Raw genomic sequence first — 72,089 nt, 5'->3', positions numbered from 1 at the left:
GATTCAATTAGGCGAACTCCAAGATTAGCTAGTTGGTGGAGCTCATGGATTAGTTCTTTCTTCTCCGGAGGAACCTCACATAGACTACCCATAGATTTGCGGCGTAGCGCATCGGCTACTGCATTCGCTTTTCCAGGATGATATAAAATGCTCACATCATAATCCTTTAACAATTCTAACCATCGCCTTTGCCGAAGATTTAACTCTTTATGTTTGAAGACATATTGGAGACTCTTGTGATCTGTATAGATATCAACATGTACACCATACAAGTACTGTCTCCGCATATTTAGTGAATGGATAACCGCAGCCAACTCAAGGTCATGGGTCGGATAATTTTTCTTATGTTTCCACAACTGACTAGAAGCGTAGGCAATGACTTTACCATGCTGCATCAACACACATCCTAATCCGACACCAGAGGCATCACAATATACAACATAACCATCCGGCCTTTCCAGAAGCGTCAAGATTGGGGCCGAAGTTAATTTGTCCTTCAACTCTTGAAAACTGCTTTCACACGCATCAGTCCATTAAAATTTTGCTGATTTCTGAGTTAGCTTTGTCAATGTTGCTGAGATGGAGGAAAACCCTTCCACATATCTTCTATAATAGCCTGCCAGTCCCAGAAAACTACGAACTTCTGTAGGTGTTGTGGGCCTTGGCCAAGTCTGCACAGCTTCAATTTTCTGAGTATCAACTCGAATGCCATCCGCTTAAATAACATGGCCCAGAAAAGTCACAGAATTTAACCAAAACTCAGACTTCAAACATTTTGCATACAATTCACGGGTCCGAAGAATTCCAAGGACAATTCGCAAATGGTCAGCATGTTTGGATTCTGTTCGAGAATATACAAGAATATCATCAATGAACACGATCACGAACAGATCTAAGAGTGGCCTGAATACATTATTCATTAAATTCATAAAAACTGCCGGAGCATTTTTCAACCCAAATGACATTACCCGAATGGCCATATCTTGTCTTGAAAGTTGTTTTGGGAATATCTTTTTCCCTAACTCTCACCTGATGATAACCTGACCTTAGATCTATCTTGGAAAACCACTTGGCGCCTTGTAACTGGTCAAACAAATTGTCAATTCTTGGTAGCAGATATTTATTCTTTATCATCACCTTGTTCAGCTGTCTATAATCAATACACATTCATAGGGAACCATCTTTCTTCTGTACAAATAGGACAGGTGCTCCCTACGGTGACGAAATGGGCCTAATAAACACCTTCTCAAGCAAATCTTTCAATTGAGCCTTCAACTCTTTCAATTCTGCCGGATCCATTCGGTAAGGAGGAATAGATATGGGCTTGGTGTCTGGCAATACGTCAATAGCAAAATCAACCTCTCTTTTCGGAGGAATGCCTGGAAGTTCATCTGGAAATACATCCGGAAATTCCTTCACTACCGGGACGGATTGAAAAGTTAGTGGTTTTTTTTCGGTATCACGAACTCGGACTAGGTGATAAATATAGCCTTTAGCTATCATCTTCCTTGCCTTAGGGTAGAAAATAAACCTACCCCTTGGAGATGCTGTATTACCTTTCCATTCAAGCACGGGTTCTACTAGAAATTGGAATCGAACTACTTTCATTCGGCAATCCACATTGGCATAACATGAGGCCAACCAATCCATACCCATAATAACATCAAAATCCAACATTTACAGCTCAACTAAATCAACTTTAGTCTGGCGCTCACATACCATAATTACACAATTCTTGTATACTTGTCTAGCTATCACGGGATTACCAATCGGAGTAGATACCTCGAAAGGTTTAATTGGCTCGGGTTTCACCCCAATACGACCAGCAATATATGGAGTGATATAAGATAGTGTAGAACTCGGATCTATCAATGCATACACATTATGAGAGAATATTGTCAATATACCTGTAACCACATCTGGGGAGGACTCGAGATCCTGACGTCCGGCTAAAGCATAAATACGGGGCTGGATAACACCTGAACTGGACGCTCTCCCTCTGCCTCTACCTTGACCTGCTGGAATCTGGGGAGTCTACCCTGTTGGGCGCACAGAAGAAGAACCAGTCGCTGATACTGTGGGCTGAACTCCACCTCTACTATACCTCGTAAGACAATCATGCATGACGTGCCCCGTCTGTCCACAAACATAACAAGCATTTGTACCTTGGCGACACGGCCCCGAATGTAACTTTCTGCACTGACTACATCGTGAAACTGGTGGTCTCCTTTGGCTCTGATCACCCCCAAACTGGGAACCTGAAGCTCTCGAGCTCTGACCCTGCCCGGAATGAATAGAGCGGTCAAATCTCCTTCCTGCAAATCGTGGAGGTGCACTAGTTACCGACTAGCCTGAATATCCGGAATATGACTGCCTCGATCCCCCTCTATAGTCGCTACCGGTACCCATAGATCTGGCCCTCTTACCTTGCCCTCTATCAATATCACGCTCACCCCTTTGCGGATGCTGCTGCTCTTCTAGGTTCTGGGCATGGGCCTAAATGCGGGAAATATCCATCCCGTCCTGCAATGAAGTCGTTAAGCAATCTTTAAATAAATGTGGTCCTAGGCCACTCACAAATCTGTGCACTCTATCTCCCATGTCGGCCACCATAGTCGGAGCATATCTAGCCAATGAATTAAACTAGAAGCTATACTCCCGGGCACTCACATTTCCTTGCTTCAAGTTTAAGAATCTATCTGCTCTAGCTCGACAGACCTCGGGTTGCAAGTAGTGGCAGATGAAGGCATCTATAAATTCTTGCTGGAGGAGGCACATTCTCTTTTCTTGAGGATATCCAATTATTATACCATAAGACCGCCACATCCCGGAGTCTTTAAGATGCTAGCTCCACGGATTCAGTTTCAGAGGCATGAATAATCTTTAATGTTCTCAACATTTCATCGATAAAACCTTGCGGGTCTTCATTCGGCTTTGACTCGAAAAACTCCGGAGGATTTAAACTCATGAAATCACGGGCTCTAGTACTAACTCCCCTGTCACTTGGACCCAAACTCTGCCACTGTGCCTGAGCGGCAACTAACTGCGTTAATAATTGAATAGCTTCGGTCATTTTTTGACCTAAAGCAGCCGGTGGAGGAACTGTAGGCCCCCTCTTGTTCTTCTAGAACAAGTGGAGTGGGAGAGGTATTTGATGGAGCCTCATTATGTGATTCACCCTCTTTTATATCCGTTGGCGGCTCCCTCTCTACTCGTCTTTCCATCGTAGTCTTGCCCTTCTGGGCGGCTGTAGCTTTCCTCTTTGGTGACATCTCTGAAATCATAACGCACTATTAGGAATGAGAAAATCTTATAACACGGCTCTATCGCACGATCTCATAAGAAGAAGAATGGTCATTTTTCCTAAATGCCATGTAGCCTCCTGTTTATAAGTGTGGGGCGCACAACACCATAAACAAGACTCTACTAGACAAGGCTCGTAGAAACTTCCTAGGACTAAACTGCTCTGATACCACTTTTGTCACGACCCAGCTAGGGGCCACGACAGATACCCTGGGTTAACCACCGAGCACCACTCGTGTTACTACTCATCATACTCATCCTGCATTCATTTTATTATTCTCTTACGCCTAGTCATAAGGAAAACCATTTACAATTTGGAACACATATACACTTATATACATAAGCCCCCTCGGCTATCAAAATAGTATACATATACAATGAGAAAGATTATGAGACCATAACACCCACACATGCGTATGTACGAGCCTCTACTAGAGTACTAGACATATCGACGGGACACGACCCCGTCGTGCCCAATATATATATATATATATATACACACAAAATAATAATCAATGGCACCTCCGGAACAATGGAGTGCTCTCAAAGTCTGCTGATAGCTCCTACGAATCTGGATCACCTCCCTGTCTACCTGTGGGCATGAACACATCATTCAAAGAAAAGGGCGTCAGTACGAACATTGTACTGAGTATGTCAGGCATGAAAAGAAACTGGCGTAATAAAGAAATCATGAACATGAGGTAAAGATATAACCTGCTCAGCCTTTTAAAAGTAAATGCATTTTATACATATCCCATATATCATCGTCATTAACTCGCGTTCGGGTAACCATCATACGCCGCCCACTAGTGGTGTCATGTCCGGCCCTCTAGGCACGGTGCAATCATAAGCAGCCCGCACTACCGGTGACATGTCCAGCCGTCTAGGCGCGGTGGAATCACATGCAGCCCGCCTTCGCGGAGACATGTCTGTCCATCTAGACACGGTGGAATCGTATCATCACATACATCTCATAAACTCATCATAAAACATACATTAGAATCCCAAGATAATCTATAACCATATCGGGGTGACGTAAGGTCGAGAACCCCCGATTCTATTATGGAAAAATCATAATCATCATACCTCACCTTGAAGGAACTAGTATCATAAGGTAGGTCTAGCAATAATAATTAACGTCATATCATAGGCTTTAGAATCTCTAGACTTAGGCTCCTCATTACCATTATCGAATTCATAACGCATCTCTTATTCTTTGTCTCAGAAGGAGCTCTATATAACATTGACTCAATTTTTTCGGAATGTAAGAAAGTCATGGAAAGAAAATGGAATTCATTTCATGAGAATCATGCCTTAGAAGGAAGGTACTAGCCTTACATACCTTTTCGTTTGGCTACTCTATCACTTGAAAGTTCTCTTCCAATGCTCACGTCTCTACCTTCAAGAGAGTTCTTTTTAACATTAGCTAATCGATCACATGAACATGCTTAACTAAGGCTAGAGAAAATTGGCAGCATTTCCTTTGTTTATACAACTTTCTCCATATCATATATCAACTCCCAAACATCTATAATAACATTCACAATATCCTAAGAAATAATCTCCATTCACTTACATTATCCACATTTCCCAATTTCATTTCAAGTCATCCATAATCATGGTCATAGTTCACTACTACATTTACTCACATATAATGTTTATCCCATGTCCTCAATGTCATTTGTAACAAGATTCTATTCATAATACATCAAGAGTCATGATTCGTGTCAACTATTATTCTAGAATAGCAATTATTCTACATTTAAGCTCCATATTCTATGTTCTTTCATAATCCAAGTCTTTCAACCCCTCAATACTCTCAATAATAGGAAATAAACATAAAACTCACCTTAAACACTTGGGAACAAGCCTTGAGTCACTCTACTCCATTAGAATGGAATCATTCACTTGCATGCCAAAGAAATTCTTACTATCCACAAACCCTAATAGGCTTCATAGTATATGAATCTCTTAAATCTTGGTTTTGCTCTTGCTTTTCTGGTATAGATTGTTGTAGAAATAGAGAGAGAGTTTTAGAGGGTTCTAGAGAGATATATGGTCTGTTCTTGGGAGAAATAATGAAATAAAACATGGGAGCTTATATTTATAATCAGGGCTGGAAGCTTCCAGATCCGCGGGTCGACGGTCCATTGACACGCGCCGTCAATCCTTCGCTTGAAATGTTTGATTGCGAAACCTCATCGACGGTGCCAGGTGATGGCTCGTCGACATGTCGACGGTCCGTCCCTTAGGCCGTCGACGTTGACTAGTTTCACCAGTTTTCTGAACTGCTCCGTCTTGCTCCGATTCGATTCGTTCCACTTCTATTTCCCTTATAATGCCAAGAATACATACTTATACTCCTTTGTTAGTCCATTTACTGTGCAACGTCATGGAATTTTTCCGAGGTGTAACAGAAAGACCAGATCCACTTGAGTGCTCTATCAAGATCAAGCTTGATTCTATTCAAGTTTTCCTTTAACTGCTTGCTTCTCTCAATCTCAGTAGTTAGACTTTGTTTTTCCTTTTTGAGTTCAACTTCGAGCTCCAAGTGAGCTTTAATGGCTTCTCCCTTTCCTTTAAGATGCGCCTTTGTATCCCTTTTCAATTCCCCCTCCAGCATAATATTCAGCCGATTGGTCTCATCAATTTGTTCCCTCATCTATCCGATTGACACCAACATATTGTCTCTTTCGAATTTAGAATCACTGATTTCATGAACGAGTGCACCTTTCGCAGCGATAAAGGCATGATATGCATCAATTAGCATGCCTGACAGTGACCTGAGCTTATTCTGAGAGTAGGCTTTCAGTTTCTTCTTTACCTTAAGAAAATTTACCTCTGCATCTTCATTACTCTCATCACTATCATCTGAGTATGAGTTTTCCATGAGTACAAAAATTGACTCATACTTAGAGGCTTCTTTTTCTATGACCACCATTGATGGGTCCCTTTTGTCATCATCTTCTTCAAACTCACTGGAAGAGTCCCTCAACGCAGCAAGTGCTTGTTTTACTATAGCATCGGTAGCTTCCTTTCTTCTGAACTTTCTATCAGGAAACTGGTTCCTTCTGGCAGTTCTGTCATAGCTGTCCTACTTGTTTAGGGGGCACTCTTTAGAAAAGTTACCACGTCCTCCATCACAGATGATATCCCACAACTCTGAGTCTTCAACCATGATGAAGTTGTCATTCTAGTCTTCCACCAGCCATAGTATTTTCCGTTAAATCTGGGTGGCTTGGTGAAAGATTGACCATATTTCATTTTGGTTGGAACAGCCATTTTACAAATTCTTTCTAGGTGTTAACCTTTTAGAAAGCACCTGCTCTGATACCACTTGTTAGAGACTATGCGTCCACCAAATAATGTATGAGGGACATGGTTGTGTACCAGTTCCCTTTTGCAATGCAGTAAGTAAAGAAGACATTTTTTACTGTGAAAAACTCCTTGCTCAATGGATTAAAAACCACGACCTACCCCAGTAGGATTTCAACTCCACTACACAACCAACTTCAGATTACAACCTATCGTAAGCTAGAAACTTACTCCCATAATGCCTCAACCCTTACAATGGTGGCAAACTAGGAACTAACTTTTGTAGTCCCTCAACCTTTGCAATACACCGATTGTAAATACCTCTACTTGACTAACTCTAGTCAAGGAAACTAAGGTTGACTACCTCTAGCCAAACCCAACTAATACACCTAAGCTAACTTTAGCCAAGGGTACCTGATGTGCCGGGAAATTATGGCACATTCAGTACCTTTTTACTAGAAGTTTTACTTTTTTTAGGCAACTATGTGCTGTTTTGATGTGTTTTGTTGTGTTTCAGGTAAATCGTAAAGTTCAAGTTCAGAAACTGAAAGTTGCAGAAATTTTCAGTACAGGTTGACTTTCACAGTTCGTACAATATTATACTGACCGTGTCTGTAGTCGTTTAAAAAAGAACAAGGCAACAGAATGCCAAAATTGGAAGAAGCTGAGATATGAGCAACTTATACGGACCGTATAATATTATACCGGTCGTATAGTTGGATGTGTTGAAGGATTGAAGACAAGACAGAAAGTTGTGTTGGAAAAAAGAGTTTCACGAGCAAGTTATACGAGCCTCATAATATTATACGAACCATGTAATACCAGTTCGTTTCTGTCTTTGAATAAGTGAAGACTAAAGGTCGTGTAATTTTTATACGGTCCATGTAATGTTATACGGACCGTATAAGTTGTCGCCTGGGACTTAAGTGCAAATTTTGTAATTTTTCTTTTTTGAAACCTATAAATAGTCCAATGTAGGGTTTTATTTGTTATCAGTTGTTATATTTTGACTCTTGGTTTACAGCATCGAATATTCCTTAGTTCTTGGAGCTTTCCAACATCAATTCAAGTATTATTAATTTATCATTTCATCAAAAGTAAGCAATTTTGAATTCCTCAATCTTTTATCTCTTGTTCTTTGCCATGAGTAGCTACACATCTTTACTAAGGTTGTGAACCCAAGGATGGGTGTTTTGTGATTGGGGATTGTGATTGATATACGCATAATGGATTGTTAGGTTTTATTTGTTCTTCGTTTTCATCATATAGTCAGTGGTTGCAAACATTAGCTTACGCCATAAACTTTGGTTTATTTGGGAAAATAAGTAGGGTTTGGTAAGAACAAATAATAAGAACTCAAGGCTTTATACCTTATTTAATAAATTCACTTAGGAATAAGAGGAGTTTACTTGGCATAATTAACCGTTCTTAATGCATACTTTCTTATCTTTGGAAGAAGTATAAAAAGAAATAACATTTTCTTATTGGGAAATAATCTAGATTCACATAGAGGTTAAGTGCATCCATACAAATGATCTATTAGAAGTATATCAAGATCAAGACCCATGATCATACACTTTATTTGACGGGGACATAACCTTGGTTCTTTTTACCCATATATTACAACTTTAAATTACTAGTCACTTTAACTTAGTCCACAAAAACAATTCTTATAAAACCCTTTTTTTTGGAATGCACCAGGATCCCAAGTGTCACGACCCAGCTAGGGGTCGCGACGGGTACCCGGGGCTAGCCACCGAGCACCATTCGTTCTGCTACTCATCTTACTCATTCAATGCTCTTTTATCGATTTATACTTAGGACATAAGAAACTCATCTTTTCATTTTGAGAACACAAAAATTCTTTTATATGCATAAGCCTCTCGACCATCAAAATAATATATACATGTATATGAAAGCATCTCGTGAGACCATCTAGCCCACACTGCGCATCTACGAGCCTCTACTGGAGTACTGAACATAGGGACGGGACAAGACCCCGTCATGCCAAAAAATACATATACATAACTATATACACAAAAGAATAATCAAGCACCTCCGGGACAAGGGAGTACTTCCAATCAGCTGACAGCTACTACGGGTCTGGATCGAGCTCTCCTGCCTGTCTACCTGTGGGCATGAACACAGCGTCCAAAGAAAACGGGTGTCAGTACGAACATTGTACTGAGTATGAGAGGCATGAACCATGAAATAAGATAATGATATAGAGAAGATACTCATATGGAACATCGGAATCTAACTCCTAAGTATAAGAAAACAAATCATGTTGTCTTACTCATGCTCATCATCATATCATATATGCATCATGTATAAAATGCCTGCGTCCAGGCCTCCTGCGTCCGGGGTAACATCTCATGCCGCCCACTAGTGGTGTCTGCCCATGCCATCTGGCCATGGTGTATCGCATAGCTTCCCGCCTTGGCGGTGACTACCCGGCCAAATAGGCGCGGTGTAATAGTAATATCATCATATGCTCATCACAATATGCTTAGATTATCATAATACATACTCTATCGGGGTGACGTAAGGTCGTGATCCCCCGATTGCATTATGGAACAATCATGGAAATTCTGCCTCACCTTGAAGGAATTAGCATATAAGGTGAGTGTAAGCGATAAATAACATCATTAGACTTTCTATACATTAATTCATTACCTTGTGTAGCTAATTATAGACATAGGCTTATGGATAAGAAACAAGTTACGCTATAGGATTCATGCCATGAGAAAGAAGGGACTAGCCTCACATACCTTTGACGTTTAACTAAACTATCATCGCTTGTTCTCCTTCGATATCGCGTCTCTACCTTCAAAAGAGAATTCGCATTTTCGTTAATTAATCGACTATAAGAACGCGTTACTAACTCTAGGGAAAATTTGACAACACTCCCTTTGTTTGTACTACTTCTCCCATGTTCTATGTCAACTCTCAAACGCTCACAATGATACCCACAATGTTGAATTCAACAATCATCATTTACATGCATTCCACCATTTCTCTTCATTTTTCCCACATTTATGGTTTTGGGTACACTATCGTATTTTATCATGTATCACATTTATCTCGTGGTTTACATGTCATTTATAATGTATTCATACTCACAACACACTAACATTCATGATTCAATTCTATTATCATTCACTCATGGCACTATTCACTCATTTATGACCCGTTTGCTATGCTTTTCTACAACTCGGGTATCTTAACCATCCAATACCTTAAACAACATGGTAAAGTCATGAAACTTACCTTAGATGATGGTTGAACAAGTCTTGAGTGGAATTGCTCCTCTAGCACCAAACCCTACTTCACTATTTTTTTTGGAACTTCTTGGTTTGGATGAACTACACTTGAGTTTCACACACTTTGTTTCATGGATTTAATGTTGTTGATCTTGATCTCCCTTTGATTCTCTTAAATTCTTGTGGATGGTTTTTTGGAGTACTCTAGAGAGTTCTTGAACCGTGTAGGTGAGAAATGAAATAAAATGAGCTTAGGGTCCTTTTTTAATAACTCAAAATCTGGTTTTTAATGAACAGAAGTCAGGGTGTACAGTGGTCGTAAACCCACTTTACGGGCCGTATACTGGTTTACGGTCCGTCCTTCGCGATCGTATTTAAGCATATCAAAACCAGAAAGGCATGCTGGAGATCATGGCAGTTTACGACTCAGTTTACAAGCCGTATTTCAATTTACGGTCCGTATTCCAAGTCGTTTTTAACCATTTGAAGCATTTGACAGAAAGTTGAAATTTTTGAAGGATGGAGGACGATAGCAGTTTACGGTCCATAAACTGCTTTACGGGCCGTATTCCACTTTACGACCAACTGGGCCAAAGTGCAAACCTGCAACTTTTCACTATACGTTCACGGGGAAATTTCCAAGGTATAACACTCTTCCCCCCTTTTTGGAACATTCGTCCTCGAATGTTAAACACTCAGGATTCGACGAAAATTTCGCCAGAGTTTCCCCTGTAATCTGGCACTACCAACCTGTCACAGCAACCCACAATATCATAGCCTCATAGGGCTACATCACAATATCAACATATCTATGGCCACACGCGACCAAAAGCATAAAAATAAATCATACATACCTTATGTCGTTGACGTTTCATCTTGAATCTCTCTCGGGGTTTGGAATAAGTGCGGGTACTTAGATTTCATCTTCTCTTCCGCTTCCCAGATCATTTCTTCCCGATTGTTGTTCCGCCATAAGACTTTAACTGAAGCTACCTCTTTATTTCGAAGCCTTCGCACTTGCCTGTCTAGGATAGCAATAGGCACTTCTTCATAGGTTAGCTTTTCTGTCACTTGAACATTATCCATCGGAACAATTTTTGTGGGATCTCCAATACACTTGCGGATCATCGAAACGTGGAAAACTGGATGGACTGATTCAAGCTCCGAAGGCAAATCCAATTCATAGGCTACTTGGCCCACCTTGTGGATGATTTCATAGGGCCCAATGTACCTAGGACTTAACTTCCCTCTCTTGCCGAATCTCATCACCCCTTTCATTGGCCATACTTTCAAGAACACCCAATCACCGGCTTGAAATTCTAAATCTCGTCGGCGATTGTCTGCATAGGACTTTTGGCGACTTTGGGCAGTCAACAACCGATCTTGGATTGCCTTGACTTTTTTGATTGCTTGTTGGATCAATTCGGGGCCTACTAGCTGTACTTCTCCTATTTCGAACCAGCCAATTGGAGATCTACATTTCCTTCCGTATAAAGCTTCATATGGAGCCATTCGAATACTGGAATGATAGCTGTTGTTATATGCAAATTCAATTAGCGGCAAATGATCGTCCCAACTTCCACCAAAATCCAACACACATGCTCGTAACATATCTTCCAAGGTTTGAATGGTACGCTCGGCTTGCCCATCCGTCTGCAGATGAAACGTCGTGCTAAGCTTCACTTGAGTGCCTAGACCTTCTTGAAAGGATTTCCAAAACTTGGCTGTAAATTGTGCTCCTCTGTCTGTGATGATGGCTAATGGAACACCATGAAGTCGCACAATCTCCTTGAGATACAGCCTTGCATAATCTTCCGCTGAGTATGTAGTCCTAACTGGGAGAAAATGGGCTGCCTTCGTCAATCTGTCCACGATCACCCATATGGAATCATAATTGCCACGGGAACGAGGTAATCCTACTATAAAATCCATGTTTATCACTTCCCATTTCCAAGTAGGGATTTCTATTGCCTGTAACAAGCCCCCTGGCTTCTGATGTTCAGCTTTTACTTGTTGGCAATTTGGACAGTGTGCCACAAACTCGGCTATGTCTCTCTTCATGCCATCCCACCAATACATCATCTTGAGATCACGATACATTTTGGTTGCACCTGGGTGTATAAAATACCGAGAACAATGTGCTTCTTCTAGAATTTGTCGGCGCGATTCTGCTACATTCGGCACACATAACCTGCCTCAGTGTCTAAGAATTCCATCCATAGAGACTTCAAACGGAGACTTTTCCTTTCCATGAGACTTGTCTCTGTAGTGACACAATTGAGGATCTCCATATTGCCGTTCATTCACTTCCGTATCCAAGGACGAAATTATGGAATCATTTATACTAATCCCGGCATCGCCCAAATCAATTATACGCACTCCCAAATTTGCTAATCGGTGAAGTTCTTGAACTATCTCTTTCCTTTCCGGAGGGATTTCACATAAGCTACCCATTGATCGACGGCTAAGTGCGTCGGCTACTACATTCGCCTTCCCGGGGTGGTATAAAATGTTAACATCATAATCTTTTAATAATTCTAACCAACACCTCTGCCGTAAATTCAGCTCCTTCTGTTTAAAAATGTACTGAAGACTCTTATGATCTGTATAGATATCAACGTGCACACCGTACAAATAATGTCTCCACATTTTTAAGGCATGAATGACCGCAGCTAGTTCGAGATCATGAGTTGGATAATTCTTCTCATGCTTCCGTAATTGTCTCGAAGCATATGCAATAACTTTCCCGTGCTGCATCAATACGCATCCTAGTCCAACACCGGAAGCATCACAGTATACCACGTAGCCATCTGACCCTTCTGGAAGTGTTAAGATCGGAGCTGAGGTCAACCTGTCTTTGAACTCTTGGAAACTGCGCTCACAGGCATCATCCCATTGAAACTTTGCTGACTTCTGGGTTAGCTTCGTCAATGGGGCTGAAATAGATGAAAAGACCTCTACGAACCTTCGATAATAGCCTGCCAAACCCAGGAAACTACGGACTTCCGTGGGCGTCGTAGGCCTTGGCCAAGTCTTCACCGCTTTAATTTTCTGAGTGTCGACCCGAATGCCATCACTGGAAATAACATGGCCCAGGAATGTCACAAAATTCAGCCAGAACTCACACTTTAAAAATTTTGCATACAATTCTCGAGCTCGAAGAATGCCAAGAATAATTATCAGATGCTCTGCATGTTCTGACTCTATGCAAGAATACACCAGAATATCATCAATAAATACTATCACAAATAGATCCAAGAGGGGCCTGAATACGTTGTTCATCAAATTCATAAATACAGCCGGAGCACTAGTCAACCCGAATGACATTACTCAAAATTCATAGTGGCCATATCTTGTTCGGAAAGCTGTTTTGGGAATATCTGCTTCTCTAACTCTCACTTGATGATAACCCGACCTCAAATCTATTTTAGAAAACCACTTAGCACCTTGCAGCTGATCAAATAAATCATCAATCCTTGGAAGAGGATATTTGTTCTTTATCGTCACTTTGTTCAATTGCCTGTAGTCGATACACATTCGTAAGGATCCGTCCTTCTTTCGTACGAACAAGACTGGTGCTCCCCACGGCGATGAGCTGCGTCTGATAAACCCCTTGTCAAGTAGATCTTTCAGCTGTGCTTTTAGCTCTTTCAATTCTGTCGGGGCCATTCGATAAGGAGGAATAGAAATGGGCTTGGTGTCCAGCAACACATCTATGGCGAAGTCAATCTCTCTTTCTGGTGGAAGACCTGGAAGTTCGTCCGGAAACACATCTGGGAATTCATTCACTACCGGAACTGACTGGAAAGTTGGCGGCTTTGCCTCTGTGTCATGAACCCGAACTAAGTGATAAATATATCCCTTGGCTATCATCTTCCTTGCCTTAAGGTAGGAAATAAACCTACCTTTCGGTGATGCTGCATTACCCTTCCATTCAAGCACGGGCTCTCCCGGAAATTAGAATCGAACCACTTTTGTGCGGCAATCAACATTAGCATTGCACGACGCCAACCAATCCATACCCATGATTACATCGAAATCTACCATTTTTAGCTCAATCAAATCAGCTTTGGTCTGACGATCACATATCACGATGACACAATTTTTATACACTTGCCTTGCTATCACGGGATCACCAACCGGAGTGAGTACCTCAAACGGTTTAATTGACTCGGGTTTCACCCCAATACAACCAGTAACATATGGGGTAATATAAGAGAACATAGAACCCGGATCTGTCAATGCATACACATCACGAGATAATATAGACAATATACTTGTAACTACATCCGGAGAGGACTCGAGATCCTGTCGTCCGGCTAAAGCATATACGTGGGGCTGAGTGGCACCTGAAGTAGATGCTGCCCCTCGGCCTCTACCTCGGCCTACTGTCATCTGGGGGATCTGCCCTACCAGGCGTGCTGATGAAGAGCCAGTTGCGGAACCTATAGGCTGAACTCCAACTCTGCCACTCATCGATGGGCAATCCCTCATCATATGCCCCACCTGACCACAAGTATAACAGGCATCCGAACCCTGACGACACTGCCCTAAATGTAATCTGCCGCATTGGTTGCATCGTGGCACTGGGGGGTCTCCCCTGACTATAATCTTCCCTGCACTGGGGACCTGGAGCCCTCGAACTCTGGCCCTGACCTGAATGGAAGGAGCGATCAAATCTCCTACCTGTTAATCAAGGAGGTGCACTCGTCACTGACTGGCCTGAGTACCTAGAATATATCTGCCTTGATCGCCCTCTATAATCACTGCCTGTGCCCATAGACCTAGCCCTTTTGCTTTGTCTTCTATCACTGTCGCGATCACCCCTTTGTTGTTGTTGTCGCCCCTCCGAATTCTGAGCATGGGCCTGTATTCGGGAAATATCCATCTCGTCTTGCAAGGAAGCCGTCAAACAATCTCTAAACAAATGTTACCCTAGGCCACTTACAAATCTATGCACCCGGTCTCCCATGTCGGCCACCATAGCCGGGGCATACCTTGCCAAGGAATTAAATTGCATGCTATACTCCCGGGCACTCACATTTCCTTGCCTAAGATTTAGAAACCTGTCCGCTCTATCTCGACGGACCTCGGGTGGCAAATAGTGACGAATAAAAGTATCTATGAACTCTTGCCAAACCGGAGGAGGCGCGTTCTCTCCTCTTGATAACACCCAATTGTTGTACCATAACACCGCCACATCCCGGAGTCTATAAGATGCCAACTCCACGGATTCGGTCTCAGGGGCAAGGACAATCTTCAATGTACTTAACATCTCATCTACGAAACTTTGCGGATCTTCATCCAGCTTTGAACTCTGGAGGATTTAAACTCATAAAATCACGGGCCTTTTTACTCGCTGCCTGATCGCTTGAACCCACGTTCTGCCGTTATGCCTGTGCGGCAACCAATTGTGTCAATAGCTGAATGGCCTCGGTCATTTGTTGACCTGAAGCAACCGGTGGAGGAATTGGAGCTGGAGCTCCTCCTTGCCCTTCCACAATAGGCGGGGTAGAAGAGGTATTAGATAAGGCCTCATTATGTGATTCGCCTTCTTCCATATTCATCGGAGGCTCTCTTTCTACCCGCCTCTTTGTCGTAGTCTTGCCCTTTTGGGCGACTGTAGCCTTCCCCTTTGGCGGCATTCTGAAATCATAACGCTCTATTAAGGAGGATAAAATCTTACACATGGCTCTATCGCACGATCTCATAGAAGAAGAATGGTCATTTTTCCTAAATGCCCTATAGCCTCCTGTTTATTGATGTGGCGCGCAACACACCATATACAAGACTCTACTAGACACGGCTCGTAGACATTTCCAAGGACTGAACCGCTCTGATACCACTTTTGTCACGACCCAGCTAGGGGCCGCGACGGGTACCCGGTCTAGCCACCGAGCACCATTCGTTCTGCTACTCATCTAACTCATTCAATGCTCTTTTATCGATTTATACTTAGGACATAAGAAAATCATCTTTTAATTTTGAGAACATAAAAATTCTTTTATATGCATAAGCCTCTCGGCCATCAAAATAATATATACATGTACATGAAAGCATCTCGTGAGACCATCTAGCCCACACTGCGCGTCTACGAGCCTCTACTAGAGTACTGAACATAGGGACGGGATAAGACCCCGTCATGCCCAAAAATACATATACATGACTATATACACAAAAGAATAATCAAGCACCTCCGGGACAAGGGAGTGCCTCCAATCAGCTGACAGCTACTACGGGTCTAGATCGAGCTCTCCTGCCTCTCTACCTGTGGGCATGAACACAGCGTCCAAAGAAAACGAACGTCAGTACGAACATTGTACTGAGTATGAGAGGCATGAATAATGAAATAAGATAATGATATAGAGAAGATACTCATATGGAAAATCGGAATCTAACTGCCAAGTATAAGAAAACAAATCATGTTGTCTTACTCATACTCATCATCATATCATATCATATATGCATCATGTACAAACTGCCCGTCCATATCGGATCGGTGTGATAATCATAACATGAGCCCGCGTCCGGGGTAACATCTCATGCCGCCCACTAGTGGTGTCTGCCCATGCCATTTGGCCATGGTGTATCGCATAGCTGCCCGCCTTGGCGGTGACTGCCCTGCCAAAAAGGCGCGGTGTAATAGTAATATCATCATATGCTCATCACAATATTCTTAGCTTATCATAATACATACTCTATCGGGGTGACGTAAGGTCATGATCCCCCGATTGTATTATGGAACAATCATGGACATTCTGCCTTACCTTGAAGGAATTAGCATATAAGGTGAGTGTAAGCGATAAATAACATCATTAGAATTTCTATACTTTAATTCATTACCTTGTGTAGCTAATTATAGACATAGGCTCATGGATAAGAAACAAGTTACGCTATAGGATTCATGCCATTAGAAAGAAGGGACTAGCCTCACATACCTTTGACGTTCAACTAAACTATCACTCGCTTGTTCTCCTTCGATATCGCGTCTCTACCTTCAAAAGAGAATTCGCATTTACGTTAATTAATTGACTATAAGAATGCGTTACTAACTCTAGGGAAAATTGGACAACACTCCCTTTGTTTGTACTACTTCTCCCATGTTCTATGTCAACTCCCAAACGCTCACAATGATACCCACAATGTTGAATTCAACAATCATCAATTACATGCATTAACCGCATTCCACCATTTCTCTTCATTTTTGCCACATTTATGGTTTTGGGTTCACTATCGTATTTTCTCATGTATCACATTTATCTCGTGGTTTACATGTAATTTATAACGTATTCATACTCACAACACACTAACATTCATGATTCAATTCTATTACCATTCACTCATGGCACTATTCACTCATTTATGACCAGTTTGCTATGCTTTTCTACAACTCGGGTATCTTAACCTTCCAATACCTTAAACAACATGGTAAAGTCATGAAACTTACCTTAGATGATGGTTGAACAAGTCTTGAGTGGAATTGCTCCTCTAGCACCAAACCCTACTTCACTATTTTTTTTGGAACTTCTTGGTTTGGATGAACTTCACTTGAGTTTCACACACTTTGTTTCATGGATTTAACGTTGTTGATCTTGATCTCCCTTTGATTCTCTTAAATTCTTGTGGATGAAGTGTTTTGGAGTACTCTAGAGAGTTCTTGAACCGTGTAGGTGAGAAATGAAATAAAATGAGCTTAAGGTCCCTTTTTAATAACTCAAAATCTAGTTTTTAATGAACAGAAGTCGGGGTGTACAGTGATCGTAAACCCACTTTACGGGCCGTATACTGGTTTACGGTCCGTCCTTCGAGACCGTATTTAAGCATATCAAAACCAGAAAGGCATGCTGGAGATCATGGCAGTTTACGACTCAGTTTACGCCCGTATCTCAATTTATGGTCCGTATTCCAAGTCGTTTTTAACCATTTGAAGCATTTGACAGAAAGTTGAAATTTTGGAAGGTTGGAGGATGATAGCAGTTTACGGTCCGTAAACTGCTTTACGGGTCGTATTCCACTTTACGACCAACTGGGCCAAAGTGCAAACCTGCAACTTTTCACTGTACGTTCACGGGGAAATTTCCGAGGTGTAACAACAAGATTAGTATAATACTTGTTTAGTAAACTTTTCACACCATATTCTCAGTGGGATTCGACCCCAACCTTGTTGGGTTACTATGTTTGACATTGTCCACTTTACGCTAATTAAAGGTGTAATTTAAGTGTATCAAATTTTGGCGCTGTTGTGGGGAATACGGTTCTGAAATTACTAAATAGTGTTTACTTTTCTTAAAGTCGTTGTCCTATTCCAACACCCCTTGTTTGCTACCTTGTAAACCAGGTGATCATTGCCAACAACGAACTTCTAGTCGACAATGTTTTTGCGGATGAATCAAAAACGGTGGAGGACTTTGCATCTGCAATAATTCATCCTAGGGTGACTGCTGCTACTGTTAAGTTTGACCAATCCCTTTATCATATGCTCAAACAAGAGGGATACTTTCGGAATGCAGTCGATGACGATCCTCACCAACATATAACAAACTTTCTGGAGGTATGCTCTCATCATATCCAAAAGGGTCACTCAAGAAGCTGTTTGGCTAAAACTCTTCAAATATTCTTTAGCCAGGGAAGTGAGAAAATGGTTCACAAAGCTGCCTCGAAACTCTATTGCTACATGGGAAGAGATGGTCAAAGTGTTTCTCAGGAAGCGGTATCCCCCGAGTAAAAGAGCTGAAATTCGTGATCAGATTTACGAGTTCAAACAATGTCATGGGGAGCATCTTTTTGAAGCTTGGGAGAGGTACAAAGAATATTTGGATAGGAGTCCGAACTATGGTTTCCCAAATCATATTCTGAAGGAGAAGTTCTACAGAGGGTTGGATCCTATGACTCAAGCAATAGCCAATAATGCTGCTAGCGGGTGTTTCATGAATAAGTCCTATGCTAATATTACTGATATACTTGATCGATTGACTACACACAATCAAGCATGGAATTCGTGTAATTCTGATGGGTTATCACTTGGGACACCATTGATCCAAAATATTGTGAAGGATGGCTAGGAGACCCAACACACATTGGCACAGCTAGCCACTAATATCTCTTTACTGACGAAGAGATTGGATGATAGAGAGGCGAAGAAGGTGAATGTTTATGAAGATATCTCAGGCATACCGCCTGGAATGTACCAATGCCACGAGGGTCCATATCAAGAGGGCACCCCTCCGCCTGTTAAGAATGTTCAATATGCAGACTACATAGCAAAAGGGGATGCTCCTGGGCCAAACCAAAGATATTGGAGGCCTCAACAAGGGCAAGGTGCATACAACAACAACTAATGGAACTACAACAACAACCAACGGAACTACAATAATAACTATGGTAGATCGAACCAAGGTAGATACAACAACAATAATGTTAACTTCAGAAACAGAAGTTTCAACCCTTACATTCCACCAAAAGGGTAGTCTAATGATCAAGGTAGTAGTCAATGCTTGAAAAAGTGCTGGAAAGTCAGACAAATACAGAAAAGATATTATCTGGGCTATTAGAGACAGTGGTTTCTCACTCAACAGCTATTCAATACCTTGAACAGCAGATGTGTGAACTTTCTAGAGAGCAGCATCCTGCTAGAAAGAGAGGACTTCCTAGTGATACTATTCCAAACCCGAAGAATGGTAGTGGTGTGGAGCATACTTTTCCTATTACCACGAGAAGCAGTAAACTAGTTCAAGGTGCTGACAAGAAGGTGATTGATCTAGATCCGATTATTGAGGAAAAAGAGGTGCATTCTGATGTGCCTATAGTAAATGATAAGGTCCATGCTAAAGAGAAAGCTGTTGATATTCCATATGTTGTTGTTGATACTAGGAAACAGATGATAAAAGGGGCTCTTCACCATTTGACTCAGATGTACAAGGCAAAACCTCCCTTTCCTCAGAGGTTGGCAAAGAAGAATGATGATGCTAAGTGTCAAAAGTTTTATGATCAGTTGAAGTAGTTAACAGTGAATTTTTCATTCTTAGATGTTGTGAAAGAGATGCCCGGATTTGTTAAGTTTGTGAAAGACCTGCTTATGAAGAAGAGGTCCGTTCAACATAAGACAGTGAATCTAACTCATTGCGTGAGTTCGACTATTGCTTTCACCACGGTTCAGAAGAGGGGAAATACAGGGGTGTTTACCATTTTGTGTAATATTGGGCTTCATACATTCACTCGTGGTTTGTGTGATAATGGGGTGAGTATCAATCTAACGCCCCTTGCTATTTTCAAGAAATCTGGATTGGGAATGCCTAGACCGACTTCTATGCAATTACAAATGGCGGACAGATCCATCAAAAAGCCAGTTGGGATTATAGATGATGTGTTGGTACAAATGGGTAAGTTCATGTTGCCTACTGATTTCATTATTCTGGATTGTGCGGTTGATAAAGCTATTTCCATCTTCTTGGGAAGACCCTTCCTTGCTACGGGCAGAGCGCTTATGGACTCTAAAAAGAATAAAATCAAGTTCCGAGTAAATGATGAAGAGGTGAATTTCCAAGCAAATAAAGAGATGAAGTTGCCAAGTGCTTATGAGAATATCTCGATTATTGATTCGTTTGATGGGATTGATGATGTTGTCGAACATAAAATGGAAGAAGAAAGTTCAGGAGAAGCTCTTGCTGCTATTCTGGTAAACATTGATGCTGATGATATGGAGGACTACGTGGAACCTATGAATGCGCTTGACGGTCTGGGTTCTTACGCTTACCACCTAAGAAAGCTTGATCTTGACCTTGTAAATAGAACCACTCCACCAACTAAGACTTCTATTGTTGAGCCACCAAATCTTGAGCTTAGCCAACTCCCATCACGCTTAAGGTATGAGTTTGTTGGTCCGAACAAGACATTGTCAGTGATTGTTTCATCATTGCTGATTAAGGAACATATTGAGCGATTATTAGAGATTTTGCGCGAATATAGACGTGCTATTGGTTGGACCATAGCAGATATTTAGGGTATTCCTTCTGGTATTTGTGAGCATACAATTCAGCTAAAGGATGACAGCAAGCTGAGCGTTGAGCATCAACGGAGATTGAACCAAAACATGCAAGAGATCGTGAAAAAAAAGATCATAAAGTGGTTAGATGCTGGGGTAGTGTATCTGATTGTAGACAGCAAGTGGGTTAGTCCAGTTCAATGTGTTCTAAAGAATAGAGGTATCACTGTGGTGCCTAATGCAAAGAATGAGTTGATTCCCACTCGTACAGTTACTGGATGACGTGTTTGCATGGACTACAGGAAGCTGAACTCAGCTACTTGTAAAGAATATTTTTCCCATACCTTTCATTGTTCCCATGCCTTTCATTGATCGGATGCTTGATAGGCTGGCTGGGAGGTCTTACTATTGCTTCTTAGATGAGTACTTTGGCTGCAACCAGATCAACATTACCTTAAAAGATCAAGAGAAGACGACTTTCACGTGTCCTTATGGGACGTTTGAATTCAGTTGAATGCCCTTTGGGTTGTGTAATGCAACAGCAAATTTCCAAAGGTGTATGATGTCGATCTTTTCTGACATGGTAGAAGACTTCTTGGAGGTGTTCATGGATGATTTTTCTGTTGTGGGTGATTCGTTTGATGATTGTCTTGACCATCTGGGTCAAGTGCTGAAAACATGTGAAGAGACAAATCTCGTGCTAAATTGGGAGAAGTGCCACTTTATGGTGAAGGAAGGGATTGTCCTCGATCACAAAATCTTTGAAAAGGAAATTGAGGTCAATTAAGTGAAGATATGTGTGATTATAAAACTTCCTCCACCCATCTTAGTCAAAGGTGTCCAGAGTTTCTTGGGACACGCTGGGTTCTCCAGGCGCTTCATCAAAGATTTCTCCAAGATTGCTAACCCGATGTGGAAGCTTCTTGAAAAAGAGGCTAAGTTTGTGTTTGATGACAAGTGCCGAAAAGCATTTGATGAATTGAAGGAGCGTCTCACTTCTGCTCCTGTTATTATTACTCCTGATTGGTCCCTGCCTTTTGAGTTGATGTGTGATGCGAGTGGTTTCGCGATTAGTGTTGTGCTTGTCAAGAGGCACAATAAAATTATGCACCCAATCTACTATGCTAGTAGGACTCTTAATGCGGCGCAGATGAACTACACAGTGACTGAGCAAGAGCTGCTTGCTATAGTATATGCTTTTGAGAAGTTTCGGTCCTATTTATTGGGGTCCAAGGTTGTGGTGTACACTGATCATGCTGCGTTGAGGTATTTATGGCAAAGAAAGAAGCTAAGCCGCGATTGATTTGTTTTGCAAGAGTTCAATTTTGAGGTGAGAGATCGAAAAGGGTCCGAAAATCAGGTTGCTGACCATCTCTCTAGGTTTGAGGAAATTGGGGTACCAGCAAAAGAACTTGATATTGATGATGCTTTTCTGGATGAACAAGTTTTGGCAATGACTATGCAAGTGGCACCTTAGTATGCGGATTTGGCTAATTACTTGGTGACTGGTGTCACTCCTGACGAGATCAAATCATACCAGAAAAAGAAGTTTTTGCGCGATTCTCTTCAGTACTATTGGGATGAGCCATACTTATTCAGAACTTGCGCTGATAACACTATTCGGTGTTGTGTTCCAGAGAGTGAGGCGTTGGAGATTTTGAAGGCTTACCATGACTCTCCCTCATAGTGGTACGAGGACTGCTGCAAAGGTTCTCGAATGTGGTTACTATTGGCGTACTCTCTTTCATGATGTTAATTTGATGGTGCGGTCTTGTGATCAGTGCCAACGGCAAGGGAGTATTGGTAGGAGGCAAGAGATGCCTATGAAATTTGTAATGGAAGTTGAGGTGTTCGATGTGTGGGGGATTGATTTTATGGGGCCCTTTGTGAGCTCTTTTGGCATAAAGTACATCTTGGTGGCTGTTGACTATGTTTATAAATGGGTAGAAGAGGTGGTTTACGTAATAACGAAGCCAAAAGTGTCATGGGATTCTTGAAAAAGAACATATTTACTCATTTTGGTACCCCAAGGGCGATAATAAGTGATGGTGGTTCTCACTTTTGCAATAAAGCCTTTGCTGGATTGATGGAGAAGTATAGAGCTAAGCATATGGTGGCAACCCCTTATCATCCTCAGACAAGTGGGTAAGTTGAGGTCTCTGATCGGGATATAAAAAGTATTTTAGCAAAAACGGTGAATGCGAACAGAACTGACTGGGCCTGCAAGCTCGATGATGCTCTATGGGCTTACTGGACTGCCTTCAAGACTCCGATTGGGACTTCGCCTTTCAAGCTAATTTTTGCTAAAGCATGTCACCTGCCAGTTGAACTTGAACATAAGGCCATGTGGGCCTTGAAGAAATTGAACATGAATTGGGAATAAGCTACCAAACTCAGCTTGTTTCAACTCAATGAGATGGATGAGTTCCGCTATCAGGCCTATGAGAGTGCAGCATTAGACAAAGAGACTAAACAAATACCAGCTAACGAACCGAACCCCCACCAATAACTAAGATTGTTCGGGGTTGGATAATCTATCAAATGCGCGCGCTGCCCTCCTAGGCGCGCAACACTAAGTAATCCAAGCCAACCCACATTACTGACTAATGAGTGCCCTTACATATAGTTCCAGGCCAGTTCCTGTTTAAGTTGGAGGAAGCAGTATCATGACAAGAAAATCCTGAAGCGAGAATTTTACAAGGGTGATCCTGTCCTGCTATTTAATTCTAGATTGAAGCTGCTACCGGGCAAATAAAAATCAAGGTGGTCCGGTCCTTTTGAAGTGGTAGTTGTCTCACCCCATGGAGCGATTGAATTAAAGTTCAAAGATGGAACTCAGACATTTAATGTGAACGGACAGAGGGTGAAGCACTACCATGGTTGCATCGAGGGGGATAGAATTGTCGATTGATACCAGTTAAAGCATCTGAGTACGGATCCTGACCCAGAATAAAAATGGGTACCACCGTCGTGCCACGACGTTAAATCAAGCGCTTCTTAGGGGGAAACCCATGTTTAATTTTCGTTGGTTTTCAATTTTTGTAACTTAGATAGGGTGTGTATAGGGTAACGTTTATTTTGGTGTAGGATGAACAATGCAGAAAAAAAATTAATGAAAACTGCAGGAAACTGGACTTATGTGGTCCGTATAACATTATATGGACCGTACAATCCAGTCGTGGAAGGTAAGAAACTCAAACAAAACACTGTTTGAAGACATCTTTCATACATGATCATTTTCACGGACCTTATAATGTTATACGAACCGTATAAGCGATGGTGTGATTCTGATGTACTCAAACAGTAGTTAATGGAAAAACTTAAAGCTACACGGACCGTATAATTTTATATGGCCCGTATAACTTCTTAAAAAAAAAGGGGGAACTTAAAACGCGAACAGAGGGTTTAAATAAACCACCCGATTTTTCTCTTCCTCCACTTCCTCCATTAACTCCCACTCCTCTCCATAAATACCCATGACCTTACATCATCACCCCACTACTCTTCCACCTTAAACTTCTATAAATACATCCAAGATCATCACCAAAACCCATTTCAATTCCTCACCATACCCGAAAACCCTCTGTTCAAAGTTCACTAGTTTTTTTTTTTTGTGTGTGTGTTTTCACTAATTTTTCCTCAAGGATACATCTTAATATCATCAATACACAGGTATGTTGATGCTTCACTCTTTAATTTTGATCATATGGGTGTAGTGTAATGGTTGGGTGTTGATTTACCTAGGGTTTTAGTGAGAATTTCCATGGTTCATGATTTTTCAAAAAGAGGATGAGTATAATGGGCTATTGTGTGTTCATGGGGTTGAGAAATCAACACTCCAATAGGTTGGAGGGCATTTCAATTATAGAATTTGAATTTTGGATTCCGATATTGTTATGCCCACCAAAATTGCTCAAAATTGAATACTAATGAATTGTAAAAATTGAAAAAAAATGGGTGAAGTCTGAGTAACCAAACCTCGGTAGGAATTGAAACCATGGAAGTAACGTGTGTGTGATGATTGACTGCTGCTGAAGCAAACTAGTAAAAACTTGAGGTCGTATAAGATTGGCATGATAGCAGAGGTCCGAGTTCATCTGTGGAAGTTGTTATACGGACTGTATAATATTATACGGTCTGTGAAAATAGTTCCTACTACACGATAGGACTTCTGTTGTTTCTGCCATCATTAGTCATCAACTTATATGGACCGTATAATATTATATGGTCCGTGAAATAATTATACGACCACACAAAAAAAAGTCCAAAAAGATTTTTTTATGTTTTCTTTTGACTTTCATTCCTCAAACCCGTTACTAACAAATTCTCTTTTGCAGGCATGGTTCAAAAACATAGTATCTGAAGGGGTGGGGGGCCTCGAGCCGGTAGGGGCCGAGGACGAACCCAAGCCGAACCAGAGATTGCTCATGGGCTGAGAGATGAGCCCTCCGATGATGACGTTATGCAAGCAAACAAGGTTCGAAGGGCTTAACAACCTCCGCCTGAGACCATGACTCCTTCCACCTCTACAGATTCGGAAGAGGGAGAAGGAGAGTCTTCGGAGGGCGAGTCTGAATCCGGAGAGCCCTCGGCAAGTGAGGGAGGTAAGAATATAAGTGGCTCGTCTGAGCCCATAGATACCCTGGCTCCAAATTCTGATGCTTCCCGGAATCGATGCAAGGCAGACGCAGGTTGGTTCTGAGGAGTAAAGCATTACTGGAGGATGTGTTGAGATTTGAGGTTGAAGGTTCCAAAAAGCTGTCTGAGGATGGCATTTCTCTCACCAAGTGAAGGAGGAAGCCGAAGAGAAATATATGGGGAGAGAAGCAACTTGTGTTTGAGGGTCTCGAGGCTCTTCCCAACACTGCCGAGACCCTCCGATTCTATAGGCTGGGGGTGTTCACCGAGCCTCTTAGAGAGTATTGCTCAGAAATCATGCGGCAATTTTATGCCAACCATAGGGCCGAGTTGTTAAAAATGAAGAAGCCCAGCCAAACGAATCCTCAACTCCCGATACTTGATAAAGTCAAAGTGAGGAATATGAAAGTTGACATCTCCGCCGTAGCTATCAACAGAATTTACTTCAGGGATGATTTTTGGGCACCAGAAAATGAGAAAGAGTATTTAGATAAATTGGATCACTGAAACTAGAGGACGGTGATTAGATGGGCAACTGCGATACTTGCCCACCTAGAGGTAGAATGGGCGTGGAGTCCAAACCCGAAGATAGTCAAGGAGAATCTCAATAAAGAGGCACGATTTTGGTGGCACCTGATGAGGTATAGGCTATTGGTGACTCAGAATGACAACACCATCACGGTTGCCTAGGCTATAGCTATGGCCTTAATAATGAGTCGGTATCCGGTGAATATGGGGTGACTGATAGCTGATGAGATTCGACAGCGAGCACCTCACTCCCAGACTTTGTTGGAATTCCCGTGTCTCATCACAAAGTTATGCAAAAAAACCTAGGTCGTTGATATTCCAGATCGGGACCAGTGCACCAAGGTCACTCAGTTTGGGGATTGGCGGAAAGGTAAGAACGAGGGTGCAACGAAGATATTTGTGGCACCACCCACTAGAGATACGGAGACTCACCACGAGTCGGATATTGAGACCACTGGAGATACCACTGCTATTGATCTCGCTGCTCCTGAAGCCGGTAGTACTGATGCTAGAGCTCCGGCCCAGACCACCGACCCTAGCACTGTCAATGTTGTTGTTGCTGCTACTACTGCCACACCACCACCACCTGCTACTGCGCCTGCTACTTCTGTGGGTGCTACTACTTCATCTGTTCAACCATCAGCAGCACAATCTGGGGCTGATTTATTGACATTCTCTAGAGCAAGTTACAGGGATATAGCCTTCAAAACTTTAAAGGCTGAAAAACAAATCGAGGTGATCTTGGCCCAGCTCAAGCCCAGATAAAAAAGCAAATCAACATGGCTAAAAGAGAGATTCGGGAGGAATATCAACAGTCTCACCAGGTATTTCAGACACGATTAGAGGGGTTTGAGACGAGATTGGCCGCTTTAGTACGGAATTGGGAAAGTTGAAGGCTGAGTTTGAAGCGCTGAAAGCGCAAGAGCGAGTAGAGGAACCTGTCCTGGCACCACAACCTAGCATGGACATTGATATCCCTATTCAGAACCTACTCAACTCTGAGGAGGAAGAAGAAGAGTTAGAGAAGACTCGGGGTAAATGGCCACTAAAGGCCGTAGTTGAGAATTCGGGGGAGAAAAACAAGAGGCTGCAACGTGAGGAGGCAGAGATGATTCAGGTGGCGGCACTGAACTATTTCCATGAAAATTATCCAGATCCCACGAGTGAGTAGGGCAGCCCGCCCCGAGAGGAGAGTTCTGATGTTGCTGCAACTGAGGCAGCACGGTCCCGAGCTGATGAACATAGCGCCTAGGGCCCCCAAGTATCCCTTACCCTTTTGTTCTTACATTTGATGCATCGGGGACACTGCATGATTTTCATTTGGGGGTGGGGAGTACTTGATTGTGTTGATAGTGTAAATATATGTTTAGGAACCCCCTCAACTTTTCTTTGCCATGTGTTCTTTTCCCGAGGGGTTTATTTTGTGTTGAACCAGCATGTGGAGGATGTTGCTTAGATAGAATAGAGTAGTTTTGACTTATTTGGTAGTGTTCTGAAACTTATAGCATGTGTGTGATGATGTTTGGAAATTGTGGACCCCTCAAAAAATTTGAAAAATGCATAATTAGAAATAGCTACTGATTGACGTGATTGATTCTTTATATGACATTATGATTATTGGGGTATTATGTGTGATGAGTGATTTCTTAGGATGTCACAATTGTATAAATAATCGTCCTTATGCCAATGTGTGAGTGAGTTGTTAGTTTTGTTCAGTCTATACATGTGTAATCTAGAACTTGCCCGGTTAGTCATGTTTGAATCTGACAGTTGGTTTGGTTGTGAGATGATCTTAGGCTTTCTTTGTATAAATAATCACTTTGTCTAATTAAGCCTGACCGTATGATGTAAATATCCCTAGTTATCCCTTTTTGAGCCTTTGACCTTTTTGTAGGCTAGCCTACAACAAACCCGTACCTTGTGTAAAAGAATTCCAGTTTCGCACCGTTCCCTCCTTGATATTACGAGATAAAAGGGGCTAAAAGCCTAAGTTGGGGGTGTTGATGAGTGTGAGGTAGAGGTTGAGCACCCAAGTTGGGGATGGCGTATGTGGTGTTAGTTGAGACTTGATGTGGTGGCTGTATAATAAGAAAATTTAAAAAGAAGAAGAAGAAAATCAGAAAAGTTTAACGCAAAAATGAGTTAAGTTAGATTAGAAATAAACCACATCGAGGTCGAAGATTGGAAAATAAAAACAAAAGGGGGAAAAGAAAAGGTGAATAAAGGTGAAGAATAAAAAAAAAGGTAGTGTTCAAGGAGGGTGAGTCACTAATACCCAAAAAGTATCCTACCCGTCCCGAAGCCTACATTACAAGCCAAAACAAGTCCTAACGTGATCGCAACTGAACAAACCAAGGATGAAAGCATAGAAAATAAAGGCAAGCCTATGGTATTTGCGTGTGTAGATCTGAAATTCTTTGTGAGTGTGAGTGTGAGTGTGAGTATTTTCTCTTCTCGTTAGTCTGATGTCCCTTGTTCATTGTATATATGTGTGTTTGGGGGGTTATTTGGTCTATGTGAGGGCATAAGGATAAAAATTGGTGCAAAAGAAAGTGACCGCCTAAAGTAACGTTTGTATGCATCATGATAGATTCAATAATGTAATGTCTTAAATTGAAGAGTCATTGAGTCGTAGCGTTCTTGAGTTGCGCATCTTATTTAGAGAGTGAAAGTGAGGAGGTCCTTGATAGTACAGCATGCATGCCTATGGTTCGGAGTCACAACCATTGTAGACATTATTACTCTGTGATATCTAGGTGGTAGTTAAGTCATCGGTGTAATGTACTGCTTGCTTGAGGACAAGCAAAGACTTTAAGTTGGGGGTGTTGATGTGCCGGGAAATTATGGCACATTCAGTACCTTTTTACGAGAAGTTTTAATAATTTTTAAGCAAGTATGTGCTGTTTTGATGTGTATCGTTCTGTTTCAGGTAAATCGTAAAGTTCAAGTTCAGAAACTGAAAGTTGTAGAAATTTTCACTGAAGGTTGACTTTCACGGTTTGTACAATATTGTATGAACCGTGTCTGTGGTCGTATAAAAGAGGACAAGGCAACAGAATGCCAAAGTTGGAAGATGCTGAGATACCATCAACTTATATGGACCATATAATATTATATGGGTCGTATAATATTATATGGGCCATATATTTGGACGTGTTGAAGGATTGAACACAAGACAAAAAGTTGTGTTGGAAGAAGGAGTTTCATGAGCAAGTTATACGAGCCGTGTAATATTATACGAACCATGTAATACCAGTTCCTGTCTGGCTCTGAAGAAGTGAAGACTAAGGTCATGTAATATTTATATGGTCCATGTAATGTTATACATACCGTATAAGTTGCCGCCTGAGACTTAAGTGCGAATTTTGTAATTTTTCATTTTTGAGACCTATAAATAGTCCAATGTAGGGTTTTATTTATTATCAGTTGTTATATTTTAACTCTTGGTTTAGAGCATTGAATATCCCTTAGTTCATGGAGCTTTTAAACATCAATTCAAGTATTATTAATATCTCTTTTCATAAAAAGTAAGTAATTATGAATTCCTCAATCTTTTATTTCTTGTTTTTGCCATGAGTAGCTAAACATCTTTACTAAGGTTGTGAACTCAAGGATGGGTGCTTTGTGATTGGGGGTTGTGATTGATACACGCATAATGGATTGTTAGGGTTTATTTATTCTTCGTTTTGATCGTATTGTTAGTGGTTGCAAACATTAGCTAACGCCATAAAATTTGGTTTATTTGGGAAAATAACTAGGGTTTGGTAAGAACGAATAACAAGAACTCAAGGCTTTAAACCTTTTTTAATAAATTCACTTAGGAAGAAGAGGAATTTACATGGCATAATTAGCCGTTCTTCATACATACTTTCTTATCTTTGGAAAAAGCATAGAAAGAAATAATCTTTTCTTATTAGGAAATAGTTTAGATTCACATAGAGGTTAAGTGCATACATACAAACGATCCATTAGAAGTATATCAAGATCAAGACCCATGAGCATACACTTTATCTGACGGGGATAGAATCTTGATTCTTTTTACCCATCTATTTAGAACTTTCAATTACTAGTCACTTTAAATTAGTCCACAAACCAAAACTCTTATAAAACCCTTTTTTCTGGAATACACTAGGATTGCAAGATTAGTATAATACTTGTTTAGATAACTTTTCACACCATATTCTCTTTGGGATTCGACCCCAACCTTTTTGGGTTACTCTAATTGACATCGTCTGCTTTACGCTAATTAAAGGTGTTATTTCAGTGTATCAGTACCACTTAATAAATTAAAAGGTAAACTTCCTAACAACTACTAAGAATTTGAAATACCTACAATAACTTCCTTTTTGGGAAGAGTAGGTTTACAATTTTAGCACAACAGAACAAAGACTTACAACAACATAAACAACTTAGACTAAATCTATACCTGGATCGGGTTCTTCAATTTTGCAAGTGACTTGTTCTTGTGATCACTTGAAATCTTGTGACGGCAGCTTTTGACCAATTTAGATTAGGTTTTTCGAGTGATACACAATATGTTGCAACATGGTGTATATATAGTGGGAAGCATGTGGGATGGATAAAGACCACTCATTCAATATTTGACCTAACGTATGAGCTAGCTCAACTGTTGTACTTGTGTGGGGTGAGTATCTCGGGTTTAAAGCTGTCTCTACTTACCGTGTAAGATGCATAGAGAGCAGATCACAGATTAGGTCTCTATCTGGTTCTGAATCAGTTTGACAATCATCAAAACACGAATGCACTTAAGCTTATCAATTTCCACCTTTTTGATGATGACAAACGCATAGACAATGTTCCTCCTGAGAACCAGATCCCAGTTGTTCCCCCTACGATGCAGACCATCATTTTCAATGCACCTGTAATATGTTAGCAACAAAATACACCGGAAACCGGTTCACCCACTAACCGGTTCTTTCAATCACAACATATGTCAATCTTCCAGTTCTTCCCCCAAGATTTTAGCCCATTCATTTCATCACTATATAGTATCTCTCACTATCTTCCCCCTTTTGGCATCATCAAAAAAAATATAACGCACAACTAATAGGATATCAGTTACACTAACACCGAGTCACTGGAGTAGAATATCAAAAAAGGGCAAGTAAGGGAAAGCTAGCAAAAAGGTGCAATAACATAGTAATCACAATATAGATAGTAGTTAAAAAGTACAATCATATGTTAAAAGAACTACTATTGTACCAACAGGAAGAGATAGGGAAATAGACCATCACATAGGAGCACAGAACTAAACAACAAAGAAAATGAAGGACAGAAACTGAGAAGAGTTTTCTTAGGAATGGGTTACTGGGAATGATTTAGATTATGAAGAATCCCGTCAATTTTATCAATAATTTCACCCTGATCCTTCAGAAGAGCATTCTCAGCCTTTAGCTGTTAAATTTCTGAATTTGTTGCCTTGAGGGCTTCGGTCAGGACAGAGATGGTGGAACCCGTTCCTTCAACGACCCATTCGCAATCTTCTAGATTAGCCATAGAGAGTATGTTCACTGCTATTCCTAAGGTTGCTTTTCTAGTTCTTGCATTGAAATGCCCCAGTACCTTTGTCAAAAAGAAGCCATAAGGAAGACCAGGTTCATTTCCCCTAATGCTCACTGCTTTGATCATGTGTTCGATCATGATGGCTGGTAGATTGATCGGTTCAAAGGCTGATCGAGCTTCCATGAGAACCCAATGTGCCAGAATGATGAAACACTTCCTCCAGTTCTTGGTATGAGCACATTTTCCACAAATTCAAAAACCAATCGATATACAGGCCCAATCTCTCTTTTGAAGAGTTTTTCGGTGAAAGCTGACGATCCATTCTTAAAAATCACATTTTTGAAGGAGGTAGAAGCTCTTCCAGTCATATCCCTTACCTCTACAGCTGGTACTTCCAAAATTTCTGCGAGCACTAATTCATTCAACACAAAATTTGTCCCATTCACTGTTAGGGCCAATGTCCTATTATCCATGTGACATAGGCTTGCATATAGTTCAACCACTTCAGTTTCATATATGCAAGGAGCCGGTGGAGTAAAAAGATGAGTCCAGTTTTGAAATTCCTACATTTCCAACAGCTCTTCGATGCCAGTCTCCTCCATCGGGCTTGTATCGATCATTTTTCCAAAAAGAACTTTTTATCCATTGGTTTTCCTCCTTTTCTTTCTCATCAGGTGCATTTGAGTTTGATGTTGATAGGTATGAATTTTCATCACTATCAATGGAGTAGTATTATTGACTTGGGTAAAATAACTCGAATAGAGATGTGGATTTCCCCTAAGTTCTGCAATTATCGGCTCCAAGGTAAACAGAGTCGCTGGTATTTTGGTCTGAAGAGGTTGGATTATATGAGGATGATGACACAGAAATCATTTTGCTTTTTTTAGATAGCGGTCCGTCACACTAGGCAGTATTTAGCCATGGAAGGAGGTGTGAAACGATGTGAACCAGAGAGGGTGTTATGTAAGAGAGAGATTTACAGTCAAGTTTTTTGTTGTTGAGAAAAATGAGAAAGCCTATAGTTGTTGTTAAGGCATCAGAGATGACTGTTTAGAGCGGATATAATATAGGGGGGATTTGTTCAGAATTGAAGTGTCAATCCAAGGGATTCGTTGTTTTAAATTTGAGTGGGAGACGCTTGACCGACTTGGTACTATAAGCAGTTAAAAAAATATGAAAGTGCTGAGAGAACTACTAACCTTAGTCAAAGAGAGACCAGGTCTCTGGACAATTTGACAGTGCTGAGCAGCAATTTTGAAAACTTGTTCATGCGCTGTACTAAACTTCCCATGTGTGCATACCCCCTTTTATGTCACATCCACCTTTTGACCCAACATTTTCACATTCTTCTTTGTCATCTTACTTAAATTCCTTCTTGCTTCCCTTGGAGTGATTGAATTTTGAGCTGCAGTGTCTGATATTGAGATGTGTCCTTCCGTTTAGATTACAAAGACACACATCCTGCTGTGAAGGCTTTGAGGTAAGACTTATCAAGTTAACTCAGGAGATTGTTAACTATTTCCTTTCTTCTCTCTCTCCTCAGCCTGCACATGATGTCAGTGTTTGGATTTGGGAACCCAAACCAGCTTGGGTCCCTTATAATTATAGAAGGGATGGATCAAGTTCCTTTTCACCCAAACAGGCAACACATTCCCTTTCTCCTTCTGAGGTCCTTTCTTTTGAGAACCAGTTCCTTTGTAACCAAACTTATTCTCCTTTCGATAAACTGTCTATTCCTCTGAACCAATTCAATTCTTGCTTTGCAAGACTCCTTATAGTGACCTGCTCATCCATAATGGGTGCACAAATAATTTTCAGTGGTGGAGACATACTTGCTGTGGGGATTGTAGGGGGTTTTCCCTTTCACAAAACCAATTCCTTCTTTATCAATTCTCTTACTCTTGTACATGGTAGTGATCACATCAGAAGACCAGGTCCACTTGAGAGCTCTATCAAGGTCAAGCTTGATTCTATTCAAGTCTTCCTTTAACTGCTTGCTTCTCTCAATCTCAGTAGTGAGACTCAGTTTTGTCTTTTTGAGTTCATCTTCGAGCTCCAAGTGAGCTTTACTGGCTTCGCCCTTTCCTTTAAGATGCGCCTTTGTATCCCTTTTCAATTCCCCTTCCAGTATAATATTCAGCTGATTGGTCTCATCAACTTGTTCCCTTATCTCTCCAATTGACACCAACATATTGTCTCTTTCGAATTCAGAATCACTTATGTCACGAACGAGTGCAACTTTCTCAGCGATAAGGGCATGATATGCATCAATTAGCATGCCTGACAGTGAACTGAGTTTATTCTGAGAGTAGGCTTTCAAGTTCTTCTTTACCTCAAGAAAATTTACCTCTGCATCTTCATTACTCTCATCACTATCATCTAAGTCTGATTTTTCCATGAGTGCAAAGATTGACTCATACTTAGAGGCTTTATTTTCTATGACCACCATTGATGGGTCCCTTTTTTCATCTTCTTCTTCAGACTCACTGGAAGAGTCCTTCAACGCAGCAAGTGCTTGTTTTACTATAGCATCGATAGCTTCCTTTCTTCTGAACCTTCTATTAGGAAACTGGTTCCTCCTTACAGTTCTGTCATAGCTGTCTTGCTTGTTTAGAGGGCACTCTTTAGCAAAGTGACCGGGTCTTCCACACCTATGGCAAGAATATTTATTTCCTTTGAGATTTTTGCTGGATCTTCCCATCTTCTGGATTCCACCATTTCTCCGAATCAATTTATGGAATCTTCGTGTGAGATATGCCAATTCTGATTCGTCGTCACTTGAGTTTTCCCTAGGAATTAGGCTCTTTTCCCTTTTGATTTCATTCTTTTCTTCCTTCTTCATAGACATCTTCAATCTATATGTCTTAAGGTTTCTGATGAGCTCATCGACAATCAATGTACTAAGATCTTTAGCTTCAGAGATGGCTTTTACATTGCTATCCCAGGAATCAGGTAACACACCAAGCAACTTTCTTACCAGTTTGGTGGTTGTGATGACTTCTCCCAGAGAATGAAGCTCATTTATAATAGAAGTGAGTGAATCTAGTGTGCATATCATGAATAGATTCTCCCTTTTTCATACTCTGTGGTGAGCATGTCGATCTTAGAGTTCTTCACCTGTGTTGTTCCTTCATGGGCAGTTTGAAGAGCTTCCCAGATCTCTTTAGCAGTTAAGCACGCTGAGACTCGATTGTATTCATCAGGTCCTATTCCACACACAAGGATTTTCTTGGCTTTATAATTTTTGTCCCCTGCCTTCCTGTCAGCATCATTGTATTCTTTCCTTATTTTGGCAGTGACTTTTACACCATCTTTACTTGTGTGTACTAGAATATAAGGGCCATCACAGATGATATCTCACAGCTCTGAGTCTTCAGCCATGATGAAGTTGTGCATTCTAGTCTTCCACCACCCATGGTATTTTCCGTTAAATCTGGGTGGCCTGGTGAAAGATTGATCTTCTTCCACATTGGGTGAAGCAGCCATTTTACAGATTCTTTCTAAGTGTTAACCTTTTAGAAAGCACCTGCTCTGATACCAATTGTTATAGGCTATGCGTCCACCAAATAATGTATGAGGGACATGGTTGTGTACAGTTTCCCTTATGCAATGCAGTAAGTAAAGAATGCACTGTTTTTACCGTCGAAAACTCCTTTCTTAATGGATTAAAAACCACGACCTACCCTAGTAGGATTTCAACTCCACTACACTACCAACTTCAGATTACAACCTATCGTAAGCTAGGAACTAACTCCCATAATGCCTCAACCCTTACAATAGTGGCAACCTAGGAACTAACTCCCGTAGTCCCTCAACCTTTGCAATAAACCTATTGCAAATACCTCCACTTGACTAACTCTAGCCAAGGAAACAAAGGTTGACTATCTCTAGCCAAACCCAACTAATACACCTAAGCTAACTTTAGCCAAGTGTACCACTTAATATATTGAAAGGTAAATTGCCTAACAACTACTAAGAATTTGAAATACCTACAACAACTTCCTTTTTGGGAAGAGTAGGTTTACAATTTTTGCACAACAGAACAAAGACTTACAACAACATAAAGAACTTAGACTAAATCTGTATCTAGATCGGGTTCTTCAGTTTTGCAAGTGACTTGTTCTTGTGATCACTTGAATTTTTGTGATGGAATTTCTTGCCCAATTTAGATTAGTTTTCTCGAGTGATACACAATATGTTGCAACATGTTGTATAAATAGTGGGAAGCATGTGGGATGGATAGAGACCACTTATTCAATATTTGACTTAAAGCATGGGCTAGCTCAATTACTGTACTTGTGTGCAGTGAGTAGCTCGGCTTTACAGTTGTCTCTACTTACCATGCAAGATGCACAGATAGCAGATCACAGACCAGGTCTCTATGTGGTTCTGAATCAGTTTGACAATCATCAAAATACGAATACACTTAAGCTTGTCACTTTCACATACATATTTCTTACCCACTATGATTTTGAAGATATTTAATCCTCCAATCATTTATAACTTCAGTATGATAGTCATTTACTTTAGTAAACTTCGGGTTTACTACAACTTGTGTTTCGATCATAACACTTTCGTATATTATAATCTAAAATGAATGACATAATAGTATTTAAGCTCTTCAGGAGCCTTTCATTTATTCTCCATAATAATCACATATTGTTTGGACACTACTAGTGTCAGAATCTTCTAGATAAATAGTTAGCTCTTCTGGAACCCTTAATTGATATTGTACTATCAAATATTATCCTGACATCACTAGTGTCATGACAAAAAAAATTGCAACCAAATGAATATTATAAAGACATTCTTAAATTCATAAATGACAAAAAGTAAACATTAAGTTATACAATCTTTGATACTTCTATGGTAAATATCTCCTTCAGGGAGAATACCCATTAAAATCCAAATATTACGTATCATCTCGGCAACCACATAATTATTTCTTTCTTCAGAATTTTTTTGTATAGATTGTTATTTCCTTCTAGAAAATTAATAAGTAACTGAATTTATTAATGTGGTTATAGTATAAAGTATTCTACAAAATTTGTATCCTTTGGTCTTAGAATGATACGTAATAAAAGTATCCAAGATGATTTGACGTACGACTGGTACGTGCAGCAATGACCTTTATACCACAAAATAATATTTATATCCTTTGTTATTTTATCTCTTCAAGAGGTGTGTTGTGGTATTTCTTCATTCACTTCGGGGAACGAAACTTGGTCATTTAGATGAGCTTTATACATAATTTTCAATAACTCAGTATTTCTCTCAACCACAAGAAAATACCGCTTCAATATATTTCTCAAACCTTTTTCTGCTTGTCAAAATTCATACCAATACTTGTAGACCACCAAAATACATATAGAACCATTCCTTAGTAGTACATCCCAACACTTTAAGAAATTGTAGCAAATTAAATATAAACATTCCTTCGTTATTTTGCCACCTTAAATAACTAAAATCGTAGCTTGCAAAAAAATAAGAAAAACCTTTACATGCATTATAAAGTTACAACAAATTTTTGAGGAGAAAACTTCATTATTTTACTACTTAAGTAAATTTCAAAGTTGAACTTTTTTCGAGAGTAAAGTTCAAAACCTTACTACTTCGAGAGTAAAATTCAAAGTCTAATTACTACAGGAATAATTTTTAAAGTTTTACTATGGCAGGTGTAAGTCTTATAGTTCTACTACTTCGGGAGTAAATTTTAGTGTTTTACTACTTCATGAGTAAATTTCAAATTCTTACTACTTCAGGAGTAAATTTCAGAGTTCTACTATTGCATGAGAAAATTTCAGAGTCTAACTACTTCGGGAGTAAATTTTAGATTACTACTTCAAGAGTAAATTTATAGTTTTACTACTTGGGGAGTAAATCTTAAAGTTTTACTACTCCAGAAGTAAAGTTCAAAGTTTTACTACTTCACGAGTAAAGTACAAAATTTTACTACTTCAGGAATAAATTCCAAAGTCTTACTACTTCAGGAGTAATTTACAAGGTTTTACTACTTCAGTATTAAAGAATAATATTCCAAATATTTCTATTCAGTTATTATACCTCTTCTAGAGGTGAGGCGTGATATTTTCACAACCAAGAGTACGTCTGTATTTATAATCTTTACTAAATATCATTACATTCACTTTAGGGAATGAATCTGTATTTGTAACATTTATCAAAAGTTCTCATTCTTCAAGAATGGAACATAATCATATGAACATGCCTTAAGCATATCAAATTATGATAGCTTAGTACCTCTTTAAGATATTGCTATTTGAGGAGCAAATCGAGGCATGTATACTAATGTAGAAAATTTATCTCTAACATATCATCAATGTAACCACAACAAACATATAAAATGTTATCACTTCCGGTGATTATAACCATAAATAGATATAGTCATAACTAGACTTAAAAAAAATTGTGTAGTCTATGCAAACTCAACTGGAGTATCCGTGCATCTTTTATAAGATACACTTTGTAATATATGTATGGCAAAAGATACAGGTATTGATAAGGAAGCCAACACCTCGATGAATGTTTGACAAATAATATAACTTATTAAAATGACAAAATAACCTTATAAGGATGGTACATATACCTGATTACATAACTGTGAAACGTTCTCCTCCATTAGGAGGATTTTTCATTGCAGCCACCGCAAATAATCAAATAACTTCTACACGGTTATATTACTATGAATATATAGGTACAAAAATACCTTGATTTCCAGTAGGCATCGGTGGTACCATCAACTCTCAAAACACGGGAGTCTTAATATGGACTAAAAGATTAGAGACTCGTGATGATAACGTATTATAAAATAATAAAACTAAAAGAAGAACATTGTAGAGAAAGAGAGGAGAATTCTTTATTTCTCTTGATGGATGTAAATACAATGAAGAGAACCACTCTATTTATAAGGGAAAAGTAGCTTGGTCCCAAAGTCACTAACCCTAATTTTTCTCCTAAAGATAAACATCCACAATAATAAATAAATAATATTTATATCGATATTTTGATTTTTGAAGACCTTTATTCACATTTAAATAGTGAATAAACTCTGGAAAAGAAAAGATTAATAAAATGTACTTGTATTATCCACAAATGGTGAAAACAAAATCTAATTTTAATTTATCTGTGATCTTTTGTACAATTACTCTAACTTAATGTTTCTATTTTTAGACAACAGAAATACACATGATAACTAAATAAATTAAGATTTTCTCTTCTTTTTATTTTTGTTGAATGGTGATTTCGAGTTAATACTATAATAATAATTAAGTTTTTATAGATATTCAGTATATATATATATATATATATATATATATATATATATATATATATATATATATATATATATATATGTCGTAAATTCACAGCATATCAATATGACAGAGATAAAATATGTTATGATTGACAGGGGTGATAAAGTGACTTTCATGTCAAATAAAAAAGGAGAAAGGTCGATGACGATGATACAAGCAGTTTAGGTGTTACACGCAAAGAGGGAAGGGTTTGATCGAGGCAAAGCTAAGAAGACTAAAGATGTGTTGAAGGTGTAGCAACTCGACTCATAATGTGCATAATTGTGACTAAAAATGTGATTTGAAGCTTTAGATAACTATTTAGGACTTGCTGGGACGGTCAGAGTTGAAATATGATGGCTTGAGGGTGTTTCGCCACATGTTGAATCATGTTAATGTTATAATCTTTTGTTGTTGTCTGGTGCATCGCGATCACGTAATGTAATCAGAAGGTTGACTGGTCAAGGAGATTTTATTCTCCGCGATTGCGATCCACTGATTTAATGCATGGACTGGGTCGCAACCATGAAGAAGAAGGGGGGAATTAACCAACTGGCCAACTATTCTTCACAAGCGCGAGATCCTAACCACCGCTGCAAAGGGTTTGATAAAGGTTTGCTTCGCGACGGCAAGGAATTTTTATGCAATCACAAAGAAGGAAAAACTATATGTATGTATGTGTATATATATAAAATAGTGGCGAATTTTAGACCACATCAAGGTAATAATTCTCTATCATCCTAGCATGATAAAACTCGACTTTAATAAAATGTTAACCATAAATTCATGAGATTTGGACTCCTAGATTGAGGAATTTTGACCTAGTTTAATTAGGTAAATCAGGGGTTTGACTTAGTAACCTTACTCAAAATCAAAAGTTTATTATTGAAATGGAAGAGCTTATCGGTAACCATGTAATTTATTTCGGATTTTAGCTAGGTTGATCGAGGGTTGACTTTGACTTTTCCCAATACTATAATAATGGACCACCTAGCCTAATTTGAGTGTGTTATTTGATTTTTGCATAGATCGAGGCAATTGAAAACCGTTTGGTTGGTGTTTTGGATGCCGCAAGATTGGGGGACTTATTGTTAGTGAGGTAAGTTAGACTTTAACTATAAATTGTTTGCTTTTCCAAAAGCGTGATTTGAACTTGCATAATGGATTCAAATTACCTAGTTTGTTACGGGCGAGCGCGTACTAGAACATGTATATCATCTTGAGCTATTATTACCTTGATGATACTCTCTCTGAGTTAAGGCATGATATTGTTGAATTATAAATGCATGAATCGAATTTGTTTTTTAAAAAAATTAATAATAGAATCCTAGTATTTTCGATACTGAAGCATAATATGTTACTTGACTTGCAATACGTGCTAGAAACTTGTTTTGTTTGATGCCCTTCAGATGATGATGTCGTTTGGACTATATGTTCTACTGATTTTAATTGATATTATCTGATTCTTGTATCGTATAGTTGATTTAGACGTCCTACCAGCTAAGGCAAATGACTTTGTTAAGCCATCCTACCGGTTAACGCTAATGATTGGTTTCTCCATCCTACAGAGGCCTATTGGCTGACGCCTATTGTTGATCTAGTAGGTGCACATTTAGGGCCTAACACACTTGTGTGATTCATGGTTAAGATTGGTATGCATTAATTATTTTACTTGAAACCTGATTCATGGTTGAGATTGATATGCATTGATTTACTTGAAACCTATATCATTTGAATTATTACACATGTTCTGGTTATTTCCTGTATTGCTATATACGTTGTTTTGCTCCCAGGCATTATTTTAAAGATTTGCTCTGAGGGACAAGATAGAGGGGCAAGTGGAGAATTTTACTGGCCGTAATTCTCACTAGAAATTCTCTTATTGCTCTATATAGATCCTTATACTAGTAGTATCGCGGGACATATTTGATCTTGTATATGGTAAAAACCGGGTCAACTTGTGTCCGATGGGAACAGGAGTAAAAGATAGAGCCGAGGGGTCACGAACACATTCAACTCTGCTTCAACACCGAGGGTATTTTACCGGACACGGTAAATCCGAGCCTAAAGAGAGCACTCAATATAGGTTCGGATAATCAGTTATGGAGCAGGTCACGCGTCATCTAACCGTTCTGCCACTTGCGCTGACAACAGTACGGGTGTCAGACCGTACGGACGCAACTTTATCCATTTTAGGATTTTCTTGAAAGACTTTTTCTACATTGTACTAGGGCCCATTTATTGTTATCTATAAATAGAGGGCTATCCCTTCCTTTTTGAGGTTAGCTTTTTACTATTCAACATATTGTAATCAGCAAAGTGGCATAAATATTTGCTCAAGTATTTTGGCTCGGTTAAAAGAAGCTTCTTCCAGACCGGACCAATTCGCAGCATTTGTCAACTCTTTTTCTCTAGTTTACATTGCTATTATTTACTAATACATATCATTACTTATTCACTAGTACCCTATATTATAATTAAATCTATCCACATATCCTATCCACCACTTACAAATTTAATTGTTATCCACTATTTGGGAGTAAACAGTTTGGCGCCCACCGTGGGGCATAGGATAATAGTGGTGGCTTAATTTGCTACTTCCTTTTTCACTTGTTGTTTGAAAGATTGTAGATTTGCAGAAAATACATTCGAAATGGCAAACAACGGTCACTCCGGTCATGTGAACAACAACGAGATAGTTGCTGAAAACGAAAACAACAACGGGTTAAGAAACCCACCTGCTGATCCAGCCAACCCAAATGCGGTCAACTCAAAGGAAGCCCTTAACCGATAGAATACCGTCAACTAGGAGAATGCCGCCTTTCCGGCCACAAACCCTTTGAATAGCCATAACTCAATTACTTTGCCTCGGGCGCTGGCCCAGAAAGCACTGGATATACCGGATGAGATTAACTTACGTTTGATATTTGAAATGTTGCAGGACCAGGCGATTGCCATAGCTCAGCTCCAGAGCAAAGACAGCAAAGCTGCATCGGCAAAGACAAAAGGGGCTACCGAACCAAGGCGAGAGGAGGCACGAATAGTCGAGAGCAACGGATCCGGGGCTGGCTCATCTACAAAGGTTTTGAAAATGCTAGAAACTTTGGCAAAACGGGTCGATTCAATGGAGAAGAGGGTGGAAACATACAACTCTCAGGTGGACCAAATCCCGGGAGCGGCCTCGATCTTGAAGAGACCGGATTCAAAGAGATATATTCAAAGGCCCTTCCCTCCGAGTGCGGCCCCAAAGTTGATCCCGAAAAGGTTCAAGATGCCAAATATTCCAAAATATGATGGGACAACAGACCCACAAGAGCATGTGACCTCGTACACATGTGCCATAAAAGGAAATGATGTTGAGGAGGACGAAATAAAGTCGGTATTGCTGAAAAGGTTTGGTAAAACATTGTCCAAAGGGGCACTGACTTGGTACGACCATCTGCCCGAGCATTCCGTCACTTCTTTTGAGATGCTCACAGATGCGTTTATCAAATCCCATGCTGGGGCCTTGGTGCAGGCTAGAAAGGCAGATATTTTTAGAATCACCCAAAGAGATAATGACTGCTACGAAAATTCGCGAATAGGTTCCAAAGGGAACGAATGGAACTTCCCCCAGTCCCGGAAGAGTGGGCGACCCAAGCTTTCACTAAGGGATTCAATCCTCGAAGCTCAATTGCCTCGTTTAAATTAAAAGAGAACTTATTGGAGTACGAGGCAGTAACTTAGGCCTATGTCCATAACAGGTATGAGTCCAAGATTCGGGTAGAGGATAATCAGCTTGAACTTCACCCCGGTCCAATAAATGGAAATAAGAACTCTGAAAAGTTGAGGAAGAACTATGAACCGGAGACAAGGCCATCAAGGGATAGATATCGACCATACCTCAACTGGAGAAATCCGGCTTTAGGTCGGATAAGGGAAGAAGCGAGCTGATCGTGGGTCAAACAGCCGAGGGTTACTATTGAGAGGTGACGTCGTTAGTTCAGCTAGCAATGGAGACATATCGAGGTTATCAGAGTATAACTTCGACATCAACACATCAGACTTTGTCTCGGCTATCAGACGTATCACAGAAGCCAGGTGGCCAAGGCCGTTGAGATCTGATCCAGCTCAAAGGGATTCGAACGTGATATGTGAGTATCATGAGACTCATGGCCACAGAACTAAGGACTGTCTTCAATTAAGGGAGGAGGTGGCTCGGTTGTTGAAAAATGGTCACCTTCAAGAATTCCTGAGTGAGCGAGCCAAAAGCCACTATAAAGGAAGGGAAAATCACAAACAGGCCGAGCTTGTGGAGCCACATCACGTGATCAATATGACAATCGGAGGAATGGAGGCGCCACGAGGGCCGATGATGAAAAGAACAAAGGTTTCGATTGTACGAGAAAAGCGGACCAGAGATTACATGCCCGAGAGGTCTATCTCCTTCAACAACGAGGATGCAGAAGGCATCACTCAACCGCATAATGATGCATTGGTAATCTCTATTCTTATTTTTAAATATCAAGTTAAACGTATTTTGATTGACCCAGGTAGTTCAGCCAACATTATCCGATGGAGAGTGGTAGAACAACTGAAGTTGCTGGATCAAACCATTCTGGTAGCTCAGGTGCTCAGCGGATTCGATATGGCAAGTAAACTACAATGGGAGAAATTTCTTTGCCAGTCAACATCGACGGGACCATACAGCAGACCGTGTTCTATGTCATCGAGAGGGAGATGAAATATAATGCTTTATTCGGCAGACCATGGATTCATAGCATGAGGGCGCTGCCATGGACATTACATCAGATGTTGAAGTTCCCAACTCCGGAAGGGATAAAATCTGTCCATGGTGAACAACCCGCAGCAAGGGAAATGTTCGCGGTCGAAGAAACCCCCCCTCATTTTGAAGAAACCGGTTCAAAAGGCTAATGAGCCAATCAAAGACAAGGACACCCAATAGCAATTAAAGAATGTAGGCTCGAATGAAGAACGGAAGGAGATGAGCCCAGATTTCGAAGAGGATGATTTTGGTATGCCCAGATCATTCATAGTACCAGATGATTCGGATGCGACCAAATCTACCGTGGAGGAGTTAGAGCAGATCATCTTGTTCGTGCATTTACCGGATAGAAAGGTATACCTGGGCACGGGGTTAACCTCGGAGCTCAGGAACAAGTTAATTAAATTTCTTCAAGCTAATGCCGATTGTTTTGCGTGGTCCCATATAGACATGACAGGTGTGCCACCGGAGTGACAACGCATAAGCTGAGCCTCGATAGTAAATTCACGCTGGTCAAACAGAAAAGAAGACCAATGGCCAAATCAAAACATGTCTTCGTTAAAGATGAAGTAACAAAGCTTTTAAAAATAGGCTCTATCCGGGAGGTTAAATATCCGGACTGGTTGGCCAATGTCATCGTTATGCCGAAGAAAGGTAACAAATTTAGAATATGTGTTGACTATAAAGATCTAAACAAAGCATTCTTGAAGGATTCATTCCCTATGCCTCACATCGATCGAATGATTGATGCGACAGCCGGGCATGAGATGTTAAGTTTCCTCGATGCCTACTCTGGGTACAACTAGATTCAGATATGGGACTTATTGTTACAATGTCGTGCCATTCAGATTAAAAAATGCCGGAGCAACTTATCAACGCCTTGTTAACTGAATGTTCGAAGAACAGATAGGTAAAACAATAGAGGTTTACATTGATGATATGTTAGTCAAGTCCCTGGAAACAGAGGACCATTTAAAACCATTTACAGGATACCTTCGATGTACTTCGCAAATACAACATGAAGCTGAACCCGGAGAAGTGTGTCTTCATGATCCGATCTGGCAAACGTTTAGGCTTTATGGTATCAAACCGGGGGATTGAAATTAACCCGGAAAAAATCAAATCCATTGAGGACATTGAAGTGGTGAACAACGCGAAGGCAGTGCAAAGGCTGACCGGAAGGATAGCAGCTCTAAGCCGGTACATCACGAGGTCATCAGATAAAAGTCATCGTTTCTTCTCTCAGGTGAAGAAGAAGAATGACTTCGTTTGGACACCAAAATGTCAAAAGGCCTTCCAAGAGTTGACGCAATACTTGTCAAGCCCACCCTTGCTACACACGCCGAAGGCAGATGGACAACTGTTCCTATATTTAGCAGTATCCGAGGTTGCGGTAAGCGGCGTCTTCGTCAGAGAAGAAGGAGGTACTCAATTTTCAATCTATTATGTAAGTAGGACATTAAGGGATGTGGAAACCCATTATCCGCAGCTCGTAAAATTAGCTTTGGCATTGGCAAGTGCTTCGAGGAAGCTAAAACCTTACTTTCAATGTCACCCCATATGTGTAGTAACTACTTACCCGTTAAAAAATGTCATGCATAAACTGGAACTATCAGGTAGGTTGACCAAATGGGCCTTAGAGATTTGCGGTTATGATATCGAGTATAAGCCTAGAACGGCTATTAAATCTCAAATCTTAGCCGATTTTGTAGCAGACATTACCCCAGCCATGATTCCCGAGGTATAGAAAGTGCTCTTGTTAACTTCGGGAAAGGCTTCGGGTATCTGGACCCTATTTACAGATGAGGCGTCGAACCTAAAGGGGACCGGGTCGGACATTGTTCTTAAGCCCCCCGCAGGTGACGTTATTAGACAATCAATCAGAACTATGAAATTAACTAACAATGAAGCCGAGTATGAGGCTATGATTGCAGGTCTAGAATTGGCTCAGAGTTTAGGGGCCGAAGTGATCGAAGCAAAGTGTGACTCTCTTCTGGCCGTGAACCAAGCCAATAGCGCCTTCGAGGTCAAGGATGAACGAATGCAAAGATACTTTGGAAAAACTCAAGTAATATTGCATCGGTTTAAAGAGTGGACCATGCAACATGTACTGAGGGAGCAGAAAAACGAGGCAGAGGCATTGGCTAACTTAGGCTCATCGGTTGAAGCAGAGGAGTTCAATTCTGGCACGGTCATCCAATTGATGAACTCGATAGTGGAAAATGGTCACGCCAAGATAAATGTGATGGTTCTGACATAGGATTGGCGCAACAAATACATCGACTACTTGCAGGAGGGAAAACTCCCAAACGATCCAAAAGATTCGAGGTCTTCGAACCAAAGCGGCCCGATTCTGCTTGATCGACGATCAGTTGTATCACCGGTCTTTCTACGGGCCTTTGGCTAAGTGCTTAGGACCCAGAGAAACGGATTATGTGGTGAGGAAGTCCATGAAAGAACCTACGGTAACCATTTCGGAGCTGAAGCTTTGGTTCGGAAGATTATCAGAGCAGGGTATTACTGGAACCAGATGGAAGAGGACGCGAAAAATTTTGTCCGTAGATGTGATAGATGCTAAAAACATGCACTAATGATACACCAACCGGGGAAGTATTGCACCCGGTCCTGTCCCCTTGGTCGTTTATGAAATAGGGAATGGATATTGTCGGTCCTCTGCCATAAGCCCTAGGTAAGGCTCTTTTTATCTTATTTATGACTGATTACTTTTCAAAATGAGTTGAAGCACAAGATTTTGAGAAAGTTAGAGAGAAGGAGGCTATTAACTTCATATGGGATCATATCGTTTCTCGGTTCGGCATCCCAGCCGAGATAACTTGCGATAACGGTCGTCAGTTCATTGGCAATAAAGTAAATAACTTCTTCGAAGGTTTGAAGATCAAAAAGATTATGTCAACTCCGTATCACCCAAGTGCAAACGAATAGGCGGAATCAACGAACAAAACCATAATTCAAAATCTGAGGAAACGGTTAGATACGTCAAAACACAATTGGAAGGAAGTGCTACCGGAGGTGTTATTGGCCTACAGAACGACATCAAAATCAAGTACGGGAGAAACACCATTTTCCCTGGTCTACGGGGCTGAGGCGTTAATCCCGGTAAAAGTTGGTGAGCCAAGTCTAAGGTTCCGGTATGCCACAAACGAGTCAAATGGAGAGGCTATGGCCGTAAGGCTTGACTTAACGGACGAATTATGCGAGAATGCGCTGGTCCGTTTAGCAGCTCAAAAGCAGCGAATGGGAATATACTACAATCGAAGGACAAACCTTCAACATTTCCAAGTTGGGGACTTAGTGCTTCGAAAGATTACCCTACACACTAAGAACCCCGATGATGGAAAGTTGGGGCCAAACTGGGAAGGACCGTATAAGGTAACCGAAATAATTGGCAAAGGATCGTATTAGCTGGAAACTGGAGATGGCCAACAACTGCACAACAACTGGAACGTGGCGCACTTGAAGAAATACTATTGCTAAGGTGTTATGTCCCGTGTTTTTGCATAATTGGAAATTTTGAGAATAATTAAGACTTGTGTGTTACAAGGCAATAATTTGATTTTAGTAATATGTCTACGTTGTTTATGAAAATATTGGTGCAAAGACATCGGGGAAGGCCGAGGAAAAAATTGGAATTTCGGAAATTAGTTTCGGGAATTACAAAACGAGAGCTTTAACGAATTGGGCTCAATAAACTAATGAAATATAGGCCCAAAACTATAGGGGTGGCCGGCCAAGAGGCCATGGCCCAACCCACTTGATGACCATGTGATGATCATGTGACTACTTAAGGGAGCAATATTATATAGTCATGTTTATCATTAGAATGTTCAAGAATCAATTAAAACACAAGAGAAAAATTGAAAAACCCCTCCAAAAGGAGCTCTCGGCCGAGCAACAAGAAAAAAAAATCTCCAAGCTTTGATCTTAATCCAAAAATCTTGTTCTTCTTGTATTCGTAGTGTATGCAAGACGCTCTCCGGCTTGATACAATTAGTTTGGCGAAAGAGCGACGTTTGCGGCAAATCGGAATTTTAAGAAAAAGGTAAGATTTCTATGTTTCTATGTTATGGAATGAATATATATGTTATGGTGATTAGAGTTGCATGAAGATTATGAGAGTGTGGTGTGTTTGTGCATGGCGTGGGTGTGTGAGGAGGGTGTGTTGGCCGTGAGCCATAGTGTGGTGGAGGGGAGGTGAATTTGATTTTGTTTAGTTGTTAATTGCGTCGTTGTGGCATTTATGGCGTAAATGAATGTTTAACGAATTGAATTGGCATTGGAAAATGGTTGCGGGTTCTTATGGGAATTTATATGATTTTTGTATATTCTTATATAATTGTGAAAGTAAGACTTTAAATGTGAATTATGGTTGTCGCGAATGAATGTGGAATGAAACAATGCGAGTTAGTAAGTTCGTCGTAGTTGTTGACGTTTTGAGATGCAATATGGAAAGTAGCGAATCGTTTGAACTTATGTATATTGCTTGGAACGTAATTGGAATGTGTTTGAATAACCTTGAATGAGTAAATGAATACAATGATGTGGACATTAGTTTGGTATTGTGAAGTTTGAATGAAAGTTGTCGATTTATATAGAAAGGAAGAATATTGACGTTAGAGTGATTTTGTTATGACTTATGATGTTTGTGATGTTGTGGGCTGTTGTGTTGATGTATATTGAGCCGAGCTAAGTCTCGGGGGTGTTATATATATAGGGGAAATGCTGCCGAAATTTCGGTAGACAAAAATGAAGTTAAGTGAATTCTTAAGCCTTGAAATCTCTAATTGGTAACTTTGACCATTTGCAGATTCTGAGCGAAACGGGACTTAAGTTTTGGGCGAGCGTAAGTCATATATAAGGTATGTAAGGCTACCCACTCCTTCTTTTGGCATGTCTTAGGTATGCTAGGTTGATATCGGAACCCCGGGAGCAATCCTGCTCCTCGAAATCCGAATTATAAAATGTCTACTATTCATTCAATTGAATTGAAGCTTAAAGACCTTATTTTGGCTAGAAAGGAACCAAATGTCTGAAACTTATGCAAACGTCGTCGGATCACTTCGAAACCTTTATGTATGATCCCATAGACCCCAAATATCCGTGATTCTTGTCCGCCACCTCGACTTGACCCGAGGTGGGCCCGCTAACCCCGAGATGCCTTGTTTGTTCTATTAGGCTCTCTTTTTGTAAAAGTTTGACAAGGGACCTTTAACTGTGAAATCGTCTATTATAAAATAATGTTTTGATTAACACAATATGCTAAACTATGTTTTGGGTTATAAATACCATTTCGGGAGCACTTTTGTAAAATGAACTCCGTACTAACTAATTGTTCGACTATTTTTACTAAAGACTTGACTTATGATTTTATCAAGTTCTAAAGAATGTTTTGACATACAAATTGCATTGTTTGGTCACGACTCCGCTCGTGCCCTTATTATGATTCGTTCACCGGTTCCCGGGCCGGTTATGATTCGTGCGCGCTATGATAAATTCGGCCGTATGCTGTGTTACGGTTCCCGAGACCTCGCCATAGGGCCGGGTTCCGTTTGGTGTTATGTTGTGATATGGCTGGTGATATGATATGTTGATATGTGTGTGCTTGGGGATGTACGGAGATTTGAACCTTCTGGTGTTATGCTGTGTGTGGCACCAGCGTCGGAGTGGTGACCACGTTCCTGAGCTTTGCATGATTTCGTTTGCACTATGTATATATGATTTTGATACACATTTTGATATACTGTTCGACATTTCTCTCTTTTGTATCCTGTTCGCTTTCAGTTGTGGCCTATATTTCTGTACTCCATGCTTTACATACTCAGTACATCTTTCGTACTGACCCCGTTTGTTCGGGGGCTGCGTTTCATGCCCGCAGGTACAGACGCCGGTGATCCACCACTGTAGGCTCCACTTCTGCTATTTTGGAGTACTCCCTTTGATTCGGAGTCCACTTTCGGTATATATATCTTTTGCCATGTATATATTTTTGTATATCTGACTATTTGGGTACGGCGGGGCCCTGTCCCGTCATATGGTTCTGTCAGTCAGTTTAGAGGTCTGTGGACATGTCTGTTGGTTATGGTCTTTCGGTATGGATATGTGTATATGTTGTTGGGCGATCCCCTACGCCGAGGCGGCCGGTCCGCATATGTTTATACGTTGCTTTGTTAGCCCTGTGTGGCCTTTGTTGGTGTTTGCTGTGTACAGGGTTATTCTAGATAGTCCGAAAAACAAAGAAAACTCTGCCGAAATTTTCTGGAAATTATCTAAATTTGTATATAGCCTTGTCGGCTTCTGCTATATATTTGAATGCATTCGATAGATGGGTTTGGGTGCCCAGATCGGGCACTAGTCACGGCCTACGGGGTTGGGTCGTGACATAAGGTATGACTTGCTAACCCTTTGGATTATCGTACCGAAATAAATTATGAAGGTGTTAGAGTTAGATCTGAAAACACGTGTTGCACTCTTTTCCTTAGCCCGATTTTTTCCCGAAGTGAGTTTTCTGACAAGGTTTTTAACGAGGCAACAAGTACAACGTGTTACCTTATGAAGACGAGGCTAAGTGCCCATAAGCTTGAAGGCCAGCCAAGTACCGGGGACTGGATAATTGGCAGCATCATTTTTTGAATAGCGTTTCCACGTTCATGCTTCACAAAAAAACACTAGGGGACTACTATACCCCGACCAAGAACGAAGAAGAGCTCATCGAAGCAAAACAAGAAACGACGTCAACATTGAAACAATTTTGAAATTTATGTTTTTTGTAGCTACCTGAACCTTCTGTATTAGGTTTCAACGTAAGGGCCAAACGATCGAACGAATCGTACCCAGATAGTGTTGCTATGGCAAAAGCAGAAGGGATCGAATGAAATCTTTTTGAAAAGTATGTTTTCAATACGCTCTTTTACTAATATAACCCTCGACTAGGGACTATCATCATAAAATCGACAAAGGTGCAAAGGTTATAGTTAACCGAGCCCAATTCACTAAACTCGAACAGTCGAAAGAGGGTCTAATAATCAAATACCTCGACTCAAATGCCCAAGGTGGTTCGGATACATCTGAATTCACAAAGCATAAAAAGGCCCCGCGGGCAAGCCATCTATAGTCATCGGTTAATACAAAATCGAACAAAATAAAGCCCACAACCAATGAGTTAAGGTTGGCTCGATTTTCTAAGAAAAACGGTTAAAAGGACTAGTCGAAAAAAGTGCTCGACTCAAAGATCAAAGAAAATGATGGCAAAAGAAAAGGGAATACGGATTTCATATATGGCAAAATAGGCCGAAGCTTTACACTTATGATTTTCATAGATCAAAAACAAAAACAAAAAGGCTCATACTGTCATGACCCAACCCCGTAGGCCGTGACTAGTGCCCGATCTGGGCATTCAAACGCATTCCAGTATATAGCAGAAGCCGACAAGGCTTTATTTCAAATTTAGCTAATTTCCAGAAAAATTTCGGCAGAGTCTCCTTTGTTTTACGGACTATCCCAAATACCCTGCACGCATAAAATACCAACAAAGGCCACACAGGGCCAACAGAGCAACATTTAAATATATGTGGACCGGCCGCCGCGGCGAATGGGATCGCCCAAACACAACATATACACACATCTGTACAGAAAGACCCCAACCCACAAACATGTCTACAGACCTCTAAACAGACCAACAGAATCATATGGCGGGACAGGGCCCCGCCGTACCCATGAATGAGAATATACATATATAGAAGTGACAGACTGTACCAAAAGATGGCTCTGAATAAAAGAGCACTCCAAATGGCAGAAAAGATATCCTAGACAGCCGGATCGGCAAACCTGTCGTCGGTACCTGCGCGGCATGAAAACGCAGCCCCCGAAGAAAGGGGGTCAGTACGAAATATGTACTGAATATGTAAAGCCTGAATTACAGAAACAAACTCATAACTGGTACAGAACGTGCAGAAAGTAAACAGAAAATCCAAAGTATCAGATATATATTTTCAAAACATGCAGAGTGGGTACAGAAGCATATGACATATCAAATCCGGCCCCTGCCAAGGGACTCGGCAGACAGAACGTGGCCACCCTCCCGACGCTGGTGCCACAACACAGAAGAATCAGAAAAGGGGCATAACCCCGTATCATAATACGTCATATCAAATGGCCATAGCAAATCATATCAGAACAAGTGGACATGGCACATCATACTCCACAAACCCATGTACGCGAATACCTGTCCCCTCACATCGAGGCACGGCGAACAATGCAAAGGATCACGCTTGACAACATATCCTGGCCCGGGCTCAGCGTGGGAAACATTGGGGCGTCCACGAGTGGAGTAGTGAGAGACTAATGCAATTAAAATATCATAAATGTTTTAATAGACTCGATGAGGCATATCAAAGACAAACCGATCCAATGAAGTCGAACGGGAACATAGTAAACGAGTTTCGGATATCATAATGAATTACAGAAGTATAATCTTTCTGAAATCGTTCCGAGTGTCAAAACAATTTATCGGACTCAGTGGAATATTTAAACCAATGTTCGTTAGGTAATTAGAATAGTAGTCAAAACGTTTCTTTTAAAAACTGCTCGAAAAGAAGACTTAAGTACATTAAGGGCAAAACCGGGGATAGCGGGCCCGCCTCGGGACAAACAAGGCGGCGGGCTCACATTATGCCCTCTAAGCTTATGGGGTCACCTAAAAGGGTTCTACGGACATTCTATAGCTTTCCAAGTAATTTAGAGCAAATTTGCATAATCTCAGGAAAAGCATACCAAAATGGTTCAATTCTACTGAAGGAAAAGATGAGATTTTTACTTGCGGGTTCCGATGGCCAGAAAGTCTTACGAGGCCCGAACCCGACCCTAACACACTTAGGCATGCCAAAAGAAGGATCGGGGGTAGCTTTACATACCTTTCAAGCTCCTTACGCCTCTCCAAACTCACTTCCCGTTTTGTCAAAAATCTGCAAATGGTCAAGTTTACCAATTGTGAGTTATAGATTCTATGAATTCAACTTAACTCATATATGTCTACCGAAATTTCGGCAGCACCTCCCCTATACATATAGCACCCCCTAGAATTCAACTCGGCCAAAACAATCATCAACAACCCAACAACAACACCCACAACAACAACAATCAATATAATACACAATATGACATAACTAGTTCTACTTGCCGACATAATGCCTTAGCCTTTATTTCATCTTCAATTTCCAAACAAATCTCAATGGTTTCACATTCGTCATTAATCTAGATCATCACAATATAGTTTAGAAGCATTTCATATCGCTTCCTTAAATTATACACCCGATATACATAATATACAACTTTCCGCCAAAGTCATATTTCATCCAAAGCTTCTAATCTTTGGCATACATATTCATAACATGTTTCCAACTTCCAAATTCATCAATACTCATCATAATTTGCAACCTAATAACTTCATTTTCATAATGTCGTAAAATCATACTTAAGCGACATAATTTCCTACATTCCATTTCAAAGCAAACTCATATCATTTTACTTTCATTTACATTGCAAGAATCACAACAACACAATTAACACACTAGACAAACTTAATCCATTTCCATTCCACACACCCCATACCACACGGCCAAACACCCCACTACCAACTTCTATCCAATTCATTCAATTTTCATTTCCAACATGCATTTCACCACAACCACAACTAGAATATAACATAAATTCAACACATTATAGGTATACAACACATATACCCTCACGGCTACACACCATATTCCAAACCCACTTTGAAAACTTTCATTTTTCCATACCATCAACTCATTCCCACATACTACAACACAAACAAAACATCACAACACAAAAATAAGGGATGAATTCTTACCTTATCCTCTAGTCTTTTTTACTTGAACAAGTGATCAAATTGAGGAACCAAGACTTCTTCCTTCCAAGCCAACTACACCAAGTTGCAAAGGGACTTTGAATTAGTGAAAATCCAACAAGAGAATAATTTTTGGAGTAAGATTTTTGCTAGCCAATTTCCTAGGGCAAACCCGAAACTCCCTCTCTTCTTGCTCTTGTTCTTGATTTCTATCCTAAGTCTTCTAATGGATAGAGATGGCTATATATAATAATATCCCTTATGTTAATTTAACACATGAAAATTTAATAAAAATTGTGGGCTTGGGCCACTCCATGGCCGGCCACATCATGCATTGGGCCTAAAATTCCCTTCTATTTTTTGTGGCCCAATGACTTATAGTCCATGTTTTGTGATTCCCAAAATTAATTTCCAAAATTACAAATTTACCCTTAGCCTTGTTCCACACTTCCACGACCCCATTCTTTCATGCACAACTCCTATGTTAAATAAAAATCAAATTTGACCTTATTTCTCAAAAATCCAATATCTTTCAATTTTTTTCAAACGTGTGAAAACACGGGATATAACACACACAGGCCCTATTGTACTCCGTATGAGAAGAACCCGAATCCTCAGAAACGGTCTCTTCAGAATCATCTTCGGAGTTATCCTCGAGAGCTTTCTTAGCCCTACTCTCAATCATCTTCGCATCTAGTATGCGAGCCGGAATATCCTCATGCCCCGTTCAACCTGCTCGAGTGTAACCCTCCAGGATTTCCATCGCTCATGTTCAACTAAAAGGGTAGAACGAGCCTCGGTGGCCTCGATATCCTTACAAGCTTCCTCCAGGTCGGCCTGAGCTTTCTTTAATTTCTCCTCTAGCTAGGACTTCAGGTCACTCAGAGTGACCCGAACCTCGTTGACAGATGCCAGTTCGATTTAAAGGGCATCGTTAGCTAGAACAGCAGCCTCGAGCTGATCCTTGAGCTTATCACTGATCCGGGCTCGTATCTCGGCCTTTTCTTCGACTATCATCAATTTTTCTTTCTCGGCAGCTCTCTCAGCTTCGAGCTGCCTGAACCTTTCTTTTATTTTCTCAGCATCGACCTTGACAGAATCAAGCCCTTCCCTTAGTTGGGCGATAATAGCTTTAAACTCACCAAGTTTGGTGGCAAAATCAGCATTCTCTCGGCTGAGGTTTTTGTTATCCCCGTCTAGAAGCTTGTTCTTTTCGAATACGTCGTGGAGTTCATCCTTTAAACAAAGGTTCTCCCTTTTTACTGCCTCAAGCTCAGATTGAAGATTTGGGGGAGCGATGACCCAGCTCAGTCGATCCTCTTTTTCTTGCAAGAGATATCTGAACTTCTCCGTCTCTCGACCTTAAGCATCTAGCTAGGCCCGCAAGTCATCTATCAAGTGCTGGGCTCGGACGAAGCCTTCATTCACAAGCACGACGCTCTGGAAAAGTGAATTAAACAAAGATAAATAATTAACAAATGAAGATAAAAAATCATACATCAGATGCTTTAAAGATATGAAAGAATGCTTAGTCGATTGTCTGCATGCATGCCCTCATTCATAAGACATTGCCACGAGATTCCTTCCATCTTCTCCTTGTCCGAATCTGAAACAAGAGGTCTTAGATAACTGGCAACCCCCATGAGGAGAGATAAAAGGCTGCAGTCCTCAGAGACGGTGACCATTGTTGACCTTGTCCTCCTCGGCTCTACACTCGAGGCCAGGAAAATATCTACAAGTCTAGATCTCGAACCTGACTCATTAGACCAGCTGGCAATCCTCATTGCTCGAGGAATTTGGAGATGGCCGAACCCAGAAGCTTCCGCCGTAGGAGGAGGGGTATTACCAAACATATCATCAAGGTTCTCATGTTTTGAAAAAGGAGCAGGAGGAGAAGTCGGGGTTGCATCAGCCGTTGGCGGTACCTCGCCGTAGGAAGCTGGTTCGATGCTTGGAGTCGAGTCGGTAGCCGTTGTAGTTTCGACCCCTCGAGTCGTTTCAACCCTTTAAGCTATCTCAGCCCCTGAAGATGGGCCAACCCTTCTAGGATTTTTTGCAAGGGTACCACCTCGGGTGAAGTGTCACTTGTCATATAAATAAAAACAATTGACCTTAGTGGAATTGGAGCTTGGATATATTCGGATATTGGGGGGAAAGGAACCTCAGCTTCCCCACCTGTGATTGGGATCGAAACCTCTACCGAAGATGTCTTGACCTCGGTAGCTATGGCAACAGAGGGTCTCGATACACTTGCAATAAAAAATTCAGCCTCGGGTTCATCCCTCAGGCTCCGAACATCATCCCTCGACCTTTTCTTTTTCTTCTGGCCTTTGGTCGAGGGTTTTCTCCTTTTCTTTTCAGCCGCAGTAATTGTCACGACCCGACTAGGGGCCGTGACGAGTACCCGATACTTGTACCGAGCACTCCTTATCTATCATATTACCTTTACCTCTTAGCAAGCCGTGTAAACAGAGCCATATTTTTTTTTTTTGAACCTTAACATTAGCAGCGTCACCGTAAACATAAGTAGTAAGCTTTCCGCTATCGCGTTATACCGGGACGCGAACAATTCAAAATACAATACATCTAACTGTACATAGCTGACTGTGCATATCTGTCTACGAGCCTCTAGACATAATACACTTATACATAGAAAGAGCCGAGTACTGTCGTGCCCGAATATACATGCACAAAATAGTACCGCTGGAGTGAGGCTCCGAAACAACTGGAGCGCTGTCAAGTACGGCTGGTAGAGCTTCTAAGGATCACGTCCACCTGTCTGCTGACCTGCGTGGCATGAAACGCAGCGTCCACAAGAAGGGACGTCAGTACGAATAGTGTACCGAGTATGTAAGGCATGGAAAATAATACAAGCAGTAACATAGAGTGCGATTAATAATATCATGGAGTCATAGGAAGTAACCTGTACATAGAAAGGCCCCTGTTCAGGCCGGCTGTCATGTAGGCTTGTCTTTTCATCTTTGAAACGTTTCTTTTCATAGGCATAGGAATTAACATTTATATATTACTTATTCTCGTATACAGAAAATAGTACAATTCAGTAAACAGTATCTTTTACTCCCATTTACAGACGCCGAATACATCGGCTCTCCCAACCCCCCTCCCCAACGGTGTCCCAACATATTATATCATACATTATATATACAGACGCCGCGTACGGCTCTCCCATATCCCGCGTCCGGGCATCCCGCGTCCAGGATGGAATCCAGCTGAATCAGGTGGTGATATAACAGTGGCCCTTCCCCTTTCCCCATATACATATACATGTACATTTACTTCTCTCTTATACATATACATGTCCTATATACAATTACTTATCTTATATACATATACATATCCATACGCATATACCTGTATCATATAACCAGCATGCACGGGAGTCCAAGGAAAGTTACGCCCATCGGAGTGACATAAAGTCGGTAACCTCCGATTACATTAAGGAGTACTTGTGATCGCTTTGTCTCACCTTGAAGGGACGAGTATTTTAAGGCGAGACTATCAACGGAGAATAGTATTACAGTAACCGTAGAATGAATCGCGGGCATCATAGATGATAGTCATAGGCTTTGGAGTCTTAGAAAATAAAGTTAGAGCTAGGGAATATAAATACGATTCAAAAATAGTTTATCAATTTCATATTCACATTGAATCCTTAGCTTAAAAATCTTAGTCGTAGAATCGTTCCGGTCGTACTTATTATAGGTACATTCTCTTGTCTAACATTGTCATGATCAATATCATCATAGAAACATTCTCGTTAGAGTAGTCATAGTACTTTTCATTTGGTAACGAGATCGGGATCAAAGGTCCCCTTTGGATTCACTTCAACTAAGCCAGCCAAGGCTACAGGAAAATCCGAGAGTAACGGGCCCACCTCGGGCCGGATAGGGTAGCGTATACGATTTACATATGTTACGTGTCATAGCGTTACTTGTGAGGGTCTTAGGGTAATCGGGTCCCATTTATACAAGTTCTAAGGGTGTAGGAGGTTTTTCCAACAATTGGCACACTTTCTAGTTCAATTCTATTGAACAAAAAGGAGAAAACTTTAGGTGCGGGTTCCGGGGAATAGGGTTGTCCCCGAGGCTCATGCCCGACTTATTACCCCTAAAACATGCCATAGAAAGAAGGGTGAAGCCTTACATACCTCTTTCCGCTCCTTTTGCTACTCCAAATTCACGTTGCAATCCCGTCAAAATCTGCAAATTGGTCATTTTTACCAAAACTCTCATTAGGACACTTAGAGTTAGAATCTTAAGGAAACACTTGGCTACCGAAATTTCGGCAGCATTTCCTCTGTAAATACACCATCCTCAACATTTACCTAGCAAGTTTTCAATCAACAACAACCCGGGAATTCAAACCCGGCCAAACCATCAATATAAATTCAACAATCACACTAGCAATTCACACATTCAATTCAAGGTACATTCCGACACCTCAATTAGCATTCTACTTCCTTCAAGACTTTCCAAACTCCAATAGAATAACAACAACCTTATAATACATGAGTTCCAACAACATTATAGCAATGTCATTACATGTCTTCCATACAAGAACATTATTTTCAATTTACACAATGTTCAAACAACCCACTTTATACACACTTCCGCCCGAATTTCACAATACCATCAAAGACAACCACACATTACTTTCTTCCACATTTATGAACTTCACTATCATTCTACACATTCACAACATCATTCATGCAATTATAAGAATTTAAGCTAATGTCAAATTAACTTCTTCGACGCTTCCACAACGATTACAACTTCGTTTCATTATGGAATGCATAACGACAACAATCAAAACACTACATAAAAATCGATCTGATTGTCCTACACAACATCACCATATTCGGCCACCATTATCAATAACACAACAAATACTAACTAGCACTTTCTCACCATTTCTTCATGTTTCAACACATATACACGACTATACATACAATATACACCACACGGCTACAACACAACATCAATATTTTCCTTGAATTTCATCCACTTTCACATACTATATCATATACAAACATCAAAAACATATAAAGAAGGGATTAAACCTTACCTCTTTCCTTGTTTCTTCAATCTTTCCCACTTGACTAAAATTGTGAACTTGCAAGAATAAATGGCTTTCTTGTCTCAATAATTATACCATCTTAGAGAGGACTCTTGAATTAGTATAAATACTAGAAGAACATAATTTTTTTGGACCAAGATGGATGACTTCAATTTTTTTCTCCTTCTTCTTTCTTTGGCCGTGAGGCCTTCTCTTTTGCCCTCTATTTCTTTGTTTCTTGAATGTTCTTGAATAAGATGACCAATTGATGGATCATCTATTTAACTACACAAATTAGCCTTTACATGGGCCTTGGCCCATGGCCCCCTTGGCCGGCCCCTCTTGGGCCTTTTTCTTCATTTGTTTTTGTTTTTCCCCAAGCCCAATTATGTTTGGCTAGTTTTTGTAAGTCATGAAAACAATTTTTTTTTTCCAATTTCCAAACATGCCTTCGTCTTTCTCCATTTTTCCACGAGTCATACCGCGAATTCCCCTTTTTCCCTTGACCTTTCTCATTATTTCCACTTCTAAATTTCTCATAAGCAACTCGTATGCTTAACAAAATAAAAATTATGGCCTTGCTTGTTGTCTTCCCGCGATTGTCTTGAATTGTCCAATTGCATAAAACACGGGATATAACATCCTCCCCCCCTTTAGAACATTCGTCCTCGAATGTTAAACTGGCCTTGTAGCGTAGCATAGTACTTCGGGGAGGTCTCCTTTGTGATAGTCATTCTTCTCTTATACCTATTCCTTATCCTTTACCTTATTCTCCTTGGCCTCTGCACAATCCTCGTTTCACGTCATAGGTTTCCTACTTCATCGCACCAACTCGTTTTTACTTCTTTATTGTATTTTCTTGATAGGCCGATATGGTTTAAATTCTGGCCCCAAGCCAATGAGTTTCCTCCCTTTGGACTTAAGACTCGTAATATGCTCTCCTCTCCCTTTTAAGGGGTTCCTCACATGCCAACAATCCTTTTATAAAGTCTTTGTTTCTGCCTTATTCTTCACCTTCTTTTCGACTTTTATTTTCTTTGTTTTCCGTCTACTCACTCTCTTTCCTTTCCACATATCATTATGCTGGAACTCCCAACCTCTACCCATAACAAAATAGCAATTCACTTGCGACACTTGTACCATTTATCCCCGCTGTCACTCGATCTTTGGTGCCCTTACTCGATTGTTGCCCTCTTTATACCGTGGCTTCGGTTGCTGGGGCACACACGCCACCGATACCATCATATGTGGGCGTCATACGCGTTCATATACACACATATATATTTAGTATCAACTATCCCACAAGATACCTCCAGGCACTATTCAGGCCTATCCTAGTTCCCGCGCTGTAATGAACTTTCCGTCTCTCCACCGATCTAGTCTGCTTTGTCTTGCACGACTTCTTATAGTCTCTAACCATCCCATATACTATAGTTTCCCTTAAGTTACTCTTATTACTCATTTGCTTGTCATGTCTCAATTTATAGATTCTCTGCATACTTCCCAGGGGGTCACCCATCATGAAATTGCTCCCACCTGAGCACGCTTAACCTTGAAACTTTGATGCATTTTAATACATGGATGCCAATATAATCATATCGACTGCCCCGCACGACCTTTGTCGCACTATTTAAGGTAAGTCGGGGTTCTAACAGTTCCCAAAATGCCCTCACGGCGGGTCCCGCTCTTATATTCACTTTCCTGACCATACGATTGCCATATTGCCCCTGTTTAATCTTCACTATTTGCTCCCATCCATACCTATAACTACCTTTTATCGGGGTTTCTAAATTCACACTGGTGGCTGGGACATCTCAGTCGCTATTACTTATCACCGCTAAGTCTTTGGCCCCTTTTTGAATTTCTACCTGCCGTTGTCAATTAGTATTCCTGCAGAGATTACATATACATAGAAAGTTTCAAGAAAATCTCATATACCTGTAGCCGATCCATCTTGAGTCTGGCCCGGGGAGCTACCGTGTGAAGTATGTTCTTCATTCTCGTCGGTCTGCTCATCGCTCGTTCGACCCTCGTCATTTCTCGCGTCCGAATTCGAAGAGAATAGCGTGATTTCGGGTTCACTGATGGCAGGAACAAGGGACAGGAGAAATCCGTAGCGCTCTCCGAAGTGGCCGGACTGGCACGGTCCTCCATCACGGGAGTAACTGGCGTACCCCCGGAAGCCTCCTCATCCGTCATCCCAGAAGAGTGCTCTGACGGGTCTGTGCCATCACTATCCTCCTCCCTGGAGGTAAGAAGCTCTGGGGGAGTCATCGCCGAATCCTCTGAGGGATCTGTATCATAGCCACTGTCTGCGGAGTCCCCTGCTCTGGGGGTCAGAATCTCTGGAGGAATTGTCGCTGGGTCCTCCGATGGATCCGTGTCATAGCTGTCCTCCGCGGGATCCTCCGCCCTGGGAGTCAGGAAATCTGGAGGAGTTGTGGCTGGATCCTCTGACGGGTCTGACTCAATCGAATAGCCGAGGGTCCCCCTACTCGGCTCTGGAGATACTCTAGGGGCCTTACCGGTGCGCCCATCATCTGAAGCTGATCTCTTCATCGACAGTACTAAAACCATAGCATAGGATTAGGAAAGGAATGTGGAAGCCTGGTAGCATAGCTCTATCGCACGATCTTAGAATACAAGGAAGGTCATATTTCCTAAATGCCCTGTAGCCTCCTGTTTATAAGTGTGGCGCGCTACACACCCATAAACAAGGCTCTACTGGACACGGCTCGTAGACAAACCCTAGGACCGAACCGCTCTGATACCACTTCTGTCACGACCCGACTAGGGGCCGTGACGAGTACCCGATACTTGTACTGAGCACTCCTTATCTATCATATTACCTTTACCTCTTAGCAAGCCGTGTAAACAGAGCCATATTTTTTTTACTGAACCTTAACATTAGCAGCGTCACCGTAAACATAAGTAGTAAGCTTTCCGCTATCGCGTTATACCGGGACGCGAACAATTCAAAATACAATACATCTAACTGTACATAGCTGACTGTGCATATCTATCTACGAGCCTCTAGACATAGTACACTTATACATAGAAAGAGCTGAGTACTGTCGTGCCCGAATATACATGCACAAAATAGTACCGCTGGAGTGAGGCTCCGAAACAACTGGAGCGCTGTCAAGTACGGCTGGTAGAGCTTCTAAGGATCACGTCCACCTGTCTGCTGACCTGCGCGGCATGAAACGCAGCGTCCACAAGAAGGGACGTCAGTACGAATAGTGTACCGAGTATGTAAGGCATGGAAAATAATACAAGCAGTAACATAGAGTGCGATTAATAATATCATGGAGTCATAGGACATATAACGAGGCAAGAAAGTAACCTGTACATAGAAAGGCCCCTTTTCAGGCCGGCTGTTATGTAGGCTTGTCTTTTCATCTTTGAAACGTTTCTTTTCATAGGCATAGGAATTAACATTTATATATTACTTATTCTCGTATACAGAAAACAGTACAATTCAGTAAACAGTATCTTTTACTCCCATTTACAGACGCCGAATACATCGGCTCTCCCAACCCCCCTCCCCAACGGTGTCCCAACATATTATATCATACATTATATATACAGACGCCGCGTACGGCTCTCCCATATCCCGCGTCCGGGCATCCCGCGTCCAGGATGGAATCCAGCTGAATCAGGTGGTGATATAACAGTGGCCCTTCCCCTTTCCCCATATACATATACATGTACATTTACTTCTCTCTTATACATATACATGTCCTATATACAATTACTTATCTTATATACATATACATATCCATACGCATATACCTGTATCATATAACCAGCATGCACGGGAGTCCAAGGAAAGTTACGCCCATCGGAGTGACATAAAGTCGGTAACCTCCGATTACATTATGGAGTACTTGTGATCGCTTTGTCTCACCTTGAAGGGACGAGTATTTTAAGGCGAGACTATCAACGGAGAATAGTATTACAGTAACCGTAGAATGAAATCGCGGGCATCATAGATGATAGTCATAGGCTTTGGAGTCTTAGAAAATAAAGTTAGAGCTAGGGAATATAAATACGATTCAAAAATAGTTTATCAATTTCATATTCACATTGAATCCTTAGCTTAAAAATCTTAGTCGTAGAATCGTTCCGGTCGTACTTATCATAGGTACATTCTCTTGGCTAACATTGTCATGATCATTATCATCATAGAAACATTCTCGTTAGAGTAGTCATAGTACTTGTCATTTGGTAACGAGATCGGGATCAAAGGTCCCCTTTGGATTCACTTCAAGTAAGCCAGCCAAGGCTACAGGAAAATCCGAGAGTAACGGGCCCACCTGGGGCCGGATGGGGTAGCGTATATGATTTACATATGTTACGTGTCATAGCGTTACTTGTGAGGGTCTTAGGGTAATCGGGTCCCATTTATACAAGTTCTAAGGGTGTAGGAGGTTTTTCCAACAATTGGCACACTTTCTAGTTCAATTCTATTGAACAAAAAGGAGAAAACTTTAGGTGCGGGTTCCGGGGAATAGGGTTGTCCCCGAGGCTCGTGCCCGACTTATTACCCTTAAAATATGCCATAGAAAGAAGGGTGAAGCCTTACATACCTCTTTCCGCTCCTTTTGCTACTCCAAATTCACGTTACAATCCCGTCAAAATCTGCAAATTGGTCATTTTTACCAAAACTCTCATTAGGACACTTAGAGTTAGAATCTTAAGGAAACACTTGGCTACCGAAATTTCGGCAGCATTTCCTCTGTAAATACTCCATCCTCAACATTTACCTAGCAAGTTTTCAATCAACAACAACCCGGGAATTCAAACCCGGCCAAACCATCAATATAAATTCAACAATCACACTAGCAATTCACACATTCAATTCAAGGTACATTCCGACACCTCAATTAGCATTCTACTTCCTTCAAGACTTTCCAAACTCCAATAGAACAACAACAACCTTATAATACATGTGTTCCAACAACATCATAGCAATGTCATTACATGTCTTCCATACAAGAACATTATTTTCAATTTACACAATGTTCAAACCCACTTTATACACACTTCCGCCCGAATTTCACAATACCATCAAAGACAACCACACATTACTTTCTTCCACATTTATGAACTTCACTATCATTCTACACATTCACAACATCATTCATGCAATTATAAGAATTTAAGCTAATGTCAAATTAACTTCTTCGACGCTTCCACAACGATTACAACTTCGTTTTCATTATGGAATGCATAACGACAACAATCAAAACACTACATAAAAATCGATCCGATTGTCCTACACAACATCACCATATTCGGCCACCATTATCAATAACACAACAAATACTAACTAGCACTTGCTCACCATTTCTTCATGTTTCAACACATATACACGACTACACATACAATATACACCACACGGCTACAACACAACATCAATATTTTCCTTGAATTTCATCCACTTTCACATACTATATCATATACAAACATCAAAAACATATAAAGAAGGGATTAAACCTTACCTCTTTCCTTGTTTCTTCAATCTTTCCCACTTGACTAAAATTGTGAACTTGCAAGAATAAATGGCTTTCTTGTCTCAATAATTATACCATCTTAGAGAGGACTCTTGAATTAGTATAAATACTAAAAGAACATAATTTTTTTGGACCAAGATGGATGACTTCAATTTTTTCTCCTTCTTCTTTCTTTGGTCGTGAGGCCTTCTCTCTTGCCCTCTATTTCTTTGTTTCTTGAATGTTCTTGAATAAGATGACCAATTGATGGATCATCTATTTAACTACACAAATTAGCCTTGACATGGGCCTTAGCCCATGGCCCCCTTGGCCGGCCCCTCTTGGGCCTTTTTCTTCATTTTTTTTTTGTTTTTCCCCAAGCCCAATTATGTTTGGCTAGTTTTTGTAAGTCATGAAAACAATTTTGTTTTTCCAATTTCCAAACTTGCCTTCGTCTTTCTCCATTTTTCCACGAGTCATACCGCGAATTCCCCTTTTGCCCTTGACCTTTCTCATTATTTCCACTTCTAAATTTCTCATAAGCAACTCGTATGCTTAACAAAATAAAAATTATAGCCTTGCTTGTTGTCTTCCCGCGATTGTCTTGAATTGTCCAATTGCATAAAACGCGGGATATAACAGTAATAACCCGAGCTGACCCTGACATGTCAAAATTTAAGCCTGATGTTGCGGGCTCATCCGCTGGTACGGGTCGTGGGGTCACAGAACCTTTGCCCAAACCTGGGTATCAGGAGGTTAAATGAAGGTAAATTGGAATGGAAAAGGTGTGACAAGGATTAAAGGAAAGGAAAGGTTACCATGATTCTGTGCAATCCATCGATCACGAGACAAGTCTGCCCATGTCTGGTCTTCGTGCAAGTGCTGGCCGATGATTGCTTCAATCCAATCGGCAAAACCCGAAATTGCGTTCGGAATCCATGCTTCGGCTGTAATATTGGAAAAGTTAAAAAAAAAAAAAAAGGATGCTCGAAGATACGTGAAGGAGGCAAATCAAAGAAACTTACGTTTGTCATTCCATTTTTCAGGAAAAGGCATATATTCGGCCGGTGTAATATCCGCGGTCCTAACCCAGACAAAATGCTCGAGCCAGCCTCGATCCCTGTCCTCATCAACGCTGGAAAGAATTTGAATTTTGCCTCGTTTTGAGACCTTTATCACACCCCCGCGGAAGATCCTCGGGCAATATAACCGAATGAAGTCAGCCAACGTGAAATCTTTGTTGGCATTATTGGCTAAAAGACGAAGGCGGACCATGATCCTCCAAATATTCGGACCAATCTGGGCAAGGCACACGTTATACGTTCGGCATATTTCGAGAATATCAATCGGAGGGTTGAGCTTAAGAGTAAATGGATACGTATAAACGTATAGAAATCCTTCTTTGAAATCGGTGACCGATTCGTCATTACCGGGGGCGAAAATTTGTACGGGACGTTTGTCCCAGCCACACTCAGTCCAAACTCAAGGAAGACGATCCTATTTGATCGACGAAGGATAGCGTCTCACATCATAACCCCGATCGACAATTTGTATGGCTTTCTCGACGGCGAATTCGTCGTTAAAATTGGGCTTCGAGGGTATTATGTCTTTGGCTGTCGGTTCGAAGGGTACTTGTGTTTTGTCCCCGGGTTTGGCAATAGGTTCGACAGTCGAAGAAGAAACCGATGGCACGTTCTGAGAAGCCGAGTTGATATTCATTAACATTTTGAGTTTAAACGGTCAAATATGAAGATATGAAGATTTGAAGGTTAGAAATATGAAGATATGAAGATTTAGGGATAAACAAATGGAGTTAGCAGAAATTCAAGAAGATTCGATGGAAAATGAAGAAGACTTTGAGGTCCCGGATGTATTTCCTTAACAACTTCTCGAAAATATGAAGATCTCGAAGCAAATAAAACGAAGAGCAGAACTAAATGAATGGTGAAAGTGAAAAGTGAAAAGTGAAGAAATGACTGTAACTCCCTTATATAGGTGAACCTCTACGACGGTTACCGAAGCCGACCAACCGAGAAAGGACACGTGTCCGAAATTTAATGAGACGTGACTTGAAGAGACGTGACCCTAAGGCGGTTACCGAAGCTGGCCAATTGAAAGGCGACACGTGGCCGAAGTCAGAAAGACGTGACTTGAAGAGACGTCTCAGTTCCCGCTTATTTTCAAGGTAAGAATAAACTTATTGGAGAAGTCACCGGAAGAATTTTTACCACTTCCCATCACTTCGGTGAAACTTTGGTCTGGAAAGTGTGGGGACTATCTGTATACGGTAAAAATCGGGTCAACTTGTGTCTGATGGGAACCGGAGTAAAAGATAGAGACGAGGGGTCATGAACACATTCAACTCTGCTTCAACACCGAGGGTATTTTACCGGACATGGTAAATCCGAGCCTCAAGAGCGCACTCAGTATAGGTTCGGATAATCAGTTATGGAGCAGGCCACGCATCATCTAACCGTTCCCCCCACTTGCGCTGATAACAGTACGGGTGTCAGACCGTACGGACGCAGCTTTATCCATTTTAGGATTTTCTTGAAAGACTTTTTCTACATTGTACTAGGGCCCATTTATTGTTATCTATAAATAGAGGGCTATCCCTTCCTTTTTGAGGTTATCTTTTTACTATTCAACATATTGTAATCAACAAAGTGGCATAAATATTTCCTCAAGTATTTTGGCTCGGTTAAAAGAAGCTTCTTCAAGACCGGACCAATTCGCAGCATTTGTCAACTCTTTTTCTCTAGTTTCCATTGCTATTATTTGCTAATTCATATCATTATTTATTCGCTACTGCCCTATATTATAATTAAATCTATTCACATATCCTATCCACCACTTACAAATTTAATTATTATTCACTATTTGGGGGCTAAATAGATCTGTTTGAGGCAGCGGGTTCAGATCCGCTGAGATGAGCTAATCACTGTCTATGCATGATGGCGAATAACATTTTCTTTTATATTTATTTCAGGTTGTAACCCCGAACCTTATATTCAGAGTCTATTTAGATGCTCCTTGGGTTACGTGTCAATGCGTTATATCTAGTTTTGGCTTTTATTTGTATTTTGAGACTTCCGCTTTTTAAAGTTCTTCTTGGAACTATCTTTTATAGTTCATGTATTTTCTTGTAAGATCGTTTTTTCTCGTGTGGATATGCCTATTGAGTAATAACCCACTAAGGTGCTCATCACGACCGAAGATATTTCATGGGGCTTTTGTTTTACTACAAATTGGACCTGTAAGCCTTTGTATAAACTTGTATAAGTAATGTATACATGTGATTTTTGGTGTTTTCCCAATTATTTATTTATTATTATTTTCGCACTGATTTATTTTCATACGAAGCTTAGTAGTTGTCTTGACTCAAATTTAAACATCTACGTCATGAGAAGGCACCAAACAAGTCAATACCCTTGCCAGGCGAACCCTTTATGCTAACATACTTATATCAGTAAAATAAATAGGGAAAAGGGTCAAATTTACCCTTCAAGTATGGTTTATAGTTTAAATTCGTCTTCCGTTAAAGTTTGAGATCAAATTTGTCCTCTCCGTCAAAGTTTGGGATCAAATTTGCCCTCTCCGTTAGGATACTTGACAAATTTACCCTTATATGGATGGAAGTCTGACTTGGACTCCACAAGACAAAAAAATTAGTCACGTCGGATCCACATAGGCTCCACGTAAACTCCTAAAAAAATTCCAGGTAATAATATTTTACCTGGAAATTTATGCACACGCCAAGAGAAAATTAAAACAGTAATCACATGATTTTAGGAGATTGCAAACTATAAGTCAACTTTTTTGCTTTTGCAAGTTAGCAAATTAGGAATATTCTGAAACAAAGAAAGGTTAGGTCATTTAGAATATATATAAATTAAACTCAAAATGTAAATAACCAAATTAAGACTCAACAAGCAGTGGAGAAGACCTCAAACATTCATCCCAGCGCATTCTGTTCCGAATGTACCACCTTGAAAACTCACCTAAACATAAGTCTAACTTAAAACAGATCTCCTATATATTGTGGATCACTCATGGAGCCTATGTGGATCCGACGTGGCTAATTTTTTTATGTTGTGGAGTCCAAGTCAAACTTTCATCCATATAAGGGCAAATTTATCAAGTATCTTAATGGAGAGGGCAAATTTGATCCCAAACTTTGACGGAGAGGGCAAATTTGATCCCAAACTTTGACGGAGGACAAATTTAAACTATAAACCATATTTGAAAGGTAAATTTGACCCTTTTCCCAAATAAATATTGTAGAAAAGAACTACAGTAGTCTGATATAACATGAATGCGAAAACAAAAATAATATTTGATGTATCGTACAACCCAGAAGACCAAAATCTACAGACTAATAAGTCATCGAGCTATTAATATCTAAGTACAAGGTATGAGACGCAACTCCAAAATAAAGACAATACTTAATAATACTAGATGATGAAAGCCCGTGCTAGCACGGGCCCAACAAAAAAAATAGTATCACACTTTTCTTTTTAGTCTGTCTAAAAAAGAATGATATATTTTTATGTTTAGAAATCATTTAACTTGAAACTTATCTTTTTACCTTTAATAAAATGATTTAAATCCACACAAATATCTATGACTTGTTTTAGACCACAAGATTTTTCCTTTCTTTTTTAAACTTCGTGCCTAGTCAAACTATGTCACATAAATTAGGACAGAGAGAGTACCTTTTAGTAATATAATTATGGACTTTTTATTATAGAAAGTATTATAATTCAATTAATTGAAAATATCAATAAATTATTTTACTTAGTCCGCTTCTCCCATATATGACTTTCCTGGTTTGGTTCTTCAATTGAAAGATTTGAAATACACCTTCTCCTACTGAGTTTCATGCCATCATCTCTTTCTACTCAACAACACTGAAAAGCGCTTTCATGTGTTAGCATCTATTATAGTCTTAAATTTTTAAGTATATGTGTATACGTTTCTTGACCGTTTATATTCGTCTTCTTGATGTTATTCCTCATTATTTGTGTGGGACGTATGTGTCTAAAATTAGAGCATTTTTATCCTTACCACGTATGTGTCTAAAATTAGAGCATTTTTATCCTTACCCAAAGCTATAAGTTTTAAATCTTTTGGTTTTATGACTTCTTTAGCGGTTTTTGTGTTCAATTTAAATCGTTATTTCTTTTTTCCTGAATTTTTCTTCTTTAAATTTTCTCTAAGCGTACCTTTATCATTTTCTGAACTTATTATCATTATTTAAATGTCTTTTTTTTTTTTTGCAATTGTCTCTTACTTCTTCACGTGGACTCCACCTTAATTTTTTTTTTTTTTTTTTTTTTTTTACAATTGTCTCCTATTTCTTCACGTAAACCGCACTTTTTTTTTTTAAACTATTATCTATTATAGAAGAGTGGGTTGATGACCATACCCACTCTTCTATAATAGTAGAAAAATGATGGTGGCCGAAAAGGGTCTCCACGGATTAGCGGAGGGTCCCCTCAACTAAATAAGTTTGGAGCAAACTGAATTGGAGGAGTCGGCTACCAGACCACCCTCAACAGGTCTTGTGTCAAAATAACAAGTGTGAGTCAAAAGACCCGACAAATTTATAAACATGCTCTCTCAACTTACCCTTGGGACAAATTAAATTTTAAATAAACAGATAGTATACATACAAAAAAAATAAAAAAATCAAGGTATAACAAGTATAAAATCCATATACAGATATACAACTAAGAATAGAGATAATAATACGGGATAGCCGTGATGCTACCGAATGTTTCTAAACTGCTAAAACTACCAGAATTGCTAACGAACTGCTATGGGTCATAGGTTGCTTGTCTTACCTGCTTGGCGTGATGAATCAACCGCATATCTTACTCATCTTCGATGTGTTGATACTTGTCTGACATGCCTATCAAGGTGCATCAACCATACGTCTTACCCATCTTTGCATTGTTTGGTTCGCGAGAAACAGGTAAGGAACCATTTCTTTTAAACTGAAGTTAGGCAAAGTTTTACGAGATTGTAATATTTTGATACCGCGCGCCCAATTCACCCTCCCCTCTCATTTTGGATTGGAGCACAAAACAACTAGTAAGAAAATATGTTGCACAAATTACAGTATTAAGTATTAATACTAAGTAAATTTGACTTGCAGTTAGTTATTTTTCTTTTCTTTTTTTCAAATTGTTGTCATGCCTTATATAGTATTTTGCCATGACTTCTTTACTTCCATTATTTCGGTTTTTTTGGATTGCTTTGATTTGCTTTTCATTGAGCCAAGTATCTATCAGAAACAACCTCTCTACCTCCCCAGGTAGGGTGGTAAAGTCTGCGTACACCCTATCCTCCTCAGACCCCACATGTGGATTACACTGGTATGTTGTTGTTGTACTAAGTAAATTTGAGAATTTGAACAACTAAAAATGAGCATATGCATTTCGGTATGGAGGAAAAACATTTTTCAGAAAATGTTTTTCAATTTTTTCATGTCCGGTTGATCAAAAATTTTGAAAAAATATTTTCTCTGTGAAATAAGTTTGTTAAAAATGAGGAAAATGACTTCCCTAGTGGAAGTAGGAAAAACAATGTCACACCCCGAATTTACTAGGGTGTGATGGGCACCCGGCCCCACATACGGAACCGAGCGAACCCTCAGACTCTCATTTCCTACATATTATTTCCAATTTACAGATCAAATCACATGAAGCATATAATAGGACTTTCAACAGAAACAGAGGACAGACATCGTCCTAAGAGGCCACGTGTATCAAACATATCATATCAAATCCTGTAAGCAGGCGGAATGTACATCGCCTGAACATACGTACATTTACGAACATATAGGCCACATTAGGCCACCATAGCAAACAGGGCCGCCTAAGACACAAATCTCGGACCAAACCAAACAGAATCTGTGGACATATGAGCTGCTTACGAACTGACTCTTCGTACCCACGACTCTGTCTGCAAAGTCTCTAACACAAATCAGAAAGCACAACTTATGCATACTCAGACTCGACGACACTCCGATGGGAAGTAGAGCTCGCCAATCCCGCTGAAACCTCCTAGCCAAGTCTTCCGCTCATCTGGGTGTACCTGCGTGGCATGAAACGCAGCCCCCGAAGAAAGGGGGTCAGTACGGAATATGTACTGAGTATGTAAGGCAAGAATACAATAAGCAGAATCATAATCAGAATCAAAGGTACAGAAGTATAACAGACGAAGTCATAATCAGATACAGATGTACAGAACTTATGTACGATATGCAAAGTGATAGAAACAACTTACTGGAAATACAGACCATGCATGCCAAGAACGGTCTCCAGTCCCTTGCGGGACCCGGGGAAAACGTGGCGCCGCCCTGCCCTCGGCGCCACACACATCTAACTCCAGAAGTATTGCTCCAATCTCCGACACACAATCATCATATCATATCATAATAGCAGATCATATGTGGTTCAGCGAAGCAGAACACATCATACTTCGTAACACATCATACTTCAGAATTCATATACGGCGCCCGGCCCTCAAGCGAGGAACTCGGAAACCGCGCGCACGATATAAACCGGCCCGAGACTCGGTGAAGGAAACAGACTCTAGGCACGAGCAGAAAATGAGAAACTAAATGCACATAATCAAGACTCAAGGGATTAACCTAGCGTACTATCCGAATATCCGTAACAGATTACTTATACCAGAATACTTATATCAGAAGGATTATGTCAGAATACTTATCTCAGCGTATTTATGTCAGAATACTTACTTCAGAATACTTATTTGTATCAGAACTTTTCATACCAGAACGCTTATGCCATATACTTACATCAGAATGTTTATGTCAGAATTCTCAGACCAGAATACTTATGTCAAAATACGGATGTCAGAACACCTAAGTCAGAATCCGCCTATCAGGATTATTAGATACTTAAACTAGGGAGGACATACAAATCATAAACAGACTCGGAATCACAGAATGAAATAGCCCCAATATATCAATATCACAC

General features: G+C 40.5%; 2 protein-coding genes across 3 annotated transcripts in view; one reads left to right on the top strand and one right to left on the bottom strand.

Moving 5' to 3' along the window:
- Nucleotides 1-19,371: 19,371 nt before the first annotated feature.
- On the top strand, nucleotides 19,372-22,339 carry LOC132607906 (uncharacterized). Its single transcript, XM_060321986.1, has 4 exons — nucleotides 19,372-19,800; nucleotides 19,882-20,449; nucleotides 20,522-20,857; nucleotides 22,179-22,339. The coding sequence occupies exons 1-4, from the start codon at nucleotides 19,372-19,374 to the stop codon at nucleotides 22,337-22,339; spliced, it is 1,494 nt and encodes a 497-aa protein (XP_060177969.1).
- Nucleotides 22,340-70,787: 48,448 nt separating this feature from the next.
- LOC132606229 (uncharacterized) overlaps nucleotides 70,788-72,089 on the bottom strand; it is an 18,706-nt gene continuing 17,404 nt past the window's right edge. For both annotated transcript variants that reach the window (XM_060319631.1, XM_060319633.1), the window contains one exon: nucleotides 70,788-71,181. In XM_060319631.1, coding sequence (XP_060175614.1) covers nucleotides 71,095-71,181 — 87 coding nt within the window. In that variant the 3' untranslated portion in view covers nucleotides 70,788-71,094. The remainder of the gene's footprint in view (nucleotides 71,182-72,089) is intronic.

Source organism: Lycium barbarum, chromosome 8 (assembly GCF_019175385.1).
Source record: "Lycium barbarum isolate Lr01 chromosome 8, ASM1917538v2, whole genome shotgun sequence".
Lineage (NCBI taxonomy): Eukaryota > Viridiplantae > Streptophyta > Magnoliopsida > Solanales > Solanaceae > Lycium > Lycium barbarum.
This window is presented reverse-complemented; position numbering and strand designations above follow the sequence as displayed.

Bases quoted from the DNA above. Each gene is read 5' to 3' on its own strand.
- LOC132607906 (XM_060321986.1), top strand. From the start codon at position 19,372: ATGCTTGAAAAAGTGCTGGAAAGTCAGACAAATACAGAAAAGATATTA. The intron at 20,450-20,521 runs GTGCTTATGAGA...ATAAAATGGAAG, and splicing joins TAAAGAGATGAAGTTGCCAA to AAGAAAGTTCAGGAGAAGCT. The intron at 20,858-22,178 runs GTTGGACCATAG...TTGTTTTGCAAG, and splicing joins CGAATATAGACGTGCTATTG to AGTTCAATTTTGAGGTGAGA.